Source organism: Sander lucioperca, chromosome 20 (genome assembly GCF_008315115.2).
Source record: "Sander lucioperca isolate FBNREF2018 chromosome 20, SLUC_FBN_1.2, whole genome shotgun sequence".
In the NCBI taxonomy this organism is placed as follows: Eukaryota; Metazoa; Chordata; class Actinopteri; order Perciformes; family Percidae; genus Sander; species Sander lucioperca.
Genome location: NC_050192.1, coordinates 17,311,584 through 17,377,678, shown reverse-complemented (window position 1 = coordinate 17,377,678; position 66,095 = coordinate 17,311,584). Strand labels below are relative to the sequence as shown.

Here is a 66,095-nt window from a genome sequence, read left to right as displayed (position 1 = left end):
GCAGATGTATACAGCAGACAGGTCTCTGCTTCCATACGTCTTTGGATGTATTTCAAATGGACGCAACTGTACCTGACAAGGTGCATCGAAGAGAAAAATCTTCACCCAAATGAATTCTGTATGCTTTTCTCATTTACATTCACTGAGCTCCATCACCTCCCCCTCTGGCTGTGCTGAAGGAGCTGCTGCTGATGGGCAGGGAATGAGTCATTATGAGGAATAGAGAAAAGTTTCATCTCCATGTGTCAGAAAAAATCCCTGTGAGTGGGAAAGAAACTTTTTGGGCGTTCACACATGGCACACAGGGAAGTTGTCTTATTGTTGCAGAAGGGCCTGTCTTACCTCCCTCGCTGCCTCGAGTTGTAGTACTCAAGACCGCTCTCAAGACCACTTTTCAATTGCTCGGTCTGGTCTCGGAATTGACCGCATATTTTCTCAGTCTTGTCGCTGTCTCAGAAAAAGAGGACTCTGGTTTTTATTTCCAGACCAGTCAAGACCATAAGTGCCTTTTGATTCTTTTATCAGGGCATTTCTCATGATACGCTTACTGCAATAAACGAGATGAATGAAGAAGAATCTTAATTTCTTTTCTTTGAGTGTACTGTTTATGGGAATGTGGATGTTTTAGATAAATTTGAGGAGTGCTTATGGTTAACATTTTTCACATTTGATCATGGCATGCAGTATGGATCTTGCACTGGTCTGGCCTCGGTCTTGACTCGGTCTCAACCCCTCAAAGTCTTGGTCTTGCCTCGGTCTGGATACACTCTGGTCTTGGTGATGACTCGGTCTCGATACACTCTGGTCTTGGTGATGACTCGGTCTCGATACACTCTGGTCTTGGTGATGACTCGGTCTCGATACACTCTGGTCTTGGTGATGACTTGGTCTCAGGTTTAGGCTCGGTAAGCTTGCATCAGACTGCAAGACTGCAACACTGGCTGCTGCCTTCATAGTTACACTTTGACATTTTGTCTTTAGGACTGGAAAAGTATTAGGAAGAATGTTGGGGCATGGAAGGTAGAAATTGAATTTCCCAGGGTTAATTCATTCTGCAGTATGAAGCTTAACATCAAATAGTAATAAGCTCAGAGACATACTGAGGCAGCCCTGCTGGACTGTGTTCTCTACTCTGCTCCTTGAGATGATGTCATCTTGGAATTGGTATAGCACTATTATTTTCTTTAAACTGTACCATTATGCAGTTTTAATGATTTACAGGTCAAAATACAGCAAGAGGTTTAGAAGATTGGAATTTGCCTTAATGGACAGTTTTAGAAGTCCAGTTTGCATATACTCTGTTGTTTCAGCTGCATTTTGATAACTATAAATCAGCATGTAGTTTAGAGCTGCTTTACATTGAAATAAATTAGGGCTGTCAGCATTAGCGCGTTAATCGCGATGTGATTAAGGGCCGAGCATAACGCGTTCATTTTTTTTAATTGCATTAATCGCATGCCGCCATTTATTCATATATTTTACACTTCACTCGGCTTTGCGTCGTGCCTAACAGGCTACTATTTTGACCCTTTGTCACACCTTTACTTGTCATCAAGCTGCCATACTTCCTCCTAACACATCCTACTGCTGCAGGCTACAGGCATGATGGAGAAAGACAGCAGCAACACAATTCTGAATGGCGCTTTTTATTTTCCAAACCTCCCAGACGGCTCAGTAGACAAGTTGAAAGCCACATGCACGTTGTGTAAAGCCAAATTAAAATATCACCGAAGCAGGTCAAGCTTGAGCTACCACCTACGAGCTAAGAATAGTAGTACAAAACAATTACTATAGCTCTTGCGAAATGGGTGTCAACTAACTGCAGACCTGTCAGCATCGTAGAGGACTCGGGTCTTAAAGACGTACTACGGTTGGCGTGTTCTGACCTGTCTCATTGCCGTTCAGGGACCGTAGTTTCAAGCACACACAGCCTGTACGATACAGAGAAACCAGCCGAACTGGAACTGCTGCAAAGTGCAAACACTGTCTCATTAACCGGTGATCACTGGATGTCATTGAGTAATCTAAATGATTTAGGAGTTACTAAATACTATATTGACTCTAGATTCAAATGTGTGACTAGATTCACACATTTTTCTTTTGTTTACAGCAAATAAATAATAAACAAATACAAATCGTAAAGTCAAGTTCATAAAGTAACTTTCTTTGCATTCATTTGATTCCCAATCAAGATACACTGGTAAGAAATTGCTTTCCATTGTTAATATGTACTTCTTAACAAAATAACAGAATTTTAATCATGTGATACAACATGCGATTAATTGCGATTAACTATAGAAATTCAGCAATTAATCGCGATTAAGAAAAAAATTATCGTTTGACAGCCCTAAAATAAATATTATTTAAATGCTGTTGAAAGAATGGTTTCATGCAATTTAGCCGTGTAAAAAGTACCAAATTTAGTCTCCTTTTAAACCAATTGTATTAGAGAAGAGTCCCGCACACTGACCATTACGCAAGCAATAATTTATTTAGAAAATTACAATGTTTCGGTCTCAGACCTTCATCAGCTAAATTCACCTCAACCATAGCCTTAAATAGTTTGGTTGACTAAACAGGACCAATCAGGTCCGGCTCTTGAATGACGTCATTCATTCACAAAGTGGCACTCCCATCACGGACCGTGAACAGGAAAAGGCAAAAAAAATGCCACTCAGTACATTTAAAAACACTGAATAATCAAACCAATTTTGTTATAGACTCATGATCAATGCATTGTCATTAGCCCAATATTTTTCTAATCTTAATCAGAGAGGACACAGTCCATTCAAAAGTGGATCATTACATTGGTTAAATTACATTATAACAATCCATATGCACTTGTACAATACAATATAAATGTACTAATAAGGAAAAAAGGAAAAAATACCAACAATAATGAAAAAACACCAAATTAGCATAACATGATATTGAGATTAAATTCATCATGAAGGCCTTTTGGCGATAGGGTCTGCAAAGTAAATATCCAATATGCCTCGCGTTTTTTTAGTAGCAAGTCGTGGCTGCCCCCCCTTTTTGGAAGACTGACTTGTTCAATGCCACAAAAGCGCAATGAGAGAAAGTGTACCGCGACCGGGTAATCTTGGTCGTTTCTGCGAATAGAGCTCTTATGCGTTGTTTTAACTGCCTTATGGTCTTACCTACATACACCAGACCACATGGATACGTTAAAATGTACACTACATGAGTGGAGGCACAAGTGATGACACTCTTAATTGGAAAAATCTTGTTATTGTGGGGATGGCGAAAGTTCTGTGTCTTATAGGTGTTGTTGCACTGGGCACATCCTCCACAGCAGTAGTTGCCAGGAGGTAATGGGCTTAATTATCTTTGTGAAGCTCTCCTTGCCTTATATCTCGCAAAGTCAGCGTGAACTAGAAGATCTCTGAGATTCTTCTCACGTTTGTATACTAAGAGTGACAAGTCATTCAAAACGTGAAAGTTCAGGATCTGATTTTAGAATGTGCCAATATTTTTTAAAAACTGGACTTATGGTATGTGAGAGAGGAGAGTAAGTAGTGATACAAGTCACAGAAAACTGTTTTCCTTTTTTATTGCTTTTCTTTAGCAAGTCTGACCGAGGTTTATTCAGGGCTGTTTTGTAAGATTTGTCAACCCATTCTATTGGATAACCTCGCTGTACAAATCTGTCTTTCATGTCCTTTGCTTTTTCCATATAATCCTCAGTGGTCTCACATATTCTTCTACTACTACTCGCCAGAAGAAGAGTGTTTTTATCAGTCTCTTTTCGATATAATGTGGTAGACAATGAACCATTCTTTTTAAAAACCCACATGTCCAGAAAATGGACCTGGGTCTACTGTGAACTTCAAATTATCATCAAAACTGTTCAGCAGGACAATAAATTCAAATAGTATCGATAGTGCCTTGATATAGACAAAATACGTCATCAATGTATCTGTATCATTTCCAAATTCTGGACAAATGTGTTTTTTTCGACATTCATGACAAAGTTTCTTTCGAAGTAACCCACAAACATATTTGCATAATTAGGAGCACAAATAGACCCCATGCTTGTACCAGACTGCTCTAGATAAAAGTCCCCATTGAACATAAAATTGTTTTTCTTCATCACAAAAGCAGTTAGGTCGATTAAAAACTCATTAGGTGGAATAGCAGTGTTATCCCGGTCTTTTAAGTAAAAGTCCAGGCTTCCAGGCCACAATCGTGCGGTATGTTTGTGTAAAGGCTAGCAATATCTAGTGTGACTACAATGACTTCATTAGGTAAATCAGTTACACTCGAGATTTTATTAATGAAGTCCGTAGTGTCTTTTATGTAAGCCGGAAGTGTGTACACATAGGGCTTAATATAACATTCAACAAACTCAGACAGAGGAGCCAATAGGGAATCAATCTGGGCCACTATTGGACGACCTGGGGGATCAGTCAAAGATTTATGCACTTTTGGAAGTGTATAAAAAACAGGGCGTATTGGGTGCTGGCAATAAAGGAATTCAAACTGAGCTTTTGATATCCAATTATTTTCTCTGGCTTTTTCCAGGTAATTCCACGCTTCCTTTTGATAAGTATTAGTCAGATCCGATTTTAGTCGCTTATAAAATTTCTTATTGGAAAGCTGTGTAAGAATTTCTGCCTCATATTTCGCTGTATCCTGAACACAAATACCCCCGCCCTTATCAGCTGGCTTGATTACCACTTCTTTATCGTTGATAAGTCCCATTAATGCTCTCTTTTCATTAACTGTTATGTTATTTTTAAAATGAAAAGGCTGTTCAATCTTATTAAAAATGTCTTGTCCGACAAGCTTACAAAACGTGTTAATCGAGGCATTCATCGTGTTAGGACAAAACATACTTCTACGTTTAAAAGAAGTAGTGGTGGCGGGTGTACTGGCAGTGTCCACATTTTTAGAAAATAAATGTCTGAGTTTGATTTGCCTGAAACATTTAAATAAATCCAAATCCAAAAGCATTAATGCCACTAGTAGGCACAAAAGACAGTCCTTTGGCCAAAAGGGCCGTTTGGTCATCGGTCAGCTCTTTAGAAGAAATGTTTATTACCGTCTCTTTTGTGATGTGTCCAGTGTTGGTCTGATTTCTGCCTTTTCCTGTTTACGGTCCGTGATGGGAGTGCCACTTTGTGAATGAATTACGTCATTCAAGAGCCGGACCTGATTGGTCCTGTTTAGTCAACCAAACTATTTAAGGCTATGGTTGAGGTGAATGTGTGAATTTGCCTGATGAAGGTCTGAGACAGAAACGTTGTAATTTTCTAAATAAATTATTGCTTGCGTAATGGTCAGTGTGCGGGACTCTTCTCTAAGCTTTTGATCTGCTACTTTTGATCATATCCTACGCACCTGCCCGACAAAAGAGGTTTGCAAAAAAGCTTTCTTATGTTAAACCAATTGTATTGAAATACTGTGTATCCTTGAGGTGCAACACACATGTCGAGCCATTGACCAATGTTTTCAAGTATTTCAAGTCCAGCTTTGTTTACATCAATTTTTTTTGTGTTTCCTTACTTGTTAAAGATATATTTTGCAGATTTCAAGCCATCTCTCAATCCAGCTCTGTGTCATGGCACTACATGTGTTTAGATGAACTGTGTTAACTTTCATGGAGCGAGTGCACAGAGCTCGGAGCAGCCATGGTCTGCTGAAATCCACCGGGTGGAACAAAACACATCACGGACGGCTGCTCTGAGCACTGGCTCCACAGAGGGAAGTCACACAGTTCATCTAAACACAGTGCCCACACAAAGATGATACAGAGCTGGATTAAAATTGGACCCCTTCTGACCCCTATATTGGGAGCCACTGCAGTAAGTAATCGACAGCAACTCTTAATACATGGATTTCTTGCCAACGTCATCACTGCTTGCGCACGCAACCGGGGAGCAGAAAGAAGACGTGTTTCGTGTAGCTAGTAGTAGTAGCAGCATAGCGTAAGTCAAAATGCCAAGGACTTGTTGCGTGGTAAATTGTACAAACAGAGCCAGTGATGGGTGCCTGATGTTTAACATACCTAGGGGGGAAGCATGGTTTTGGCAAAAACCGGCGGAGGTTATGGCTTCAAGCCATAAGAAGGGCAGATTGGGGTAATATGCAAGAGGCTCCCATTGTATCAATCAGAAAAGTTGCAGCTTGTTCAGTTGTTCAACTAAGTGATATCTACCTGTCAGGGCTGTAGTACTCGAGTCCGGACCGTAGATAGTAGGGATGAGCGAGTACAGCATTATCTGTATCTGTATCTGTTAACCATATGAATTATCTGTATCTGTACTCGGACTGGGCGGGGCCTAACCCGGAAGTGGATGGGATTTAACCCAGAAGTGGGTCGGGTTGTCTTGAAATGGGCGGGGCTTTAACCGGTATGTTAGTTTAAGCATGCAATTGATATGGGTTGATCAGAAATTGTTATATTTATTATTATTATTTATTATTATATATTTATTTTATACCACTACTTCTACTCCTACTCACTACTCCTTTATTTTTTTTATGAAATACAGCAAGAAAGTGTCAGACACTTTGCGTGAAGTAAAAAAAACTGGTTAGAGCCAGCTGACGGTTTAAAAAAGAAAAAAAATCTCCGACAGGCAGAGACGTTGCATTCTACCAAGCACCACGTCTGAACAAACCCCACGTTTACCAGAACTCTACTGGTTAATAAGTAAGTACTACAAACCGAAGTAAAAAACAAACCTGAAGCTGAAGAAACCCTAAACGTTAACGGAAAAGACCGGCGAACCTGAGTGACTGAGGGAGAGACAGAGAGAGAGAGAGCTGTTCTGTGTGTGAGTGAGCAGAGCGGGACACAGCAACACAATAAATCTGTATGTGTGTAGGGGAGGGGCGCTGTGACGACTAGCCTATCACAGAACGCAGACACAGTCAGCTACCCAATGAGGATTTTTATTCAATCCGAGTACAGATATTGACTCATATTACTCGTATAATACTCGTACTCGGCAAAAGTGCTTTATCCGTACCGGGTACTCGTTTCAGCCGAGTATCCGGCTCAACTCTAGTAGATAGTTAAAGGTCCGTACTCGAGATAAGTTTAGACGGCTAGTTAAAGCTACACCGATGTTTTGCTAACGTTAGCGCAACAGTGTTAGCCTAGCCTGCTAGCTAGGTAAATATTACGACTGCCTTCGTAGTTTCTTATATCTGCGTCCACGTTGTCAACATAAGACCTGTGGCGTTAGTGCTCCTTTTGTACCATAATTTTATTGAATAAAATATTAAGCTTCGCTCCTACGACATGGGTGGGTTTTTATTACGTTACACACAAAGCTAACTGGCTATAGTTAGCCTATATGCTAGCGGACATTAGCTAACGTTGCCGAGGCAGCGGCAGTAGAGTTTCGGCGAGCTAACCACGACAGTGTTGTGGCCCTCTCGCCCACAATCAACCTCTGCTGCTAAAAACAGTCAACCTGCAATGATGTTTTGAAATGGAGACACACATATCGTACCTTTTCCCGGAAATCCTGGCCATTATTTTAACGCATAAACAAACCATAGGGGTACACTCAGGGGTAACCCTGCTGCTAACATTGGCTATTACATTAGCCTAAAATGATAATTATAGCCATACATATATATCACAGTAACACTGCAAAATTAAAGACAGACAAACAGATCCAACTAAAATCACGTTTTATTGAGTCAGCAGTTAGCTATATACAAACAATAAGGAAAGCTTAAGGTTGTTGCAGTAGTGGACCAGCTCACCAATCTGGCTTTCTGCCCCTGGTATGTGCACGCACCCTGTAATGTTTGAAAACAAGAAACCCGTCTATACGAGACACTAGACCTCTCCTTTATATATCTGGACAGTTTTGTAAGCAACTAACTACGAAAAACACACCAACTACCCAAAAAGTTGCTCCTAAACTGCCACTTATGTTTTGCTTTTTGCCATATTTCCCCATTCGTGTTCACTCAGAGCTCAGAATATAAATCATTACTCTGGCAATCCTTCTCATCCATTTTATCCACAATAGAGCAAAGAACGCTTGCCATTTCTGATTTTCATATATATATATATATATATATATATATATAGTAAACAACACAGGCTCAGGCTGGTCGAACCTCAGTCAGCACCGTTATTTCAATTAAGGGAAAGATAAACACAAACATTTTGAGGCTCTGAGCTGCAGATTTCTTCTCATATCAAACTCTTGAGGCAATAAAAAAAAAGTATGTAAAAACCAACATGGAGCGAAAAACCATTCCACAAACCCGTCCCGTTTCTCACCACTGGTGCGAAACAATTAACTCTGCAACTTACCCTTTAACTATAATTACCAAAGCTACAAAACATCGAGGTAAAAATGATTGTGGTAAAACCCGCCATGCTGTTGTGCTGTTAATTTAGAACTTCAAATAAAAACCAATAATCTGCTGAGCCTTCTGGGCCTTGTTCCATTATGAAAGAGCGGTCATGCTTCCTTCCTGCATTACCCTTCAAACTTTAATCCACAACTATTTCATTACAGCTATTTCCAGGCATTTTAATAACCGTAAACCAAGACAGCGACATTGGCAACCTGGCTGGCTTTGTCCCCAAAGCCCTTCAGCTGAACGGTGATGACTCAAAATGTGTGCGTGGGAGTGTTTGTTTGTGTGTGTGGTTGTTGTGAGTTTGCAGTTTTGTCTGTATTTACGAGACATGGGTCTTTTTTTATTTCCTTGTATGTGTATTCAAGTCATGGTGTGTGTGTGTGTGTGTGTGTGGGGGTGTGTGTGTGTCATCATCATCAGCATCATCATCATCATCATCTCCGTCCACACGAACCACATCATAGCACTAACTAAACTACACACTTTGCCAAGTGAATTGAGGGGTTTCTACCTCCTTCCCCGGACCAAGTTTACAAGTGTAATATCTGTGGGGATGAAGAAGGGCTTGTACTTGTTCTCTCACGGCAGTTCGTGAAATGGTCACGTTATTTACGTGATTTGTGTTCACAGGGACGTTTTTCTCGTTTTTTTCGTGGTGGCCAGCACGAAAATGTAAAGTAATGTATTTCAATGGGAAGCATATTTCATGATCACAGCACGGAAATGGTAGGGAGTAGTATGAAAAGCCGTAAAATCCGCGTAGGGAGGCTGGTCGGGGTGGTGGCTGGGTCAAACAACACAGGACTTTCACCCGGGAGACCGCGTGTGACGTTTTGTTTCCCCATTGTCTTCCTAATCACAACCGTCCCGTTATTGTCACGCGTCTCCTGGCGTGTGAGGCGTCCTTTCCCCGTTGTCTTCCTAATCACAACCGTCCCGTTATTGTCGCGCGTCCCCAGCGGCTGTCTCCCGGCGTGTGAGGCATCCTATCCCCGTAGTCTTCCTAATCACAACCGTCCCGTTATTGTCGCGCGTCCCCAGCGGCCGCCTCCCGGCGTGTGAGGCGTCCTTTCCCCGTTGTGTTTTTCCGAAACCCAACCTCTGAATAGATGGTTCCCATTTCGTGCTGGCCACCACGAAAAAAACGAGGTAAACATGTCGTTGCACACGTATCAATAAATTAAAAAATAACGTGACAATTACACAAACTGCCGTGAGACCGTGTTGCAATGACAGGGAATCTGAACTTGGAGCTGAAAAGGCAAAATCTGAAATTCCGAGTAAAGGGGGTGATCGCTGTCGGACAGAATGGCTTCAGCCTTCCTCCCTACTCGTCTGTTGAACGACTCAGTTAGCGTACTCTGCTGTACCCCTTGCTTGCTGCTCACTTTCACTAGCCTGGATAGTGCGTTTTGGGCCTTGATGCTGAGGTTCCCGTACCAACAGATTAAAGAAAAGGTTCAAACTGACTCGATATAACATCTGTAAAATAGGATCATGAGGGTCTTAACATGGAACTGAGATAACTTCCGGAGGCAGAACAAACGTTGCTGGCCCTTTTTACATAACATCTCAGTGTTACAATTAAAATTCAGCTTGTCATCAATAATAATCCCCAGGTACTTGTAGCTATGTACAAAGTCTACTACCACCTGTGTTTGCAACCCCTGCTGTTTTCTTCTGTTAGGATGACATGGTTTTAACTGTCAAGCAAGTAATAGTTTTATATGTTTTGCCATTTTTTGGAGGAGATAGGACTCAAAATGATCAGTTTGTTTGATGATATTTAAAATATCATTGTGCTCGCTCTCTCTCTCTCTCTCTCTCTCTCTCTCTCTCAGTCCGACAGGTTGCATTCTCAGCCGGTTTGCTGGTTGGAGGCGACTCAAATATTGGACCCTTACCCTCGGACACTACACTGATCTACAAACACGTCCCCACCAACATCGGAAATGCCTACAACCCAAACACAGGTAGCTCTGATATTCTAACAATACATTTTAGAGATACACTGATAACAACATTTTGGCTGATTACCAATATTTAGCAATATCGATATTATTACTTTATAAAACAAGTTTCTATGATAATTATATTCTGTATGTACTTAAACTTATGTAAACACTGTGAATTTTGTAAAAGTAATGTCTTTTTTTTATGCAAAACCTTTGGAAAAGCCCATAAATCATAGATTATTATTCTAAGTGTCTGACAACATTATGGAAAGGATCCCTACAGAGACAGACCTTTTTGTTAAAGAGTAAGATCCTTTTAGTTTAACATGAAACAGACCCGAAATCACCATCACCAAACTTCACCAGACTCCATGTAAATAATCAGTACTTTTAACCTCTCCACCACAATAAGGTGACGGTTCTCATCATAAAACACACTTCATTCAAAGTGGACGGAAACTAAATAAAACTATCAAAAGCCGTCTTGGTTCGTCTTTCCACTGTTTCCAACAATCACCACTCTGGTTTGGTTGAAATAAACCCTTAATTCACCCATTTACATGTGGAAACATGCTGGCTCTATACACGCTAAAAGTAGTGATTATTTACATGGAGTCTGGTGGAGTTTGGTGATGGTGATTTCACAAAAAAAACAGAACTTTTAGTTGATAGTTTGATGATGTATTGTGCATCCCTAATACATTTCACTGATATGTTGCTGTTCGAAACAGTTTCTTAAATTTCATTTCATTTGTAAAATGACAAAAATTAACATCCGACAGGTGTGTTCACTGCCCCGGTGAGAGGAGCGTACCACTTTCAGTGGTGGGTCGGTGCACGTGGCGGCAACAGCCACGCTTCAGGGGCTTGGTTGGTCAAGAACTCAGAGAATGTTTTCATGGCATGGGAGCAACAGAATCAACATTTTGGGTGTGCTTCTAATGGTGTCACGCTGTTGCTGGAGGTGGGAGACGTCGTGTTTGTGCGTCTGGTGGCTAACACTTTGGTGTATGACAACGCACACCACCACAACACCTTCAGTGGGCATCTGCTGTTCCCCATGTAAAATAGAAACAGGAGCTCTGTGATGCAGGATTTTGTTGTCTTAAAAAAGTCTTCATAGCAATTCATAGATTTGATCTGATTTGATCTGCATCCAAATAATAAGTAATAATTGTAGAGAGGAATCTTTTTTTCCTTCAAATATGAAGTGGTTAATGTTTCTGATTCTCTCTTTTTTCTGTCATTTTAATCAAATAAACATATATCATTGCAATTACGTCTGTGAGCATTTCTTTAATATTTCTTTTTTTTTAACTTATTCAAAGCAGATAATCAAATGTAACATCATAGAACTATAAAGAAACAGAATGTTAAGCTGTTGTAACATTTAAACTCTGTACGATGTCGACGTGAGATTCTCTGGACATTGTACGGTTCAGTCTCACTTTCTAATATGTAGCACACAACAGGAGACTGAAGTAATTGTGTATCACTCAGGAATAGGGATGTTTGTTTCTGTGTTAAGTTCATGAAATGAATACAATATCTAAATGCATTTGAATATAAAAAATAGAGATGCTGGTTAAAATAAACTTTGATATTTTGTTGTTTTCATTAATTTAGTAAGCCAAGCTATACTTGGCTAACTGAATTATAAGGGTTGCAGTATTCTACTGGTGTGTGTGTGTGTGTGTGTCTCTGTGTGTGTGTGTGTGTGTGTGTGTGTGTGTGTATGTGTGTGTGTGTGTGCGCGCTGGTCAATCAGGGAAGCTGGATCATTCTCCGCATGTTAATTCTGCTTTTCCCTGAGAAGTCATTACAGAGACCATCGCTCCAGCAATTAGCCACCAGTGTGTAATGTAATTTAAACGGCAGGGTGTGTGTGTGTGTGTGTGTGTGTGTGTGTGTGTGTGTGATTGAGTTGAGTCTCAGAATCCTGACCCTGAGTGTTTCATTAGTGTTTAATTTATTTTGCAAAGGAGACTGAGGTAAGTGTGTGTGTGTGTGTGTGTGTGTGTGTGTGTGTGTGTGTGTTCGTGTGTGTGCCCCTCTGCTTTTGAGAAGTTTATTGCATGTCGTTGTTGTGTACCGATAGCACTTGAATTTTCTGCATGCTTGAGTGTATTGGTTCACCTGTGTGTGTGTGTGTGTGTGTGTGTGTGTGTGTGTGTGTGTGTTGTACAGGTCAGCGGTGTTTCAAATTCAGCAGCAGATTCCATCTTTTGATTAGAGGGGAAATTACAACGAGACCCTGAATATTAATAACGCTTTGTACTCCACTTGGTAACAGCCTGGACTATTTATAGATCTGTGTGTGTGTGTGTGTGTGTGTGTGTGTGTGTGTGTGTGTGTGTGTGTGGACTAGAGCTGTTGGAACAATTTCCGAAAGTCGAATATAATTGGAATAGTAAAAAAATCAATACTATCGAATGCTGAAATTACTTTTCGAATGCGATTTTTTTTTTTTTTATAAATAGGTTGGCTAACATTAGCTAATCTCCCTCTTCTCATGTCACATCTGATTAGCAATAATTTACGGGAGTGAGAAACACAAGGCATTGTGAGCTAACGTTACGTACCGAATAACGTTAGTACAAGGGGGGAGTGACAGGCTGCGGCTGGAAATCGGAAGAAGGATGGGAAATAGTTTTAGCATGACTTTAAAATCGACATCCACCGAGCCAAAAGGCTTATGTTATCAATGGTTAACTCGTTCTGGTTTCCTAACTGTGTCGCGAGTTATAGGAGCTTAGCTGGGAGCTTTATGGAGACAGCTAAAGTTAACGCTAGCTGCCCTACAGCTGTCAGAGTTAGATTCAACTTCATATATTACCTTCTAACAGCTGTCTTCTCAGTAACGTGACAATCTGCAATAAACAGGTTGCTTTTAAATCACTAAAATAGTAGTGACAGCGCCGTTTGGCTTAGTTTTCAATGCCGTTAGCATCGTGCTAACACTATTGTTACTTAGTTTATGACAAATCGTTTTGGCTGTGCTTTCTAACATGATGTCATTGTGCTAACTTGTTAGATAATGATTCATTACAGAGTTCTCTGTTAATTTGTGGTTGTCACTGTGTGTGTGGTGGAAAATAATGTAAACAGAGTGCGGCGTGCCAGAAATGCAATGCGCCATGACGTAGGTCCCCTTCAAGGCCAGGCTGATGTTGGAAGTCCCTCTAGTGGACAGAATGTGTAACAACAACCACATACTTATAGTGGCATTGAAAATGTATAAGCCTGAGTAGTGTAGTACATATTTTTAACATATGAGCATTAAACATTAGAAAATTATTAAAATATAAAAAAATAACAAATGGAATTCAAATGGTATTATAGAGGAAGACTGACAGCTCTAGTGTGGACACACTTTATCCTACTATTAGTTCAAATCAAAAAAACAAATTAGTTTATCCTGTAGGCTCTAGCACACCAACAGTAAAGAGCATCGGACAGAAAAGACTTAAAAGTTTAATTTCAGAAATAAAAAAATATAGCTGAGGGAAACATTTCTCAGATTAGAGACAAATGATGCTTGCCATCGGCAAAGGGAAAATATTGTGGTTTGGGTTAAAATAGGCCTTAGCATGTTTGTTACATAACTTAAGTTACATATATAAGTTGGTCAAGTCAACGTTAACTTTTGGTTTCAAATCAGTGACAAACAGCACTCTCCTGGGTGAAAGTTCTGTGTTTGTTTGACTCATATGTCTACTCCTGACCTCTTCCCTTTGTGGACTTCGCTGCTCTTTATACTGCATAGCCTGACTTCCTCATTAGAGACAGCCCTGTCCGTGCAAAAATGACAAGCGGCCGTATGTGACGAGTTGGGAGGGAGAACGGTTTGCGTCGCCATGAGAGGATCTGTGGATGAGTAATGTTGGTCAGTAGGTTGGTCAGTCCAGAGTAAAACAACTTGACAAATTGTCAGCATGTTTGCATGATAATGTTAGCAGTAAGATCACATCACCATCGTGCCTAAATATAGGTTAGAGGTTGAGGGATTACAGCATCACCACTGGCGCTGTAGATCCTTAATCATTGTATGAATGAGTTTCTTTCCATCACTGGGAGAAATAAGGCTCTTTTGAAGTGTCCTTACATAAGACCTTCATATGAGTTTGTGCTGTGGAAGCTGATAGTTTACTAGGGATCGTGTGTTCTTCAGAATGATTAGGGATGCAAATTCCGACTTTTTTCTTATACGATCTGATACTTACAGTGATAAAAAAGGCAGTACTATGTACACAGCTGAGTTGGCAGTGAATGAATGAATGTAACTGATGACAAAAACAATGGCATTCCTAGTTACATTGATAATATAGACTGGTCTGTATAGGAGGCACCGGGTATAGCAGTAGCTTTTTCTTTAGTGAAGGGTTATGAAGAGCAGCAAAAAAGAAGAGGAAGGATTAGGAGAGAACATTGGAAGATGAAGTTGGGAAAATGTCTCATCAGTTTACAATACTGCATGAATAGACATGAGAGGTTATGGGAAAACAAAGGAAAAAGCTGATAATATAAGAAGATAAATGAAAGAGGAAAGGAGACAGGTTGAAGAGGAGTGACATATATGAGGAAAAGGTATGAAGGAAGGGAGGAAAGAGCTGCTCCTGAATGATGCTTTAATGAGGCGATGGTGACATGTTCAGCATCCTGATAGCTACTCTTTTTTTCTACCATAATATTCTGGTACCACACACACACACACACACACACACACACACACAGACAGACACTTTCTTATAGTACGGTTTGACAGTTCATTAAATCTCCATGTTAATACCGAGCGCCTGGGCAGGCTAAGGTTAATGAGGCCATTTAGGCTGCAATAAAGGTTTGACTACAGGCTGATAGATGCCGTAAACCAAGATATTTGGTCTGCTTTCACACTATACAGCACTAATGTCTGACACTGTGCTGTACAGCACACACCTCAACACAATGAGTGGATTTGAGTGTGTCAAGGAGGGAAACAAATGATCCTCATTAAAGCAACATTTGAGTCTGGATTAGAGCAGGACTATTAATACTTCAAGCAGCTAGTTGAAACGTTTAGCTGACTCAGGGAGTGAAGAGAGAGGGAGGGCCTGTATAGTGCCAAAATTAATGTCACAGTTTGGATTTAACATTTGTTTGTGTGAAGCTATATGTGCAGTGTCACTCATCCCAGTGTGCATAGATTTTCTCTATCTTATTATAGATTAAAAATTAAGAAGCTCTAACCTTTAATCATCTAATTTCATGTTACTTTACCTTCCATCTTTATCTCTGGGTGTATTCCAAACACTCAGAAGTCACACTGTCAAACAGAAAAGGTACTTGGGCAAATACAAATTCATGCTTTATCAGACATTTTCAAACAGCGTTTTTTGGTTACACAAAAGACAACATTTGAAGGACGCGAACAGAAGCTTTGGTATTCAAAAGTTGTTGCAACTGTTCACCACCACAAGTTCCATTTACGAAACACTGCTTAACACTTATCACCTGTGCATAGTTAAGATGTTGTCTTATCTTCAGCTGAAAGGTATTTTTTTTTCTTCCTTTTACAGTATATACGTGTTTTTTTTAACTTACTCTGCTGCATCTTGTTGCGTCTAGGGACGCAGGCTTGGACCCAAAAGTGCAGAGACGAGGAGGCAGTGGAAGGTTTAGAGGATGTATTAAATAAACGGCTTTCAACAAAGGGAGTCCTGAGGCAGGCAGGCAGGCAAAAAGGAGTAGAGGCAGGCAGGGCAAAAGGAGTTCCAAAAACACTGAGAAAACTGAAGACTAGGAAATCGAAAAACACAAGGAACGGCGCGGAAGTAGGGGGTGACAAACGCAATGATCGGTCAACAGACAACGAAAGCACAGCAACTAAATGCGCGAGGTAATGAGGGTAGTAACGAGGGACAGATGACATGAGGGCTGATGAACAGGTGAGACACATCAGGGCAGGGCAGACGATCACAAAGGCGGGAAAACACAAGGCAGGAATCAAAACAAGACATGACACAGGAGAAACAGACACTACAAAGTAAAACAGGAAACTGAAGCATGAAAACACACACAAGGATGGAACTAGGAAAAAAGAAAAAACAGAGAACAAACATGGGTTAAACATAACCATGAACAGATAACAGGGAAACAGTAACACAGGGAATGAATTGACAAAATAAAACAGGAAACATCACTACAACAAAAAGCCGCAACCACGACACATCTTCAACATGGTGTATGAAATACTGCTGAATGCGGCCAGACTGTCAAGGCTTCAGGTCAAGGTAGGACTGTACCATTTTGGGAGGGGCTGCTCATTAACTCCCATAATGTAGACATGGACAATCCAACATCCTTTCCTTGTTACTCATCACCTGTATAACAGACATTAAACACTGTAATATGATTATTATTTTTAGAAGTAAAGTAAAGTGACATTTTGGACACCTATATATCATCGTATTGCATCCTCACTCACAGGATCTTACACTACTGTAAATTGATTATGATAATCAAAATGCAACACGTTGAGTTGCAGGACCATAATCAGATAGTAGTGTACATGTACACCACTTGTTTTTTGTTCCATTGTATGAATTTTTGAAGGCACAATATAAAGCAAGAATTTTACAAGCATATTTCAGACACAAGGCAGTAAATATAGTGCACTTTATGGGAGATAATTTCAGACCTACCCTTGGTATAGATTTTTATTGTTATGTATGGTGATATCATTTAACTGTCAGCATAGGGCCAAAATGGTTCAGGGCCAATGGTCTAATCCAACCCGTTCTCATTCCCAACTTGTCACATACGTCACACAAAAACTACACAAAACTAAAGAAAAACTCTGCAAATGCTCATATGAGTACTATGTGCAGTGTCTTTTTTTATCTTTTTATTTTATTTTTTTGTTTTTATCTTGTTTTTATTATTTATTTACTGCTGCTGCACTGATTGCCACCAAAGACATTTCGTTGTGTTCATACAATGACAATAAAGTATCGTGAATCTTGAATCGTGAATACTGACGCTTGGTCAGTGGCTCTCAGCGCCACATAGCGACGCAAAAATCACCCTTGAGTGACTGTTGCCCCGTTTACACGAAGGGAAGACGCAGATATTTTCCTGCGGTTTGGCCTCTCATTTACCCGAAAACCCAGTTTTTATCACAGAAAACGATTATTTCTAAAAACTCCGGCCAAAGTGGAGATTTTGGAAAACTTCGTTTGCACGTTTGCATGTAAACTGAGACAAACGGAGGTTTAGGCAGCCAAGAGAGAGAAAGAGGAAGTGAGTCGTTGCTGTTGTTGCTATTTTCGGAATTGTGATTGGCTAACGTGGGCTTGAGCTTCTAGTTACACTGCCACCTACAGGTGTGGCGTGCTCTTGACGGCATTGACGGCATATATACATGGGTACATGTAAACAAACACTTTTCTGAAAATGTAGACGTTCTAAATGTCCGTTTATGAAAATAGTCGGCCATGTGTAAACGTAGTCCACATGGAACGCACCGGGCAGAGCAGCAGCTTTGACCGCGGCGCTGTAAAATGCTGTAGTATTAAGAGAGACAACGGTAGCGAGTAGTATGAAAGACCGGAACTCCGCGTAAGGAGGTTGGTTTGGGTGGTGGATGGGTCAAACAACATTTTCACCCAGGGGACCGGGGGTTTTGTGTCCTGTTCTTGTCCTGCGTGTCACAGAAACCTACATTTTGTTACCCCACCCACGATCTTTCCCTAACTCTAAGTGGTTTAACCCTGCACGTAGAAAACAACACCAAGGTGTCCCGACCCAGAGCGTTAAAAAGTGAGGCTTAGGGGATTTAAGTGTCTATTCAGCCAGAGAAACCAAAAGGATCTTCGTCGATGTGCAGGGTTTTTAACTTAAGACATCTTTTTACTTGCAATTGAACAAATCATGCTTTCTGGGGCGTTATATACAATATACACTATGTGTTATGTAGCAGTGGCGCCGGCAGGATTCTATTTCATAGTACTCACAAAACCCGCCTGCCCGCTGAAGTTTTACTGTGCTAGAAATCAGCTGTTCTTATAATATTTAATGTCTCTGAGAGTGTGCTCCTAGCATACTTTTATCATATCATAAAGACCAGATCATGAAAATATTTTACTGAAGCATTTTGTAAGCGAGAGAGAGAGAGAGAGAGAGAGAGAGAGAGAGAGAGATGGTTTCCGCTCAGAGCAGACAGCTGTCAGCGAGCCTGTACGGAGATATGAATAACCTGATTTCTCTTTGTGCCATGTAAACATCATATCCCCAATCTGATCAAAAACGGGATAAGCCTCATAACCGCTACATTCATGTCCAATGTTAACACACACATGATTCAAACAACATGCTATAGCTCCGTCCGTGGGTTCAGCGATACTCAGCGTCCATAGCAACCAGTTTATCTGCGGATCAAGTCATAACAATGAACATTCTGATTGATAGTGAATGGGTTGTTGGTGAAATAATGTACAATTAATGAGAAAAGTATTGCTGTAAACAGAGCAGAGAGCAGTACCGAGCTGCTGTCGGCTGCTGCTCCTGTGCGCATTTACGCATTGTTGTCATTTGATTACGATCCTGCGCTGGTAGCAGACTTTGTCACCGGCATATGAAAGAAACGTGTCATCACCTTTGGGCCCAAACTAAATCAACAATAATGTGTTGTTTATATGTCTATAAAAAGCATGGGGGTTGATGGTAAAGTAAACCGGTGATGTGCACCATTCATCGGAAAAGCCTGCTGTTTGGAGACAGTGTTTGGAGGAGGCTGACAGCATGCATTATTCAACATTTAGGTGCCACCTCAGGGTCTACCCTGGGAATACAGCGCTGTCAATCACTCCGCTTGCATGCAGGTAGGGAAAGAGCTTAGTCATGCATGAGGGCACAACAACCAATACAAAACGCACATATTCATAAAATACTGTACATATAGGTACACACATGTAAAACAAACCGAAACACAAGTTATGTGATTATCTTTCTCCATGACACAATCACATGAACTGCACAACGCATAAATTATCAACGTTTTTTCAGGGCATAACCGGATTAGCAACTCAGAAAACAAGAAACAAGATGCAGTTAAACTATGACAATTTGTGAGAGTCTGTGTGTCTGTTTCTGTGTGTGCGTGTGTTTGTGTGTGTGTGTGAGAGGCTGTGAGAGAGAGAGAGAGAGAGAGAGAGAGAGAGAGATTGAAGAGAGACACATTGAGGCAGTTTTACACCAGAGAGTAATGCTTAAATTCTAGCCGGTGGCGATTAAAAGCTCTGATATTTTTAGAGGGCATTCAAATAGTTTTTTTACTGAGAAAAGAACAGAAAAAGTTTAATACAACTTTCACAGTAAGAATTATAAAGCTGGTTTGTAATTTAATTTGACCTTGTTATCAGAAGCCAACGACTTGTTACTAAGCTCACATAAAAATCTAATGAATTCGAATTACAGTCATTTAGCCAAATTAAGCTCAGTGTGCCCAGAAATATTAGCTGCTGTTCTCCTCCTCATATTACAGCAAGAATAGTATATAATATACAATTACAGCATCACCGTGTCAAAGGAAAGCTTATTATTCTGGTGTGTTAATAAGGAATGCACCAATGGCAGCTGAACATCGGAATCGGCCGGTGTTCGCCCCATTTACTGTCATCGGCCTATCGGCAAATAAGGTGACATGCGCCGATGGCAGTAGCCAATGTTTAAGTATTTTGCACTGCCTTAATGTTGTGTTAATTGGTTTGACTCATACAACAGTAGCCTACCCAGCGTTACAAAAAAGGAATGTTCCTGTGACCTTTCAAGTGTACAACGATTACCTGTAAACTAATAAAAAACAGAGAGATGACCTGGAGGCCAAGAGAGCACAGACCGACAGAACGACTCAGCCCATGTTAACCACAGCCTTCGAGAAGGTGAAATCCCTGCGGATAGCTTACCGGCTGGTAGCATGCAGCTAAAGACACAGGGTAACGTAAGCTTACCGGTAGCCTGCAGCTTAGTAAATTGACGTTTGGCATTTGAAACTCTGGTGGATTTCTGAGGACTATGGTTAACTGCTCCTCAGATCTCTGCAGGGTAAATCCAGACAGCTAGCTAGACTATCTGTCCAATCTGATTTTTCTGTTGCACGACAACAACAACTTTTGAACGTACACACGTCCCACCAAAACAAGTTCCTTTCCGAGGCTATTTTGCAGCGGCACCGCACCCTTCCTTGGTGCTTAACACCGCCCAAGGACACAAAACCTGCTCCCCCACTTGAAAGCCCTGTGTTTTATGGATTAAATTGAACTTTGCCCACTACATACATTGACTGCCCGACATTCGGCGTTCAATAGCATTCCACCATAAACAAGAAACAGACATGGTGCCAACTGTGCTATACAGGAAAACTAAGAAGTTAGTTTTGGATATAGAATTCTTTAATGCGACCCTACTTGCTCGTAGAGGTTACCAGGTCTGAAAAGTTGTGGTTATTAGGTTTTTAGAGGACCACATTCAACTTCATTTCAATTTAAATACTATACACGTACAAGCACTTGTACGTCTCTTTATTAATAAAAAGTCTATTTAAGCATTTGAATACTTAATGGACATTAAGTGAATAAACCTTTTAACAAATGTTCACTATTTATTATACAATAATTATGTCTTTTTTCCACCTCTTTTCTATATTTTGTTTCCGTCCATGCCCCGAGGCTTGTCTCTGTATTTTTAACCTGAGCTAACCTAACAAGCAAAAAGCCTGATGAATCATTTTGTGTGTGTGTGTGTGTGTGTGTGTGTGTGTGTGTGTGTGTGTGACTGTGTGTGGGCAGAATCACAGGCATTTGTCTCAGTGAATTGATGCAGAGAAATAGAGGATACTTGACTGAATCAAAGTCCTTCACAGCTAGAAGCAGGAGGGTTTCCACCATGACTAACTGGCACTCATCTGGTGTGGAAAAACACTTTATGTAAGCAAAAATGTTTTTTTTATTTCTTAAAATAATTTAATGCAGACTGCAGACTTCAGTGTTCAGCCCGTTTTCATTCCCTTATGCCTCAAAATACCGACGCTTTGTCACGGCCCTCTGTATTTTTACACCACACAGGCACCCTTGAGTGTCTATATAACATTTTTCCGGATACCCCCCGTTGAAAATGTTATTGAAGCACCTGTGCGCTGGTGACAGTGATGGGAAAGTTGCCAGATGTGCATTTGCCAAAACCAACCACTAAGTTGCGTCCTTCAAATGTTGTCTTTTGTATAACCAAAAAACGCTGTTTGAAAATGTCTGATAAAGCATGAATTTGTATTTGCCCAAGTACCTTTTTTGAGCGAGGCATCTTCCTTGCGTCATTCTAATACGCCAAGCTCCAATTAGCTGCAACTATTTACAGCCCCCTGAGGTTAAAAAGCATGAAACGCTCGTTACACTTACGGTTAGCAGCGGTTGTAGTGGTGTACTTTCCGTATTGGCCAAAAAGTGCAGCAATGATCCCATTCCACACTGGAAACCAACTTGGATTAGACATGTAGAGGGGAGGAAGGGACCTGAATTTTATAAGTACACATAGTAGTTTTTAAAAGACAAATAACACTGGTTTCTACTCAGGGTGTACTCACACTTGAAACTTAAATCGTGCCCTGGCTAAAGCACAGTTCAGTTGGACTCGGGCATGGTTCGCATCAGTGTGATCGCTAAACGTGCCTGTGTCTGGTTCTTACTTAACAGACGAACGGGAATTGTAGTCGTGAGTCCCGCAATGTAATGATGTAACCGTGCTTGGCCCTGAATGTTTTATTTGCAGTGTGAGTGCAGGCCATCTGGGTGGGGTGGTGAGAGGGGACAATCGTGCTCGGGCAACTGGGCCAAGTGTGAGTATGCCCTTAGTGTCCCTAAATTTTACCATTTTTAGGCCAAGAGAAAAAAACAAAAGTGCCAGACGCAGCTTAGCGCCAGACGGAGCAACGGTACCGCTGCAAAATAGCCTCGGGAAGGAACTTGTTTTGGTGGAACGTTTAGGTTCAAAAGTTGTTTTAGTCGTGCAACAGAAAACTCAGATTGGACAGATAGTCTAGCTAGCTGTCTGGATTTACCCTGCAGAGATCTGAGGAGCAGTTAACCATAGTCCTCATAAATCCACCGGAGTTTAGAATTACAACACAAAGAAAGCCGAAGGTAACGGACATCCGAAACGAGGGACATCTGGCAAAATTTTCAACGTCAATATAGATCATATCAGTGCAGTAACGTGGGAAGACGTGAGGTTTGAAGGAGCTTGTGTGCCTCAGTGTCACCTCAAATGACCCTAAACCTGCCACGTTTGTTTTCATTGATGGCGTCTCCTGCCAGCTTTTTATTGTCCATGCAAAAATAGGATCCTATTACAATGCAGATGACAAGAATGCATAAGTGACCAGGCATAAATGCAGAGCACATAATCAGATTTCTCAGTATTCTCATAGGGTATCTGCACACAGGCCACATTTTGATAAGAGGTATAAATGCAGCCTTTCTCCACTCTCTCTTATCTCCACCGCTGAAGCCTTTCCTCCTCTTCCTGTCCTTTAGATCCGATCGATCACCCTGCAGACCCTCCATTAAAGAACACTCAGCCTTGAGGCGTAAATTGCAGAGGACTTGTTTTATTTCCTGTCCGCTCCTGTCTCTCCCTCTCCTCCATCCCCACTGGAGACGTACACACATTTAAATAATTCAATCCTCTTTTTCTCCATTTGGTTGTTTATGACAGACATACAGTCAGTGACAGGGAGAAAGCATAATTTATGTTTTAGCGATTGCAATGTAGAATTGGCCAAACACGTCATTTCCAGCAAGTGCTAACGTTGGGTCATCTCCATCTGTAAAGAGTATGAAATTATTTGTGACATTTTGTGGAGCGACGATTACTGCAAAAAGCTTCCACATTGTGTGAGCAATGACTCATGATGGATCCGTAAAAGAGGAGTCTGTAAATGCGTTAGTTTGTTAACTTTGGACATAAATTACATCCTGTGCTTTGCTGTTAATTGTTTGTTTTTTCAGTGTGGAACAAAACTTTTAAAGACTTTTATTTTGTCCTCGCAATCCTGTCACAGGACATGTTGGTCAAGTTCTCCCATAATGCTGTCCGTTTGGCGTATTGGGATTAAAAGGCGATCAATACATGCTGCAGCTGATCTAATCCTTTGATCGGAGGTTTTAGATCCACTGGATGCCCAAAGGACCGATAATCACTCAATAAAAAAAAATCCTTGGGGTCTTGGAGGAATCAATCTTGATGGCTAACCTCAGCCGATTGGAAGACTCTTCTGTCAGTCATGTTACCCTGAACGCATCTCAGGTCAATATTTCAACCCATAATGCCACGACAGTCAGCAGTACCTGTAGGTTTTATAGAGAAAGAAATTTAACTGCTCGATTAAAGAATACGACCAGTCAATATCTAAAGGGTTAAGAATCCGCTTGATGTTGTCAGATCTTTGAAATTAGAAGCCCTTTTTTTTGACATTTTCCAAGATGCACTGTCGAAATATTGGTATACTGACAAGAAACACTTTTACACTTCTTGCACTACACATGAGAGACAGATAAAGAATGTTTGGATGTGCAAAAAAATAAATAAAACCTAAGGCAGTATTCAGAATATACTAGCATTAAATATCGGCAGAAATAGTCAAACTTTGGACACTATATGAAAAAAATGAATTACAAAATGTATCATGTATCATGTACATGTAACATCTAAGAACAAGCTCGATTCCATCAAAAATTCAAAGTGCATCCCGCTCAAGCAAACAACTAAATGTGTGTTGAGAGCAACACAAGTGCAGAGAAGTTGATTTTCTTTTTCATTCCTAAGGAAAATAGCTGTTAGTAAGTGGCTGTCCAGGTGTAATCTGAAAAGGTAGGCTTTCTGCAGTTGTGGAAGATGGGCAGTCACATGGCAGTTTATTCTACCACTGTGAAGCCACAGCAGAGACAAGTCTTGACTGAGATGAGCAACCACATGGTGTGGCCAATCATCCAGCGGCAGAAGGGGTTGACCATGGCTTGGAGGTGTAGTCGCGCTTTGCCAGACCTTCCTCCACAGCGCTGCAGAGGAGGGTCTGACTAGTCCACATAGCATTCCGGGATGGTAGAAAAACGTGCTCTGATTCATTAGCATTTCTTTAAACCAATCACAATCGTCTTGGGCGGCGCTAAACGCCGAGCGGAGCCACAGTGCCGCTGCAAAATAGCCTCGGGAAGGAACTTGTTTTGGTGGAACGTGTGCACGTTCAAAGGTTGTTTTAGTCGTGCAACAGAAAACTCAGATTGGATAGATAGTCTAGCTAGCTGTCTGGATTTACCCTGCAGAGATCTGAGGAGCAGTTAACTATAGTCCTCATGAATCCACCCGAGTTTAGAATGCCAACACAAAGAAAGAGGAAAGGTGACGGACACTTTTGGCCGAAAAGAGTGACATCTGGCGGAATTTTTCTGTGGCACTGGAGCAATCCTGGAAGTGGAAAGTCACGGATATAGACTACTTCGAGGTAGACAGGAGCAGTTCCCTTCACTGTGCAGTGCGATATTTCAAGTGTGTGAGTGATGCTTCTTTAGTAAAGAGTAAAAGATCTGAAAATGGCATTAACAGTATGCAAAATTACGAATTGTGACGGGTGCAAGTAATTAAGTTCTCACACTTTAAAAAGGCAAAAGTACAGTTCTTCGTCTGTGAAATGGCTGGGTTACATTCCTGAACAAAAGCCTTGGAGTATTCCTTTTTCCCTGTGTCATGCCTGAACAGGGGAGTGTGCCAGGTGAAGAAACGAGGCAGTATGTGGTACAACAGAAGCATTTCTTAGCTCTTCTTTCACGAAAGCTCTTGATCCTCTTTTCAGCGGTGGGCTGGGGAGCTTTAGACGCTTGCTCTATTTTAGCGACAACAGACAAAGTGTTGGAAGTGCAGCCAAACATCCCCCAGCTGTCACTTCACTTCGCAGACGATGGCCTTGTTTTCTGTTCCCGCGTGGCTCGCAGAAATATGACACATGCTCTCCCCTATCCTTTCTTGTTCTTTCTTCCCTCCTCCTGCTCCTCTCCTCCTCCTCTCCTGTCCGCTCCTTCACCCTTTAATGTCGACTCCACCCATCTTAGCTTTTTATCCTCTCCTTACTTGTTGTCTCAATGTCTTTTCTTTAAATATGAGAGGCCCAAACGAAGTGTTTTGTCTCTTTGATTTTATACTTTTTTTTTTTTTATTCTTTTACTTTTGCCTCCATAAAATCTCATGTTATTCCATTTTGAATCAGTAGGTGGCAGTAACGTGTCTCTGGGAAGCCAAGCTGCGCATATTGCTGATCATAAATCCCTTTAATCATCACTCTGCACTGTCTCACTACTCCTTTAAACACTATTACAGTTTTTTTGGGACACAAAAGCAACGTCAAAACCTGTAAATGCATTCATTTATTCACTCAACCTTTATTTATACTCGAGAGATCATTGAGGGGCGACATTCCTTTACAATGTCATAGTTAGTATGGTAGTTTTCCAATAATATACCAGTGAGTATCACGTCTCTCTTGGAGAGAAGACCACCCAACACTTTCATATAAAATACAATGATATGTACCATAGACATGACCGGTTATGAATTTCAAGGCGGAGTGATAGACTGAGAGGATGCATGTCTATACAAATCACATCACCATAGTCCAAGACCGACATGAAAATTGCCTCAACTACCCTTTTCCTACAAAACATGGGAAATATGCTTTTGTTTCTGTAGAAATAGCCAACTTTTTGCCTGAGTCGGCACACAAGATTATCAATGTGACATTTGAAGGAGAGTTTTAACAGTTAATAATTCATGTTTCCTTAAGGATAAAGATGTTCTCATGGGGTCAAGAACTAACAGAGCGATGCCTGCTGCCCCGTGTGTTCGAAAATGGAGAATCAGAAACACAATAATCCGCATTTATATATCTTTTTGTTATTAAGAATGAATCTGTCACTTAAAGGGGGCACAGAGAATTCTAACCAACTCTGCAGCTCTACGGAGATTTTTAGCCTCTTTTAGATCATAGTTTTTGTTTTACTGAACATTTACTCAGCTCATCACTAACCTAATGTTTTAGCAGCAGCAGCAGGCAGCTGTTTTCATCAAACTAATTCCGAGCTGGTGAACACAGTGGAGCATTTAGCAGCTGAAGAGACAGATCATTTTTTGAGGATTTGGTGGAGAACAAGTAGAGGATGGATACGGTACCCGATGGGCCGGGTTCAGACAGATATTTAGAAATTATGTTCGGGTTCGGGTGGGGCTCGGTCACATCAGCGTGATAAGGCATTGAACATTTTAAATTTAAAACAGCTTATTATGTAGTTGCGCGCCTGTGTTAACGTGCGCTTGTTGCCCCGTGTGCACTCATCTTTTGACATTTCTGAATGCCTTCCTACAGTTGCTTGATAAAAGCGGGCTTTCCACACAAACAAACGTACATGTGTCAATAGTATGAGAAAAAAATAAGATTTTAACTGCACTCTAAGAAATAAATCCGTAAAATAACTATAACTAAATACTGGCAGCTCATTACCCGGACATTGTACCGTAATTAAAAAACGGAATTTTTCAGTTAAATAACCGTGTCAATGGTAAAAAAACGGAGCATTTTCTGTTATTTAATGTGTACCTACAGTAAAAAAAAAACCGGAGCATTTTCTGTTATTTAATGTGTACCTACAGTAAAAAAAAAAAAAAACATTCTCTGTGAATCTTACATAAATCCGTAAAATAACAGCAAATGTACTGGCAGCTCATTACCGGCACTTTGTCCTGTAATTAAAAAAATTGTGATTTTCTAATTTAAGGTTTAAATAAGGAAGACCATTTTTATTACTTACAGCAATACAAATTTAAGTTTTCTGTTAATTAATGGTGTACGTATAGTGGTAATACATTTCTGTAAAACATTTTAAACAAATCTGTGATGAAAAAAAGATTTTTATTAACTCATCTTTTAAAATTCCTTAAAAATACAAAGGACAAAAACATTACCCAAAGGGAAACCATATTAAGTTTAACAAACATTAACACAATTTGTCACATTACAAGCTATATCATTATCGCGATATTCAACAACGTTATCGCACATTTTCCTCATATTGTGCAGCCTTATCGGAGATCCACTAAATTTCCCTGGGACCCACACAAATGACCTGTGGCTCTTGGGGACAAAAAAAACCCTATCAACATCACTATCAGAACATGTGTGCATATAGTAAATATGCTTGTGAGCTTTGGTTATCTTGATGTATTGGACAGAGGCTTAGCATGTGTAACAATAACAATCTAAGCCACTAACACCCAGTTTTTATCCAACAAAAGCAGTAGTTGTATTGGAATTTAAATCATCCATAAATACTGTATGCCTGTGTAAGCACACATCTGAAGAGTTGGAGTGAAGTTTACAATTTTAAGAAAAATACAGTCCTCCCACTAAAGGTCAACCAGCATCCAACTGGCCGATCGATAACATGAACAAGGTGTATGCTGATGAACACAGTGTGTGTACTTCTGTTGTACATTGACTCAATGCAGAATGCAGAGTAATAAAACGGCCACTGAAACCTCGGTCAGGCTGTAACATAAAACATTTCTCACAAAAAAGGCTATACATTGAGAGTAGGTCAATTTGGAATTAAAAACATGTAGCTGTTTACATTTTAAGTACATCTCAGGCAGAGTATGAAAATACTTTCTACAATATAACACAAGTATAGTTAAATAGACCAGAATGAAATTGAATATGCATTTCATTTCACCTACTAAAACCATGTGACATGTCTTTCTCTAGTTTTAGTTTCTCCAGTGCAAATAAATCCATGTCAGTAGAGGACAACAGAGAGCAAAAGTGTGTGTATTCAGAGTACGTACACAGGTGTAGATGCACAGTAACTGATTTTTGCACCTTTCTGAGGATCTCTCTGAAAACTTGAAAGAAGCATGTAAATAGCCTCTAAAGGCCATTACAGTGAAAATAAAGTGAGGCCGGCTTAAATGTCCTCACTTTGCGAAATGGTCCTCATTTAAAAAAAGTTAATACCCCATGGTTGTCCTCCATAAAGATAGCTGTACGCAGACACATCCTTCTCCTTTCTCTCCATTTGAGATGCTTCTTCTGCTGTAAAACAAAAACAGAATTACTTATTACCAATTTAATAGCAATATACAGTAATAGTAATAATAAAATTAACACTACACTTTTAACTGTTTATTTATTGTTTGTCAGAAATGAAATAAGTTAGAAAGAGTTTCTTTCTAATACAAAAACGTAAAATAGTTAAAGTTGCAAGCAGCGTTGAACGGGCCCTCGCTCCTTGCAGCATATCAGGGGTACTGGTGGGATGCCTGGGCGATTTACTTCAAATGTGCACACAGTCTCAGCAGAGCACGGGGAACAGCTGTGCGGAGTTTCCTCTGATTCAGAATAACTGTTAGATACGCAACACTTCCTGTTTTGATTGGCACATACAGGAAGTCGGTCCTCTATAACTTGCACATATTTTTAACTATCAAAATTCTTTTAATAAGTTTTTGTCATGAGGGTCCACCAAGTTTACACGCAAATTTTGGTGCAGATGGGACTGACGCTCTAGGAGGAGTTACATACATAGGGATTTTGCTAATTAATAAAAAATAAAAAAAATTAAAACAGCGTTTAAGTTTATTTTACTAGCTTGCAGTTTGCACTAGGGGTGGAACGGTATATGTATTCGTATTGAACCGAAACGGTACGGTACGGGCGTCACGATTCGGTGCATGAATTTACACGGAGAATACACGGTATAAATAAGACTCCAATGCAAATTAATTAATGTAATGCTAAATTACTGTTAGATAGGTGGATTCTTTAGCGACACCTAATCTGTAGCTCCGCCTTAGCTCTGAAGCTCTGATTGGCGCCTATGTAGCCGAGCTCCGCCTATAAATGCAGTCAGAGATAGCAGCTCTAAGGACGAGTATGGCGAGTGGTGGCGACCCACAAGAGTTAGAGGACCCGCCGGCCTCTTTAAGATCGCAAGTTTGGGATAACTTTGGTTTCCCAGTCAGTTCCAGTAGTACAGGCGAGAGAGTGGTGGATAAGACTGCTGCTGTAGATTAGTGTTATGTTTCCAGCGTCGCGGTTCCAAACCGTAACGTTAGTTGGGACAGACACCTTGTTTCTTTAGGCTAACTATATTAGCTTTAGCCAGGCAGCGAGCAGCTTTCTGCGGTGAAAAAGGGCCGGGAGACGTTGTGTTAACGTTGCATTAATCAGGTAATTTAGTTCGTCTTTGCAGAAAACAGAGATGTTGTATTTTCATGTTTCATGTTTTATTACTCCATTGTACCGAACCGTGACTTCTATGTACTGTTACACCCCTAGTTTGCACAATAAAATAGTTTAGATTCTGGAACAGTTTCACGCATTCTCCTTCATATAACATTATTGTATAATGTTATGGAGCCAAGCAAACCCTTTAGTAATCAAAGCTTTTAGTAAACATGACGACATTGGAATGTTTTTGAATAAGCCATTATAAACCTGTATAAAAGGCCAGGCAAAAGAAAGAAAATAACATGATACCGCCAGAATCTTAAAAAAAAAAAAAAAAAACGTGACACAAATTTTTGGTCATACGTACTGCCCAGCACTAATTAACACCGGTGTGAGTAACAAAGGTGTGTGTAATTACCTTTAAATCTTCCACGGATTCTTGAAGTCATTAAGGTCAGACAGGAATCGAAGCAGTTTTGGGGGAATGTTGTACTGTTTCCCCCCCTTTTCTGCTTTCGTGCCCCGTTCTGGGTTTATCCCTAGCAGGCACCTGTGGCAAACAAACATGTCACTTGACATTGCAAAATAAATACTATAAAACTGACAAAAAATATGGCCAAAACTTACCTCTGGATGAACTCCAGAGTCAGGGCTGCTCCCTTTGGATACTTTATATTCAGCACATAATATAGGCTGAACATATAGCTCACAGCAACTAGTGGACAGCCGATGATGTCAACTGTGACTTCATCCACTGACATCTTGTATCTTCCTTCATCTGCAAAACATAAATAATGACATGCATCTTTCAATTAATTAAACAAATACACAACACCTCCCAATATTTTTATATATATATATTTATATCCTTACCCATAACTATGATACACGGGGTGCATGGCAGCTCTGCTAAGGCATCCTGTGAGAGAGGTGAAGACAGAATAGGCAGAGGGGAAGATGTGATATGCCAAGCTGCATAGACATATTTGTTGGGCTAAATCACAATTTACTAAATTAGTGAATTGATGTTTTGCTGTGGAACTTACTTCTTCATTTATTAAAAGCACCTTTTGCTCCTCTGCGAGGTACTTCACTAGACCCTGGAGGAGTTTCAATGGCTCTCTAGTTACTCCTGTGATTCCCTTGCTACCAAGAAACTCCGTAATGATCTTGCCCTTCTCCTGAATTTGGTCCAGCAATTTGGTTTGGACAGGAAATCCTATTAGTTTCTCTGTGTGGTCGAGCAGATGGGTGGTGTCGAAGAGGTAAGGCCATTCTTCCATGACTTTGATTATATTTTCCTCACTATTCAGAGTGATGCGCTGGGCATAGTATGTTTCAGACATCAGTCTTTTAATGTCACTCTGAGGGAGAAGGTTTTCTTTAAAAGGCATCTTGTAGCATTTTCTTTTTATCCTCATGGCTGTTAAAGTCATTCAGTGACTCGGGTTGCCACTGAGTACAACCATAACGGTCAGAAGATCTGCATTTTTTCTTTGGCCTCCCTTCATGGGATATGCTAAAAGCATACTGTCTTCTGACATTCTCAACCCTGTTCTCCATTTGCATTACAAGGGATGCAAAACCTTGACCCACAACATTAATGCCACATTTGTACAAGAAGGAATCAGGGTATCTCTCAACCAGCTGCTGTGCAATCTGCTTCAACTTGCTTCTGCCTGGTCTGGTGTCAGTAGCCATCATGTCTTCCATGATGATCCGGATCATGTGCCTTCTATCTTTTGGTGGTGGTCTCTTCTTCTCCTTCAGTGCATTCATCAACGTAACTGGGAACTTCTGCCAAGGGATTTGAAACTTCTGTGGAGGCGTCGCACTTGGCGTCCCCACCAGATGCTCATTTAGCACCACAGTTGGCGTCCCCACCAGATGCTCGCTTGGCGCACCGGACACAACCATGGTGCTCTGAGATGCTAGGGAGGAACAATCAATTAAAAAATGGGAATTTCAAAAAGGAGAACGACTGTGTGACACAGAGACACTGAGAAAGAGCTGAATGCACTGTCATGCCAAGAAGGTTGATTTAAGTGTGTGTGTGTGTGTGTGTGTGTGTGTGTTTAAATGAATAATCAAGCCCATTACCTACCTGAGGAGAATGCATTTATCAGCCGCCTGGACTGTATCAATGACAAAATCCCATCCAAGTCAGCTGCTGTTAAAAACGTGCAGTCTTCCAGATTTGTAACTCCAATATCCGTCAACTTTGTGACAAGAGTTTCTATTTGCTCCTCTTCCAGTGAAGGCAGTGTGCTTCTGATCTTCTCCCTTACAGGCTCCATGGTGGACTGTGTTTAAGAGCAACCAGCAGTCTGCCACCTCTACGGTGGTGTCTAAGTGGGATGTAATCAAGAAGCCCATCAAGTCTTTGGCAAATAAAAGTACCACCTTCACTCTCTACTTCAAAAACACCAAGATCTGGATCAAGACTTGCTCTTTTCTGTCGGAGCAAAAGAAGCACAGTCGTTTGTTGTTTCACTACAATGCGTGCAATCAGCCCGAGAGTTAACTCTCCACCCTCGCAGCTCAAAATAACAAGCATGTCATTTGCATAGCATGTGCCTCGTACAGTAATTTTGTCTGTCACTACCGCATTTGATGGTGAGACATCAAACACTTTAAACACGTCCTTAACTTGACTATCATACAACTCTGGGTAAAACCTTGTACAGTCAGACATGATCAACTCCGGAGAGAACAGATTGCCCCTGCTTTGGTAGGCCTGCAGCAACTGATGCCTCTCTGAAAGGGATTTTGTGATGTTTCTGCAGTTCTTACTTGCCCGAATACACCTCTTGAAATAGCTGTGCTTGCTCTCAAATCGCATAGTCCATATACGAATTAAGGGTCCAAACTGTAATGTGAGATCTGAATAATGTAAAAGGTAATGATGTTTAGGTCTAAGCTTTTTAAGTGGGAAGAGGAGATGCCTCGTTTCTATTTACTCCTCAATGAGGACCTTCATGTAGGCAGCCTGTGATTCTGACAGTGCAGGAGCACACACAAGCTCAACCACCTGCCTAAGTAGCAGTACAAGTTGCCAAACTTCATCCTTAGGGTCTCTGACCTTGTCATGTAACAGTACTGGCAAGAACCGAAGAAGCCACCAGTTTTGGGCAGCATGTCCCCCAAGTTTGGTCCCATTGGTAGGTAAAACATTAGCCTTATTCCGACTCTCACCTCTAAAAGTCACAATTCTGCGGTTAAGTACATCATAACTGAACCACTTCCTTGATTTTACTAGGAACTGCAGGTACATCGCCAAATCATAGTCAACTATGCCCTCAAATAAATCATGGGCAAGGCAGGGTGGGAGTCCTGGTGCACAAACATGGAAATGTGCGAGTTTGTTCAAAACACTGTTTGACTTGATGACTTTGTGCATTAGGATTTCTGGGTTATTTTCCAACTCCAGCAATGATTCACTGTAACTAGCTGGTGTTCTCTCGGTGGCTGTAGAAAGAGGATTTCTTTGAAAATCCTCTTTTTTAACATGACAGTACCTGCAAAAATATTCTGCACAGCTGAAATTTTCAGTAAATCCCCCCAAGATAGTGAGACCCAAGATTGTCTCCAATGACACAGGCAATACTACCTCTGAAGGTTTTCCCTTCAACACAAATGCCTGTTGACTCCAGGTCACACAAGTCTGATAACAAAACATCAAAAACTCTCTCAGGTCCAAACAACTTACAGTCCTTCTCCAAACAAAGTAGTACAAGCTGTATTGAGTCAACGGTGGATCGGTGGTGTGCATAGACATTACCTAAAGTGTAGTACACAGCAAGAACTTTGTGTTTTAGCCTGGCGGACCCCAGAGGGTTTGCGACTTCAAAAGCATCTTGAAACAACATGATCTGAAGAGCATGCGGATCAGAGGCAAACAGTTCATTAGATTTAGAGACCGAACCATCTCCAATGTCACATAGCATGCTCTCGTCAGCATGAGTAGGATTTAGAATTTGATGCTGTACACTTCCATTTCTCAAGATAGCTTTTAAGCTTTCTAAAATGGGAACATAGTGAAAATGTCTTGTCTTGCCTTTGTCATCATGGCCTAAAGTTATTTGTACTGGTTCTACCAAGTTGAATTCTCTCCTGTAAATCTGAAGTCTTTTGTGGTGTGTGGTTAAGGTGCCACTACTTGCACGTAGAGTGCGCTGCATAGGGCTTTGTTCATATGCACATTTCCCTAGATTTTGTAAAGCCTCATCTTGCACACCATATTCTTGGAGACCTCTTGAAAACAAATCCATAGTAAACTCATGCTGCATATCCTGTAGTAATCTCATTTCACTTGCAATCTCCGAGACTGTAGATGCAGGGACCAGATACTTTGCTTGTAAGCCAAGAAAAAAAAAAGAGCCATGTTTTCAGTGAATTTATCCTGGGCTGACCCTGGGTCAGACTCGCCATCTTGCTGCACTGTTTGTACTTCACTATCAATGTCTGACCCATTATCCGAACCAGCAGGTGCATACTCTGTTGTTTCCCTGATATAACTTTGATCAATATGTGTAACATCACACTGCTTGTGACATCTTGATAAATGAGATGTAAAAGAGGATATGACTTTAAAAGTCTTTGCACATCCACTATAAGGACACGTCACTTCAAGACCCTCTTGCAAATGACACTTAAGGTGAACTATAAGACATTTTATGCTTCCACATTCTTTGCCACAAAACTCCCAAGAACACTTCAACTGCACAGAAACGTTACGATTAAAAGACAGCTTCCTCCCCTCATGGTGAAATCTGGACAAGTGCACATTAAAAGAATTGTAAGAGGAAAAGCTTCTTCCGCAGTCTGGAAACCCACAGGGAAAAATGGCCCTATTAATGTTTCTATGGGTTCTACAATGTTTTACATAGTCAGAAACTGAGGCATTTCTAAACTCGCAGATACCACAATTAAATATCATAGTGAGAGCAAGCAAAAAAAATTGCATGATGCGGTGTAAAGGCTAGCAAGACTGCATGGCTTCTAGAATGTCATCGGTGGCATCCAAAAGTTGTTTGCACTAGTAGTTAATTGCAAACTCCAAAAAAACAAAAGCATGGTATTCCATAAAAGTACCAGTAGTAAGGAGATGTAAAGGCTAGCAAGACTGCGTGGCTTTCTTTGGTGTCTTCTGAGACGTCCAACTGTTGTTTGCACTGTTAGAAATCTGAAAACAAGTACAACAGTCATTTTAGTTCCAAGTACAGTCATTGTATTCAAATTGTTCTAATGTCTACTATATATACTGTCTCTTTTTTAAAAGTTAAGTCAAAAAGCCACATAAACCTAACAACTAAGCGCTGTGGATATGAAGGTAATTGTTGCAAAATGCGAAATGTTAGCTGTCATTGTAGTTATGTAAACATCAATCTACACTATATTAGTGACACCCCATTCAGAAAATGGTGTAAATATTTTCTGAGTAAAAATTTCAGTAAGAGCAAATTTCTACAAGCTCCCATTTTATCAGCTCAAATGTGTAAGCATGTTGAATACAAGTGAAAGTGTTTCAATGTTTTTATACAAGTTCGCAAGTGTACAAGCTCTCCCATTTTGCAGCATATTTTCCTTCATATGTGGACAACAGACTTTATGAGTTAAAGGCGATTATTACACACACAAATATTTTACTGAGTTGTGCCTGCCTGCCAAGAAAAGTAACGTGACGAGTAATGATTTCTGGGGCAAAGGACATAGACAGCTATGGCTAGCTAACGTTAGCTTCTGTAACGTCACACAAACTAGCCTAAAAAACTCACTCCAGAAGAACTAGCCAACACCAATGTTAAAATATGCATGTAAGCCTGTTCAGTCAACAAAATATCTCCAAAAATATTCTTTTTTTTACTTACTCTCAAAACGTTACTAACTAACTTACTCACTCTGTCGACTTCACGCGCTATCAAAACATTAGCACTGCCGAACACCGTTATAACGGAAGAGCCTTCAAAATAAAAGCACGAGACTTGGTCAATGAATTGCACCAGCTAACTTACGTTGAGTCTCAGCTTTTATTTCAAAGGCTACAATGCTAAACCGGAAATGGGGTACTGACAAGTGAATTTGCTTGATAATATAAATATTCTCTCTGTATAGGTGCCATATATTTGTTCGGATTTCAGTCGAAAAAAATTAAACATGTTATAATACTATCAATGACAGGATCGGGGCTCGGGAGACAAGAGATTCACTTTAGAATAAGTTCCCTATTATATGATAAATGTGTAATGTGTCATGTAACGTTAACAGCCTCGCCTCCTCATATCGTTAACTTAACTGCCAAACAGAGACAAGCCAGACCCCATGGAACTGGCAACAGCGTTAACGAAATGAACGTTGGATTAGCTAGCTAGACAATTCAGTATGAACCACTAATGTCGCGCTGCAATATATTAACGTTAACGTTAGCTAGTTAACGTTAGCCTGTCTGACCACAACCAAACGAAACGTAAACTCACAATACCAACAAAATGAACCTTATCATATTCTTCTAAATGTCCATGAAATAATTACCTTTTACACAAAGCGGAGCTGGAGGAGATTAACGTTAAACTTTTACTTGTTCACACAGTGGTTGACAGACACACACAGTGGAGCGGGGGAGGGTCAAAGCGAGGGAAACGTTAATGTTTCATGTGCCGCGAAAGTCCCGCTCGGATTAAAAATACGGACAATGTACTGTAAATAATTTATAGATAAGGACCCACACATAATGTTGAAGCGGGGCATAATGGGTTCTTATTTGACCTAACGTTACACATACCTCATACAAAGCTGCTCAGTTGGTAAAAAAATCCGTTTTTTAATCTCCAAATCCCAAAGTGCTGATTAATAGCACACAGTAATGCCGTTGTGAACACCAGCTCAACGTCAATATTAGCTAACGTTATTAGCATTAACCATCGGAAATTAACAATTGAATGCTACCAAAACAGACAATATAACATTTCAAAACTAATACTGCTAAACTATACTGCTACAGTCACTTCATTAATATTTTCCATAAAACTACTTACCGCAATGCAGGTCAACTTCGTGCCGTTCTGCTTTGTACATGAATGGAATATGGCCGCCAGAAACTAATTTGACAGAGATGAAGTTCCCATAATGCAATTCGAAGTGTAAATTAACAGAAATACATCTGTGAATCACGTACTAAGGACAATTTATGTTAAAATATACAGTCATACAACTGTTAATATACAGATATTTCTTAGAGTGTGTGTCCGGCTTGGACATAAATAGCTTAATTCCTGTCGGACGCGGGCTGGGCTCGGACAGAAAAATGCGGCCGATCCGCACTCTTAACCGGAGCTCAAAGGGGAGTAGGGCCTAAATATTAGACTTCTGTTCACCAGGTGGACACAAACACGACTCCAATGGGATGATCATGTTGCTCCTCACTGCTGGATGTAATTATTGGCAAATGGTAGAACTTTAAACACTGTAACATGGGTTACGATTGAGAGGGTTCTGTTTTGGCTCTCTAGTGGCAAGAAAAAACAGGTTTAAACTTTAATTTTGCTTGTTTGCCTGTTTGCATTTCATAATGAGTTTCGGGTATTTTGAATGTGCTGGAAAGTACATCTGAAACTACATATGATATCATGTCTGATATAACTCAAATTGGTGTCAGCTCTAGTATCCAGAAATCTTAAAGTGCCCATATTATGAAAAAAAATCACTTTTTCTGGGATTTGGGGTGTTCTTTTGTGTCTCTGGTGCTTCCACACACATACAAACTTTGAAAAAAATCCATCCATGGTGTTTAGAGTGAGATACGGTTTCTGAATGTGTCCTGCCTTCAGTCTCTGGGTGAGCTGTTCAAAATTGGCACGGCTTGTGACGTCACAAGCCGAAACGAGCAGGCTAACCGCAACCATTAACTCATAGCGTTAGCGTTATGCTAACGCTAATGCTAATGCTAGCATGCTACCTCTTTCTCAATAGCAAAGCACTGCTACAACACACACAAGTTCACCATAATCTACAAAAGAACTATTTACATGTGCGCCCTCATTTAGAAGTCTCCCAGCTAATCCTGCCTTGTAACTGACCGAAGTTGTAGAAACAGCCTTTCTTTTACTGTCTATGGAGCTAGCTAGCTGACATGATCTACATCTGAGCTACTGCACATGTGCAAGTACAATCAAAGATAGTACAGAAGAAGAAGAAGAAGAAAAGAGGTCTCACTCTGTAGCTAAAACAGAGACCAGCTGAAAAGAGGATCTGCAGCAGTGAGAGAGATCACTGCAGTACAACAAAAATATGGTCTTTTTTTGAAAATTAAACCATGTAAACCTATTCTGGTACAACCTTAAAATACAATTATGAACCTGAAAATGAGCATAATATGGCTGCTTTAAGTGCTGATAGAAGGTCTCTACCAAAGAGTTTAGTCACTAGATTTGTATGCGGGTAGATCTGTAATGGAAGCTGCAATAAATCAATCTTTTACACGTCAAGGAGTTGAAAAGACTACAGTAAAAGCACAGTTGAGAGAACTGGTGAAATGATTTATGTATGAATACAGCTGCAGCTAGCTAACTAGACGTCTCGTCGCAAATTGTTGGTCTGAACTGGGCTTAAAATAACAGTCTGTTGTGTGTGACACTGCAGGTTAAATGCAAACAGCAGCATCGACAAAGGACAACTGTCTACAGTGATGTCCTGCTGCTATATGTGAATTTTGTGTAAATGTTAGCTTCGGCTATCGGTCTGATAATGATTTAGCCTCTGGGGGAAATATTTAAGGGGTTCTGGTGTAGCCAGCAGATCTCGCAGGCAAGACTTCCTCTTCTGTGCGCCGGTTATTGTTACAGTCTGATTAGCAACGTGCGACCTGACAATGAAGTTGGAGTTGAGAGACGACATCTTTATAAACAGATATCTGCATATGAATGCAAAAGCTAAATTGTCATCATACGATAGCTGATGGGTCATAAGACTGCATTTCAGCCAATACGTTCCATGTTTTTTTTTCACCACACAGACTGTTTACCTGCGTGCAACCAAACCATGATCAAATGCAATTGGTCAATACTACTTGGACTATGAACCGGAAACCAGAAGGTTTCATTTTGATACCAAAATCTTGTGTTATGTCTCGTTAAGTATGTTAAGTTAAGTCACTCATGTCTAGTCTTGTTGTGCACTTCCTGTTTTATTTTGTATTCACCTTTCCCTCTTGTTTCAGACCCTGACTTCCTCCCTTTGTGTGAATTTCCCGCCATTGTGATTGTCTACTCTGCCCCTGATTGGTTTCACCTGTTTCCTCCTACCTCATGTATAAATATTCATTGTGACTATTGTTTGATCCTCCAAGCGAGCGCTTTTCTTTGTTTGAACTTTTGTCAAGTAAATACTTCTGTTAACACTTATACTGTTTTTCGAGTCGTGCATTTAAGTCCACCAGTGTCGTGTCTAAGGTCGTTACATCTTGTCCCATTGTCCACACATTTCACACATTGACCTTTAAGATTAGTGTACATTTGTGTGCAATATGTATTTGATGTTTCTGTTTACAAAAGTACAAAGCAACCTGTCTTCTGAGAGATTGAAACATTGAAAACACTTTTGTCTGGGGAAGTAAATTGACAACTAACATGGAGCCAAGGTGACGATCGTAACCCTAACCCTAACCCCTAACCCTAAACTTAACTTGTCGTTTTGGTGCATAAACTTAACCATAATGTCCGCCAAAACAACCAGCAGCTCATGGTGTCCTGTACCTGGCTCAAAGTCACCTTATATCAGGTAAACTCAACTAGCAACTGGCGCTGATTTGGCGACATCTCACTGAGCTCTTTAGCCGGTGTCACGTGACCAGTCAGCGGTTGCCTATTTTCGTAGATATCAGATGTATCGTGTGCATAAATATTCATACGATATGGTACTAGCCCATTCATGAAAATGCGTTGCCATGTAAGCATACAGCTTTAGCTAGTTGCCAGTACAACATAACCTGTCTTCTGAGAGACTGAAACATTGAAAACATTTAGTAGTTTGGGGAAGTACATGACCAATTAAAATGGGGCAAGGTGACACTGAGCAGGGCCCTCCAACCACATGGAGGTAACTTCAATGGGGCAGTTTAGGATGTAGTTTTAACTGGCGTCAAGCAGCTCAGATAATTCACTGACTCTGTAGCATCTGCTGACTAAAGCTGAGCCGAGGCCAAAGGTGTTCAGACTCGCCAGAATCCAGGATTTATCAGCAGGTGTTGAAATTCGAGGCAGAAACTTTGTGCTGAAAAGCTTTTATTGCCAAAGCTTTAAGCTACTGCTGTCACAGGTACACACACCACAGATGGCGATAAGCTGCGTGATCACCGGATCCTTCTTTGAAGCACTGACTTCTTGTTCATGTTTTTCTTTAAAGCAAAGGGTGTGCACGTACACATTCCAGCAGTGTGGAGAGCAGAAGAGGCTTTGAGCAGCAAATGCCACACATATTCTACCTTTTATTTTGAAGAATATTTGACTGAAATATATTCATTGCATCCCACATAATTGCACAACCTTTTATGATCAAGAGAGGCTGTTTGGGCAACATGTTAATTTAATTTTCATTTTACACAGATACCTTGTAAACATTGTGAGGCCACAGCTTTCGCCATCTTCGGTGGAGACTGTCCTCCCCCGAAAAATGCTCCCATAGATCTTTTGTTCAAGCAGCAATCACGACTCATCTTTACGTTCATGGTGGCGCCATTCTCTATTGGCGGTAGTAATTATGACGGGAAGAAAGCTGAAAGTAAGGTGACGAAGTATAAGAGAGTATAAAGACAGCGTAAGTTACTCATAAGGAGACTGGGGTTTGTGTCCCGTTTGAAACCAAAAGTGGCTTTATTACCACAAATAATCACGAAGATTAAGTTCCACAAATAGAGGTAAAAAAACAGATAGAAACATGGACTTTTAGATAAATCATTACATCTTAATGACTCTCGAATCTTGAATTCTGTTTCCCCTGAAAGTTTAAATTGGTAATCTTTCTGCCAGAAAGAATCGTGCATCACTTTCTGAGATTTTTTTTTCATGCATGGAGCTCAGTAAAGTCGAGTGGGGTGATGATGGGGTCGTATGATAACATTTTAAATGTAATGACACATTTCATTTAATTCCGTTTTCATCTATTAGTATTCATGTGCTTTACAAATGTGTGATGTCTGTTCACTCTTTTGAGAGTTTTGAAGTCGCTCCTAGGGCGACAATGTGGATTTCAGCTTTTCTTCACAGCAGGGAGTCCTAATCCTTTTTAGTCTGGGAGACATGAACACAATGCTGTTATTTTCTTTTCTTTCAGTGACTTGCAGACAGTGGCACATTGAGGGACAGCTAACATCCAGATAAGATAGGAACAAATCTGCTCTGTTTTGTGCAACTGCTGTACAACACAATATTTATTTAAAGATCTGTGAAAGAGAGAGGCAGTGAAGCTGTGACAAAAAGAACAGCAAGTCCTAAAGGACAAAACCCATCATTCCCACATGACTCTTGCACATATGTCTCTTATGAGTGTGTTCTGATCTGCTATGGGGTTAGGGTTTAGCTAGTCTTGCGTTGCCAGACCTTCCTCCACAGCGCTGCGGAGGCTAGTCCACACAGCATTCTGGAATGGGAGAAAACGTGCTCTGCTTTATTGACATTTCTTTAAAGTGCTCATATAATGCAATTTTTTTAGGTTCATAATTATATTTAGAGGTTATATCAGAATAGGTTTACATGGTTTAATTTTCAAAAAACACCATATTTTTGTTGTACTGCACATTGCTGCAGCTCCTCTTTTCACCCTGTGTGTTGAGCTCTCTGTTTTAGCTACAGAGTGAGACCTCTCACTTCTGTTCAATCTTTGTTGGGAGTCGCACATGCTCAGTACCTAGGTAAGGACTACTAGCTAGTCAGAAGCAGAGTATGAGGGTGTGCCCTGACAGTAGCTAGGTAAGGACTCCTAGCCAGTCAGAAGCAGAATATGAGGGCTTGCCACGCTAGCAGCTAGGCGAGCATTATAACGTGTGTTCCAAAGTGACCACGTTTGTCTCTGAAGTAAAGGCTGGACTACAACAGAGCTGTTTGGAGCAGTTTGTGAACAGTGTTTTCTGTTGGAGATGCTAAGACCCTTTGGGGTGGACTTTGGGCTTTTTCACTTTGTAATAACGTGCACAAAAAAGATATATGACACAATAAAGGAAAGGGAAAAAGCCAAAAAGCATAATATGTTCACTTTAAACCAATCACAATTGTCTTGGACGGAGCCACGGTGCCGCTGCAAAATAGCTTCGAGGAGGAACTTGTTTTGGTGGAATGTGTACGTTCAAAAATTGTTTTAGTCGTGCAACAGAAAACTCAGATTGGACAGATAGTCTAGCTAGCTGTCTGGATTTACCCTGCAGAGATCTGAGGAGCAGTTAACCATAGTCCTCAGAAATCCACCAGAGGTTAGAATGTAAACACAAAGAAAGCGGAAGGTAACGGACATCCAGCCGAAAAGAGTGACATCCGTCGGAATTTCTGGCGGCACAATCCCTGAACAATCCCGGAAGTGGAACATCAAGGATATAGACTACAGGTAACACAATGCAATTATCCCAGAGGATAGCGCTGAAAATGTTGATCATTTTATCAAATATGTTTGTAGAAAACAAGACAATCGGCAGTTTTCAGCAGATCATTCTGAATTTTTGGCAGGAAGTATGCAGATATATGATGAAGAGTTGCACACCTCCAACTCCTCAACTCTACTGTGTCCCGCCATTGTGTGGAAAACTACTTGTGCGGTGTGCAGCGTGAAATCAGAGAGAGATTGCAATTATTATTAATCCAATAACTGGTAGATGGGGAGAGTGGGTGGTATGTCATTCATTGTGTCGATTTGAAAGTCCCCAGATTTGATCTCTGTCTATTTGAACGTTTCTAACACAGCTTTAAGTGACTGCTAAGATTAAGATGATATTCCCAGAGGATCCATTTTTTTTTAAATCTTCAAGCATGAATGTCTGGCACAGTTTTTGTCAGGCAGAGACACGACAGGGAAGAAGTCAGAAGTCAGAGGGGAGAGTGATGACGTAGAACAAATGCTATCAGGCAGACTAAAACCTGCACCGTCACGAGTACAAGAAACATGGGACAGATTCTGCCTGATGGTTTCTTCTTAATAATTTGAAAGACTTGAACACGGGTTTTCCCTGTCACTTACAACTGCAGGGGTTGCTATCATTATTAGCGGAGAACAAGCTGTTTTCACTTTTCTATTTAAGTGTATCTGTCACATTCTTCCACAGCTCACATTCCAGCTGGGAGGAGGCCTCGGGGAAGATCCAGGACTAGGTGGAGGGATTATATCTCCAACCTGGCCTGGAAACGCCTCGGGATCCCCCAGTCGGAGCTGGTTAATGTGGCTCGGGAAAGGGAAGTTTGGGGTCCCCTGCTGGAGCTGCTACCCCCGCGCCCCGTTACCGGATAAGCGGAAGAAGATGAAGAAGATGTCACATTCTTGCTTTATTAGAGTGCATGAAATGTAGAGTTAAAAAAACATGGCAGGGGCGCCCGGATAGCTTAGTTGGTAGAGTGGGCGCCCATATATAGAGGTTTCCTCCTCGACGCAGCGGGCCCGGGTTCGACTCTGACCTGTGGCCCTTTGCTGAATGTCATTCCCCCTCTCTCTTTCCCCTTTCATTTATTCAGCTGTCCTGTCAATAAAAGCCTAAAAATGCCAAAAATAATCTTTAAAAATCTTTTTTTTTTTAAATAAAAAAAAAAAAAAAAAAAAAAAAAAAAGGCAGAAATACACTATAAAATATCTTTGGGGGTTTTGGTTCCAAAAAAGTGTTAAAGTGTTTAAGTTGTATTCAAATTCAATTTTATTTATAGTGTAAAATCATAACAGAAGTTATTTCAGTCCACTTTTCATAAAGAGTGGGATTTCGACCACACTCTATAGTTTACAGAGACCCAACATTCCCCTTAAACAACCAACCAATTCTCACTTCCAACTCAAATACGGACGCTTGGTCAGTGGCTCTCAGGGTCAGATACCGATGCAATACTCGGGGTCAGCCCTACGTTCCCACTAAAGTTTAGATTCTCGGCCCAAGCCCGAGTCCGACCCGAGCCCGACACGACGGCTCGGGCCGTTATTTTCCGCCACTATCCTCGGTCCGGGCCGAGCCCGGGCCGGACCCTTGATCAAGCATTTTTTTTTTTTTTATCCATTACCTTCCATCCATCCATCTTCGTCCGCTTATCCGGTAACGGGTCGCGGGGGTAGCAGCTCCAGCAGGGGACCCCAAACTTCCCTTTCCCGAGCCACATTAACCAGCTCCGACTGGGGGATCCCGAGGCGTTCCCAGGCCAGGTTGGAGATATAATCCCTCCACCTAGTCCTGGGTCTTCCCCGAGGCCTCCTCCCAGCTGGACGTGCCTGGAACACCTCCCTAGGGAGGCGCCCAGGGGGCATCCTTACCAGATGCCCGAACCACCTCAACTGGCTCCTTTCGACGCGAAGGAGCAGCGGCTCTACTCCGAGCTCCTCACGGATGACTGAGCTTCTCACCCTATCTCTAAGGGAGACGCCAGCCACACTCCTGACCAACCACCACCCCAACCAATATTTCATGTTGGTTGGGGTGGTGGATGGGTCAAACAAAACAGAACTTTCACCCAGGAGACCGGGGTCCATGTCCCGTTCTTGTCCTGCGTGTCACTGAAACGTACGTTTTTGTAACCCCAACCACGGTGTTATCCTAAAACTGTCCCGTTGTGCTGCATGTCAATTAAAAGTACGTCATGAGCCAGAGTGTCAAAAAGTGACGCCAAAGGGCTAGATACTAAAGAAGACTTTTTTTGTTGTTGTCAAAAACAATAATTAGGGCTGTATGCCTATGAGAGTTTATGTCAAAAATGTCTGGAGAAACCAAATCACTGAGTGGAGTTTTGATGAGAGAAAATTGTGCCATTCAATCATAAGTTAAAACTATTTTGGGGACTAGTACTGAAATATATCCCTTTTTTAAAACAAGAACTCCAATTCTCACCTGAACACGGTGAGGACATTTATTATTATTTTTTTTAATTATTTTTTGGGCATTTTCGGCCTTTATTTTGATAGGACAGCTGAAGACATGAAAGGGGAGTGAGAGGGGGGAATGACATGCAGCGAAGGGCCGCAGGTCAGAGTCAAACCCGGGCCCGCTGCGTTGAGAACTAAACCTGTATATATGGGCTCCCGCTCTACCAACTGTGCTATCCGGGCGCCCTAGTGAGGACATATTTGACCGTCAAATTGTAAACTTATACAAAAAGTTGAAAGGAGGAGATATATAAAGAGTGTTATCAAGGAAACTCAAAACTATACAGGGCACATGCACTCAGTCTGTCTAACGTACAACCAGCAAGCTAAAGTATCCACACCTTGAGGGAGTTTTAACTTTAAAAACATAATCACAGAACTGCCTGCTTTGATTCTGTTCAAGCAGAACTGCCAGAAAGAATTGTCTTTATTTAAGGCTCCAGTGCAGAAACGATTGCAGAGAGGAGCGGTGACGTGAATGTGAGATGACAGGAACTGTTATGAGGCAGATTCTGGATGCCAAGTCAGGACGAGTTTGTGATTTGAAGACTTGAGGACACGTAAACTCCTACAAGTTGTTAAACTTCTTGATTTTAGAACATTTACAACTAATTGTTCTTCTTTCAGGGACCAGCTACAGATGATATCGACACACGAACATAACTTATATGTATTAAAAAAGGACAACCAATTTTTTTCCTCTCATGCGACCCTTGGAAAAAAATTATTTTATGCTGAAAATACAGACGTCAACTCAAACTCCTTAATATTTGTGTTGTTTTAGGGTTAAATTTGACCCGTTTTCACAATTTATATTTTAGAAATATGGGTTTCTTTTTAACTACCCAATTTTAATTACCCAAAAATAACATGTATGATTCCATACAACACGCTTCACAAGTACAACAAATGATTGGATCTCTACTTTCATTGAATTTGGGGAGTTTTATTGAATTTTTTTTGCATTTGAAAAAAAAAAATTGAAATGTTTCAAAATAGTATCCCAACTGAACGTTGACATATACCTATATTTATCCTACCTTTAATATTAGTCAAAATAATTAATAATTTCTTCTTTTCTAACTCAAGAATAAGGTATAATTTCCTATAAATGAGGTTTATTGACCATGTGTAAAAATGCTGTTAATAAGTTGGTGTTAGTGGTGTTTATACTTTGTAGTGAAAAGAAGCGCTTAAAGCAACACTATGTAACTTTTCCCGCTTCGGTCCCCCTACAGGTTGGAAGCGGAATTGTCCATTACATTACATTGTCCAGTTCATTTGAACTACAGATCCACTACCCGATCTGGCAAACTTGCATAATGTAATGTAATGGACAATTCCGCTTACAACCTGTAGGGGGACCGAAGCGGGAAAAGTTACGTAGTGTTGCTTTAATGTGAAAAAAGCGCTAAAAACGTCAGAAAGTGTTGATTTTCACCCGTTTTGACCCGGGAGGACAAGTGCATGGTCGAATGGAGGACAACACAAGGGTTAAGTTGTTAAACTTCTTGATTTCAGAACCTTTAAAACTCTTATTTTTCCTCTTTCAGGGACCAGCTGGTTTTTAAATCAGAAATATGGGTTTCTTTCATCCACATTTCCCAGAAATAACATGGATGGTTTTATACAACGCTAAAATAAAAATTGATGATCCCTACTCTACTTTGATGGTCTAACATCTGTGATAGCCTAATCCATAAACAGATGTTCCTCTGATATTTACTATTCAAGTCACAATTGTTCACAATTTCTGCTTATTTTACTCAGAAATTTTCACAAATGGGGTTATGATACCTTGCGTAAGCATGGATGCCTGGCCAATAAATGCTATTGAAGGGCGGGTCTTGGCGCGGTCATAGTGGGATTTGTAATATCGCTGGTGGACGTCGGACTAGTGGGCTGTAGGACCAAAGGGAATTTTTCGGGTTATTCAGAGGTCGGAACAATGGAGCGTCGGAGAAATGACATGGCACCGTAACAGAATTGGTTTATACTTTATACTTTATAGAATAACTTTATACTTCATGCTTTATAAACAGGCAAACTAACAAGTTCATGGTCGACAGGAAGACAATACGAGGGTTAACTTAAACAAATCATGCCATTATGCTGAAATTAAAGGAAGTCAACCACGTCAAAAGTAGCGAAGGGACCAAAGCGGTAAATATGCGTTGAGTCGGACAGATTCCGGGCTGTGTGTGTGTGTGTGGTGTGTACATGTCAGACATGAGAAAAAAAAAGCATTGAGACAGACAGCAACTAGGACAGGAAGGAAGCAGAGTGAGACTAAAGGAAGTTATGGGTGAAGGAGAAGAAGAAATAAAATGTGACTCGTCTTTGCTCGCCGTACATCAGCACGTCTGGAATTTTTCTTCCTTTAGCTTGGGAAGCGCTCACTACTCGACCCGTTTCATCTTTTGGTATTTATAAAGAGCAATTTAACATTCACTGAAGAAGCCGTGTCTGAGGGAGAAAAAAAAAAACTTACACAGGAGCTATCTAAGAAGAAGATCAGCTGTCAGATAGATGAGCAAAAAGACCTTTCTGGCACCCAAAGTGGTTGTGAACTTTGCAGGGGCGGATCTACCAGGGTGGCATAGGGTGGCAAGTTGCTGCCACCCCAGTTGGCAGCAACGAATTAAAAGTTATGGCTGATTTGACAATTTATGAGCGTGAATCTCCAATGTCCGACTGCAGTGAATGCAGCACGAGATGACGCCAGAGCGGCAAGAGCCTGATATGTTTGGAAAACTGAGCGGCGCAAAGCGAGGGAGCCAGGAGTCGTGAGGAAAGGAGACACAGGAGGAAAGAGGTCAAAACGGATTAACTATCTATCAAGAAATGAAATTATAACAAAAGCACAGTGCTAGCATAGTTGTGATGCTGATTTTGAGATGATAAAATCAGGTTGAAGAACACTATTTTGCTAACTATACATATAATGTTAGTTAGGTCTGACGTTTGTTCTGTGTAAAGTCGGCTACAAAATGTATATATGAGTAATATGAGGTGGAAGGAGAGAGAAAAGAGGTGGAAGGAGAGAGAGAAGACGAAGACAAGGTGGAGACAAAAGGGCAACAGAAAGGTGACAGAGATAGAATACAAGGCCAAGGCGACCGGGGACAGGAGGAGGTGGGAGAACACCACAGCGGTGAAGATATGGAGGGAGAGCATCACCAAGATGAGGAGGGAGAAAGCGAGAGACAAGATAACATGCAGGGCTCAGACAGTGAAAGGGAAAGGAGAGTGCCTGGGGCATCACCAACGATCTCCAGTCGAGCTGGTCCACATGGTATGGAAACTGTTGCTGCATATATACTAAGTTACATATGAATAAGAACAACAAATGACAAAGACGGACATTTTTATAAAATTTAAGAGACATTGCTTAGACATTAAATAAATATAAAAATTCATGTTTGCTTAAATATGAATAATTAGGGAAAGTTGTCAGTGTGAAAGTGTGATGAGATGGGGAGATGAGTTTTTATATTTTGTGTAGAATGTATTTTAGATCTATTGCTCAGATTAAATTAAACAAATTAAACAAATAAACCTAAAAATACTCTCCCAGGCTAAAATGTTAGTGTGTGTTAACACAGTCTGATGGTTAGAACTAATCAATGACAGTTCCTAATCTTACAAAATACAAATGCTACCTGCAACGCTGCCTCTTGTATAGCGCCTTTCATACACAGAGTGCAGCTCAAAGCGCTATGTTGCCACCCCTCAAAAATTCCTGCCCCCCTCTCGCCACCCCATAAATATTTTTCTAGATCCGCCCCTGGAACTTTGAGAACGTTTTCTGCCTCAGCTGAAGGGAAAAAAATGTCTCCTTCTCCAGTGTGACGGCACGTTGTCATCCTCGTGGTGTCTTTGAGGCAAGATTGACGGCGTCAAGTTTGTCAGCCAAAATGTAGGTTAGTTCAGAAAAACGTGGGCCAGTGCAGAAAGGATTAAAAGCTCGAGTCAGAACTGCAGTCCATAGGTGAACCGCAGACTCCACGTTGAATGGTTTTATATGTAGCCCTAATGCAACCGCCGAACCTGTCGATATATTGTTAAGATTTTTAATTATTATGAATTATTTAAATCAAGTAAAGCTTTAGTGCGTAACTTTTTGATATTAATGAACGTGGCCGCTGAAATCAACTCAAACTAAAAGTTACATATAGCCACTTTAAGCTAATTTAAATAGATCACGTTGCTGTATTGTGTGAACAGTTAACCTGACCGATTATTTTCCTGACAAGGAGTGCTCCTGTTGCCAGACTTTCCTCCACAGCGCTGTGGAGATAGGTCTGGTAGTGCGAGACTAGGCCAGGTTTTAAAATACCCTGCAATAACAGTCTGCTTCTTAAGCCCATGCAGTTCAGACCAAAGATTCATGACGAGACGAGTTGAAACGGTCTGCAACCTGCCAGTTCACACCAATGAGACGAGACGGTGTATCATCTCCATAACAACGCCTCTCTGTACTTCCGTTCTAACTTCCGACATTTAGGCTTTGTTGTAGCTGGAAATATTTGTTTTGTCCAAATATGAATGTGGGTAACGTTAGTGATATTGAGATGCTTGCTACAGTTACATTTCTAGTGATGAATCGGCGAAAACACATTTTATTTCTCTGATTCATGGCTTTGTTCTAATGCCGCTGGGTGCAGTCACTCTTTAGGTCGCTCCACCGTATAACGTTACCGTCCTTTCGGGTGGTCGTTGAGACTCCGTCTATAAAACTGCCATTTCGTCCTATTGGCTGTTGAAACAGGTGACGCCCTATACGTTCTAAAATCAGCCTCTGGAGACTCGACCAGCTGAGTCGCAGCGAAACCATGGGCTTTACCTATAGCGCGTTCCATTTAGTCCCTCCAGGATTTCGTGGCCTTTTTTTGAGATTGTTGCGGCCCAAAATGTCTGATTTCGCGAGAGCTTTTGTAAAAAATTGCAATAAAAGTTGCGATGTCTTATGTATGTTTGTTGCAAAAAAGTTTTTTTTTTTTGTATAGTTCTTTAAAAATAAAAAGGAAACTTGTTTTTGGGAGAATAAAACTACTCTAGGCTTAGATTTCCTAGTAACCTTACTAAAAAGGCTCAGGATGCTGCAAATGTTGGTATAATATGAAAATGGCTGGTGGATGATTTAAGACCAGAAAAATAATAATTTATTGAATTAATCAAATTTGAACGTATGTGTCAGTGGCTTGTTGATCTTTACATTGTTACTTAATTTCCTATCCTGGGACACACATTCATACGGTTTGATAAAGTACTGACTTTAACTTATCATTGCACTTACAATAACGAGCGCAGCTGTCCTTGATTTAGGTCATCGTGTCGTCTCATCTCCTTTTTTTCCTGCATCCACCATGTGTTGTTTGTGTGTGTGTCTGTGTGTGTCTGTGTGTGTGTGTGTGTGTGTGTGTGCGTGCAAGCGTCAGTCGCGTGGGGAACAGAGCAGCAGCCCCGCCGTTGTTGGTAAATGTGAGATGTTTGAGTCACACACGTCTCGTCTTCATATCACAAACAAGGAAATGATCAACCCGTTCTCACTCCCGCTTGGTCATTGGCTCTCAGAGTGCACGTGGGACAGCTGTGATTGGTTGAAGTCTTTGGGAAACGTCAGGTTATTAGTCAAATTTGCGGAATAGTTGCGGTGATTGGTCAAAATTGCGAGTCGCGCCAAATTCACGGTGATTGGTTGAATTCGCGTGAATTGGCGCGATCGCGACATCGCGAAATCCTGGAGGGACTAATTTACCTCGGAACTCGGAAGCCAAAGCTAGAAATGACGTCACACGTCGGATTTTCATTAGCTCTAGGTTAGCCGTTGTTAGCAATGCCAGGTTATTTTGCATACTAACAGCGTAACAACATGTCCACAGATAGAAGTTGGACAGCACTGTGTGTACGACTGATTTAGTGAGACACAAATAACAATGAAGTGCTTATAACTGTATGTCACTGCAGATTTCACAACTGTTGATGCACGGAGCTGCCATGTTGGATTTTTAGCTCAGGGTGCTCAGTGGTTGCCCAAGTTCCGAGGTCAGGGGGCATGTTTCCGACTTTGACTTCGGAAAGTTCCGAGTACAAATGGATTGCACTATGACTGCCCCTTGAAATCTAATTGTGTTTTTCGCAATTCTTTTAATGTTTTGCAATGTGATTTATATATAATGATTTCACTTAAAATAAACATTTTGTTTATATTTACGCATGAACATGTTTTATAGGTTTTTATTAGTACCCATCTGCAAATGTTTGGGTTAGGGCTGCTGTTAATATTTACACTTCCAGGTTTTAAAATCAACTGCTGTGGGCACCTGGTAGAGCGTGCGCCCATATACAGAGGCTCAGTCCTCGACGCAGCGGCTGCAGGTTCGACTACGCCCTGCGGCCCTTTGCTGCATGTTATTCCCTTCTCTCTCCCCTTTAATGTCTAAGCTGTCCTGTCATAATAAAGGCTTAAAAAACCAAAAAAAACATGCATGTGGCTCATCCTTCCTTCTTTACTGTCTTTCTTTCTTGAGTGAGCAACAAAGAGGTCAAATAAAAACCATACGTAGAAATTGTGATAATGAAGAAGACAAAAAATATCAAAACAGTTTTATTTTAAATCAACAGGAGAGAAGGGCCGAGTGCCAGCGTTAAGTCAGAGCGGGTTTGTTTTTGTCTCTGGGGAAACCGAGGATGGAGAGACGAACAGTTGACCTCTTTACTTTAAAGGTCCCGAGTGACTGTAAATGTCAGTGGTTTCTAGGACGGACAGAGCGACGAATGAACAATGTAAAGATCAATTTGGTTTTACGCAAGTAGGACAGCTAGACTATCGCAAGAAAAAAAGAATAGAAAACATTGTGTACAACTCATTTTTCATTTGCTTTAGAATTTACAATTTTTTTTTACATTGGCAAAGCTCATTGTTTGTCTCTACACAGCTGATGGAAAAATATGTAATTCTAAAATGAATAGAATGGAATTAAGTGGGCACCCGGATAGCACAGTTGGTAGAGCGGTCGCCCATATATAGAGGTTTACTCCTCAATGCAGTCCTTTGCTGCATGTCATTCCCCCCTCTCTCTACCTTTCATGTCTTCAGCTGTCTTATCAAAATAAAAGCTGAAAATGCCCCAAAAAATAATCTTTAAAAAAACGAAAAGAAAAAAAGAATGGAATCAAGTAAGAGAGAGAGACAAAGGGAAGGACATGTGATTGTTTTCCAGCTCTGTTCTGTCACCCATCTCTTTCTATTTATAGGTTGACATTTTACCATCTACAAACCCAGAAAACAAAGATGGATTGTTTGTGTGTGTGTGTATGTGTGTGTGTGTGTGTGTGTGTGTGGGAGGGGGGGGGGGGGCAGTGCGCGATCATGGAAGGCTTGTATCATGTGCCAACAGTTTTGTTATTTCTTAGAATTCCTCATGGGGGCGACAGAAACTACACACTATAGCTTTACTGCCCTTCAAGAAAAGATAATCAAAAAAATCTTAAACAACTTCTGTTGATGGAGTACAGCACTATGTAAATGTAAGTTATGATATAGCGTAAAGGCTAAACACAGTGTAAATATTTTACTTTAATATTTCTTTGTTTTTTATTTTCTGTAGTACCCCTTGTCTGGAATTTTTATTATTTTCTTTCCTTTAATATATATATATATATATATTAAAGGAAAGAAAATAATAAAAATGTGTGTGGCAGCATGTACCGCTGCCTTTGATTTCAACGTTAGGTGGGTTAACCTTTTCAAGCCCTAAGGTTTGTTTTTATCCCACCTGTACATTTTATTATGTTATTGTATATTTCTTCTTTTTATTTTGTTTTATATGCACAAATAAAAAAAAAAAGAAATAAAAAAGATGATTTTGTTTCCCATAAAGTCAGGTCCCAAAAAAATATGGAAAAAAAAATGACGTGAAATGTCTAAGAACTAGTTTGGAAACCAGCTGCTTTCCACATTAGACACAGTTTCTAAAAACGGCCATACACACTTACATAACCCTCCATTTCATCTAATGCTGGTCTAATTTTTATTCTAATGCTAATTGCTATGCTAATTTTATGATATCAACCATTTTTGTCAGAGTGGCACTTCTTCCCAGTGTCGAGTCAGTCACAACATACATTCAGGCTGCAGAGTGCCATACAGCAGCGCTGCAGCTGCGGCTCATTTGGCACGCGCGTCAGGCGAGTTAAACACTCATCTGATATCAAACTGAATATTTAATCAACCCGTCTCCTCGCTGAAGCGATGAAGAGCAGATCCCCATTCTTTCCTTGCTCTCAGATCAACTCCTGTTCCCCTTTCATCATCCTCTGCTTGGATTTGGAAGCGTTTTTTAAACTGTTGTTCCCTCTCCTCACTCAAAGTACCTGAACCGATGTGAAAAGATGAGCCTCTCCTGTCGACGAACTTAATATTTCCTGCTGCATTTTAATTCCTCTTGAAATATAATATTCTGTATGTGCAGCTGAAAAACCTGACATGACAAGATGCTGACAAGTGAGAAGCGAGAAGTAGAGAAGATTTGACTTTTTGTTCGTGAGATGACTGTAATCATTTGTCCAAATTGTTGGTGATTATTCTTTCGAATGACTAATTGATTAATTCAGAAATTTTCAGCTAGGCGGTACGTGGAGATAGGGACCCTACGCCGTCGCAGCGACAACTGTGATTGGTCTGCCCGGCCGGGGCTTGGTAGCTTTATATTTCCTCTGACTCATTTCCTGGTTCTCCTTCTCAGTAAACAACATGAAATCAAGGAGAGGGTTAACTTTTCCTGCTACAGATTTCCCACCATGGTAAGAAAGCACAGGGGAAACACTTTGTTTCTGCCACTAATGCCTCCAGAGTCGGTCCTCACTCTGAAGATAATCACCGCCACTCTCTAACTGGCTCTATAATACACTACCCACACATGACAGCCCTGCTATTCTCTTAAAGGACACACGCAAAATGAACCTAGGTGTTAATAACATATGTGTACCAAGGCGACCGTTCTCTGGGATATGTTTTCATGCTAATCGAAACAAGCTAGCATTGAAGTGTAGTGCTATTTTGAACCTTGTTAGTGGCATAGACATAGCGATTTCTTTTTACTTTACCCTCTGCCCCGAAGACTAGCGTTATAAGCTAATCAGCGGTTTGCGCTAGCTTGTTTCAAGCTAGAGACACATTTGATTAGCATGAAAACATATCCCAGAGAACGGTCGCATCGGTACACATATGTTATTAACCTCTAGGTTGATTTTGTGCCGGAATTGTCCTTTAAGAGAAACACTAGAACGACACAGACACCAGCGCACAAGTATAAACTTCAGGCCCCTTATGTAGGCTACGGCGTAAACTCTGCGTAGAGCCCCTGCAGAAGCATAAATCCTCATTAACACGTTGAATACTGATGTTGGTCAGGACCCATTGGCGTCCCTTTTATCGCTCCGGGTTCCCCTTTGGCATCTTATTTTGAGGCGCTTGGTCAGTTCCCCTTGGCGTCTTTTTTCAACATGCAGTGAAACCACTTAGAGTTACGAAAAGATCATGGGTGGGGTTAAAGGATGTACGTTTTAAATGGCACGCCAGACACAAACCCCCGTCTCCTTAGGCAGAGTTTCGCTCTTTATTACTTCTCCCTACCATTGCCGTTCTTCATACTACGTCATCTTATACTACGTCATCTTACAGCGACGAACCAAGTTGCTCTGCCCGGTGCGTCCCAAACAGACGCTAAAGGGTGAATTGTGTGTCGGTATCTGACGCTGAGAGCCACTGACCAAGCGCCATGTACCTGACGAGTTTGAAGTGAGAACGGCTTGGCTTGTCAGAGCATTGAAATATTGATTTCCTATGAAAACACAACTTGTTATGCACAGCGTCTTACAGATGGAGGGATGGGTGTCCTCCATTAAGTCTTCCAGGAGACTGACACGTTGAAATGAGAGTGAACCCAAACCCTCGTCTCACTGACACACAGACGGACAGCTGGAAATGAACTGTCATCTTTTAATTTGCTTTGGCTCTGCACCTGCCTGCCCGTCTCTCTGTCTGTTTCTGTCTCTATCACTCGCTCTCCTCTTATCTGCCATTCCGATATACAGATAGTTGTCCTATCTCTGCCCATCTCTCACATTTGGTCTGTTAATTACCTGTTTGTGTCTCACTTCCCTGTTACAAGCTCATTATCGCTTTCTCTACTTGCCTTCACTTGCTGCTGTCTGTTTATTTGGTGTAGTTCTTTCTCTAGTTGTCATCTTTATATCAGTCTGTCTTTCCATTCTTTCTTGCATTCAATCTTTTCCTCTATCACACAGGTGAGAAACACTTTTGTTGTGAATCTGTTACATTACATTCTGTAAAAAAACTCTCAACAAAGCCTCTCTCATCTGTTTTAATTTGTATTCCTTCCTGAAACATGTATCGGTGTGAACCTAACTTGAACCTGTCCTCATTTCCTCTGGAACCTCTTTCTTATATCTATCTGCTCTCGTCAGCGAAGTGAATAGAACGATTGTTAGAAAATGTACAGCATATATCATTGTGTGTCTCAATAAACCTTTGGAACATTGGGAACTGAACCCTGCTTCGTGGGTTCATGCATTTACTAGCTAAACAAATCTTCTTAGCTTCTGTTAATCCATATTTAGCAAAAGGATAATACAAATTAGATCTTATTTTCACAGTTTCCAGCTCGTCATCACAAAACAGTGAAATGATTATGCAAACTGTCCATTGCAAACATTCAAAATACAAATTGAAGCAGAGCAGGAAAAAGATAACATTGAATTAAACGTTGCGTTCTTTGTGTCGTGATTCTGCTGATTAGAAGGTAAATTGATTCATTTATTTTATTTATTTATTTGACAGGGACAATATACAGCTCATTAGCAGTACCAGAATTAGCTATGAGCTAATTTTCATCTGTAATCCCTGGGCAGGAAACGGAGAACAACATAAATGTCATTTTCTTTCAATATTGCTGAAACGTTCTTTCAGTCTTAAGGGCGGTCCACACCAAGAACGATAACTACAAATATATATAGTTTTTAAAATCGTTCTAACTCAAGTGGATAGCAGAGTACACACCACAAAAATAACGACGACAGTGAGCGAGTTGATGAACAAAATATTGACAGCCAATCAAAATCCATTTGTATTTACAACATGACACGGCGGAGAGAGACATTGCGGAGACTGAGAGATTTGTTGCTTTGCGTGACTTCCGATCCTTTAGGTACCTCAGCGTTACTTTGAAAGTATTTTTCATGTCACAGAAACCAATGAGAGTGGATCTTGTGTTTTGGATGTTATTATCATACTGTCGGTGTTTTTGTGCCGGTGCTCTGCACAGATCTGGGGGCGGCTGTGGCTCAGGTGGTAGAGTGGTAGCCTACCAATCGGAAGGTTGGCAGTTCGATCCTTGTAGTCCCATGTCGAATTGTCCTTGGGCAACAAAACACTGAACCCTGAATTTCTCCCGATGCTGTGCCATCAGAGTGTAAATGTGTGTGAATGTTTATCTGATGAGCAGGTGGCACCTTGTATGGCAGCCTCGGCCACAGTATGTGAATGTGTGTAAATGGTGAATGGTTCCTTACTCTAAAAAGTAATACCTTTGTTTTACTTCAAGGCTTTTTTAAGTAGCATGAACACTGTAACAATACTTAACGTGAACCCAGAAAAATCAAGTTTAGTTAATTAATATTACTGATATTATTTAGTTAGTTTTCTTAGTAAACGTAACTGACTTGTACATGATATTAAACACAATTAAAATGAGTATGGATTACTTGTAGCAACCTATAATTTAAGTTGCATTAAGTCAATTTTATAAGTAAAATTAACCTAATCACACGTGTGAATGAACTCCACTACATTGAGTCCAGGCTACATCCTCCGGTAAATCAATGATGCTGCATTGACAGCTATAAAAATGCATATCTATATCCCAAAAACTATGTTTTGATTGTTAGATCCTCTCTCATCAATAAGAATTTCATATTAAGAAGAACAATATGGAAAGACATTTTTAAGATTATAAAATGTATTTATCTCTAAAAAAACATTGTTTCAAAGGTTTTAATTCTAACAGTACTATTTACTACTAGTACTATTACAAAACAGGCCAAACAGTATACACTACCGGTCAAAAGTTTGGGGTCACTTTTTCCAAATTTCCATTCCACTCCATTTCAGACAGAATACCAGCTGAGATCAGTTGCATTGTTTTTTTAACCAGGGCAGCAGTTTTCAGATTACATTATGTGCTTACATAATTGTAAAAGGGTTCTTGACTGTTCTTTAATGCAATATCTACATTGCCCATTATCAGCAACCATTCATCCAATGTTCCAAAGGCCCATTCTGTTTACTAATCTGATATCATTTTAAAAGGCCAACTGAGAAAACATTGGAGAACCCTTTTGCAATTATGTAAGCACATCATGTAATCTGAAAACTGCTGCCCTGGTTAAAAAAACAATGCAATTTTTGCAATTTTTTGCACCATTTTTTTTTTTTTAAATGTAAATAGTATAAACTAAATAGTATGAAATAGAACAAGTTGAACTAAGCATGATTATGTTAAATTCAGACAATATATCACCCTGAACATTTCACATTATGCTATAATGTGTGCTGCAGTTCTGGTGGATATTTCATATCTAGGAAATAATTAAGTCCAAACAGTAGGCAGCATGCTTCTGACAAGTTGTAAAGACCTCTGACCACTGGATGTCCTTCGATGACAATGCCAATGGCATTGGGCTGATGGCACATGTCAACTTTCACTGTGCAACCGCTGGGTGTACACCTCGGTCTTATCACAACTCTATAGGTGGAGACAAAACAATTAGGAGTTTGGTTAGAGAAACAGGTAATGAGATAATAACAGGCTCGCTCTACATTATTCCGCTTATTCCACAGCTTATAATAGGGCTACTCATAAAGGTTACTTGGTCGGGATGGTTAACCTTACCACTGATGAGCACGACTCTCTGGAGGAAACCAGGTCACACTGATGAGCTAACAATGGAGCTAACTAATGCTCTGTTAGCTCTTTCCCTTTGAGCACAAATATTGATTTAAAAAAATGATTGTATTTGTTTAAAAAAACAGTCAGCCCTTCAATAATCAGAACTCCATGGCAACGATCTGTTATACATGGTAATGGTCTGTTATATAGAAATACCAGATCACAGAATGAAGTGATTGACCAATCAAAATCAAGTATTCAACCAAGCCTTGTTGCAGTAATGTTAGTGGTAAATGTAATGACTTCACTTTAATAGTTTTCTAGCAAGTCTCCAAAAAGACACTGCATCGTAGACCTCAATAAGATAAGGAAATGAGGGCCTATTGGAGTGTTTAAGGCAATCTATGAATTTCACAAGGATTGGGACACTATATCAAATCACCCTTCCTTATAACTACCACTGAGTTCCTCAATTAGCCGATGTATATTATTGACATTCCCATATTTTTTTTTTTTATAATTTAGTTGTACTGGATAATTTCTACTTAGTTTAATTATTAACATGTGTTACATTGCTCATAATGATAGCTACCAAAAACTCCCCACTGTGAGAAAATCGTTTTTTATTCTGCTTTGTTCAACTGCATAGCCTAATATAACAGGCATTGACATTATCATGGTATTTATAATTCATTTGTACAACATTATTTATGTATATTTACTCAGTGTGACTTCCAAAATACCTTACATTGCGAGATTTTATCACAGTATGTACTGATTTGTTTGTTTGTAATGTAGCTTACTTTTCTCTCTTTTTTTCACTCTTATTTTTTCCTTTGTGTGTGATGTCCGTTTTTATGCTGCACTTTGTGCATTTTGTTATTAATGTTAGCGGCTTCGTTTCCGTGTGGAACTGGTAAACAAAGCTTGAACTTCAACAATCACATCTCTGTGTTTAACCTTAGTTGTAATTACCTCGCGTTAGCGTCTTTTGTCTGGGGGGTTTTATCAAACCATTTATGCTTCTAATGTCGTGTAACGTTAGCGTTACTGCAACACACCACGTTACTGCTAAATAAATGAAGCGAGGTGGCGGATACAATGTAGCTAGACCACGAGTCGATAAAATTCACGGCTGAAACGTCGTAACGTTAGCAAAGGCCTACATTAGCTAGCTTGTCTGTAGCCTAGTCTTAATTGAATATCAGTTAAATATAGGGTGACCAGACGTCCACAGCTGTCCCCGGAAATGTCCCTGGTTTTCACTGTGACTGATAGACCCGAAATTGGAATGAAAGAAAGAAAACATTGACCAAACGTAGTCGTGCGCCCTACACACGCAGGCTCAAGACAGCCAGAGCAAGCGCTGCTCAGAGCTCAGAGATGTAGAATGCCCATATTTTACGATGCTAAAATTGCTGTTTATTTACATGGAGTCTGGTGGGTGTAGTGAACGCAATTTCGCGGACATTTTATGTTTAAAAAAAGGATCTTACTCTTTAACAGAAAGGCCGACCTCCTTAGAAATCCTTTCCATAATGTTGTCAGACACTTAGAATATTAATTTGAGCCTCTCAGTGGCAAAACGAGCACTTTTATGAACGTAAAAACAAGCTGGACAATTGACGTCCTATTAACTTACTTTGTAGCTTGTTTCACCTTTGCCGACTGCAGCGATCTCGTTTAATACTGGACCAATGTCAAAGGAAAATATTTTTTCAATAGTTTTAATTGTATCCGATACTCAATGAGCTGTTGCAGAAACAAGCCCAGGTGTGAAGCAATAAAGCAGATGCTGTCAGATAAATGTAGTGCAGTAAACATGACAACATTTCCCTCTGAGGTGTAGTGGAGCACAAGTATGAAGTAGCAGCAGGGGTGATTCTAGGATCAGACCTTTAGGGGGGGCTCAGCCCCTAATGAGAATGTGACGCGGATATAACGCATGCAAAAGTGTTAACCCCCTTGCTGTGACAAATGGTTTGCAAGAAAATTAACATTGAACTTACATAAAATGTTATCATATTTGCATTCTGCACAAATATCTGCACACCCATTACTCTCTGTGAAATATCTCACAAACTCTTCACTCAACACATGCATCAGTACAACAAGCGGTTCCTGAGTAATCCGGTTTTGAAATTGCAACAAAATTTCTACATGGTCTCCAACTTTATAATTTAATCTCATGTAAACTATTTATGTCAGCACAGATATTTTTTGTAAATTGCTTAGCCAGTGTATCCCACCATAATGGTTATTATATTGCCAGATTCCAGACAATCCCACTTACTTATATATATATATATCCCACTTACAAATATGAATATATATTTCTACTGGTATGCTTCCTAGTGACATTAATGCAAAAATATGAAGAAAAAACTATTCCAGCTGTGTGTGCATGGTTATAATTCTGAAGTGCAAAATAGTTCAGGCTACAGCACAAATATTTCCATCCATAGATAAGAATAATCAAGTCTAACCTCTGAATTTCTTTTCAAAGTGCACCAGATTGATGCATTGAAACGTTAAAATAGACAAAATTTTCTTACAGGGGAGCATGCCCATGGACCCCCCTAGGGGGGCTTGTTGGGGCACTATTTGCAGAACGTTATCTTTCAATAGTGTGGATGCTCACATCTTCATAGTTATAGCATGGTTATCGTTCTTGGTGTAGGCAGTTTTCATTGTCATAGAACTATTCTATATTACTAGATTGTTGATGAGATGGGCCATACTCATCTAATCTTTCTCTTTGATTCTTTCGCATGTCAAAACAATTAGATAAATGACTTTCAGCAACCATGTGTTTTCATGTCAGTAAACAGACAATTGCTTGTTTGACTTGTATGTGTCTTGTGAATCTCTTGTGTGGGAGCGGTGGACCGGCTGGTGTGGAATGTCCTGAATGCTGGTATTAAAAATAGAATCAAAAATGGAGTTTGATGTAAGGAAAACCTTTACTTTAGATAAACCCTTTCACACAAAATCAAACAGGCAGGCACACACACACACACACACACACACACAGGGTCGGACAACTGAAGCCCTCTGCCTCTCTGTACTATACAGTGTCTCGCTCACATTATTAGAGCTGTGATTGGCTTAAATGACCAATTTTCAGGGTTGCCAGGGTTAACTGGACTCACAGAAAAACTGTGGAGAGAGAGAGAGAAAGCAAGAGAGAGAGAGAGAGAGAGAGAGAGAGAGAGAGAGCGATAGAGAGAGACCGTGACTTCACACTGACTGACTGACGGAGAGGAGAGCTCAATCAAGAAAATGGAACTTTAGCCGCATGAATTGCCATCAATTTATCACAGTGTTTGTAGAGGGAGAGAGGAGAGGATGGAAAGAAGTCGATAGAAAGATAATGGTCTTTGACTACAGCACCTTTTTAAATAAACAATTACACAGTGATATACATTCAATGAAAATACATCAATAGCAATATAAGAAGAATCAGTAGCAATATAAATGCTCAATGCTAAATCTAATTGCCATCTAATTTCCTCAGGCAAGTCATGCACAGTTTAGCTGACAAAGGGGTTGGATCATGTTGGTTTATTGGCATTTCATTAAACCAATCGCAATCGTCAATGGCGGCGCTAAGAGCCAGACACAGCAATGGTGCCGCTGCAAAACAGCCTTGAGAAGGAACTTGTTTTGGTGGAACGTGCTCGTTCAAATTAGTTTTAGTCGTGCAACAGAAAACTCAGATTGGACAGGTACGTTCAGCATCAATTTAATTTATGCAACACTTTACACACACTTACTACACACAACGATCCATTGTGCTTAACAGAACATGCACAGGAAAACAAAAACTAAAAGAAGGAACCAAAGACAATAGAAGAGAAAAACGGTGATGATAAATAGTAAGGTAATAATAATAGTAATGTCAATAAAAATAACTTCAGTTTTATTCTCATTGAGCTGGAGAAAATTTGTAGCTATCCAGGATTTGATGTCTTGAAGACAATTGTTATGTTCCTATCGTATCCAGGGGCGGAACAAATAAATAAACCCAGGGGAAAACCAAGGGAAAGGCGGAAACGGTTCAAGGACAAATCAAATAATGTATTGTTAAACTAACAAACAACTTAAAGCGATCTCCTCAAATGGAGACAATGCACAAAAAGTTAAAACAAGAGCTAAGTTAACTTCGACACAGCCGTTTGGACACACTGGTTTTATTGAGGTCAGTCAGATTGTTGTACTTATTAGGCTCTAGGGGGACGTAGATATGTGTATCATCTGCATAACAGTGAAAAGAAATGTGCTTTTGAATAATGTGGCCTATTGGAAGCAAATAGATGGAGAAGAGGTTCGGGCCAAGTATGGAACCTTGTGGGATACCACAGGACATGGGAGTAGAGGAAGAAGATAAGTTGCTAACACTGAATGATCTGTTGGACAAATATGAAGACAAGCATTTTAAAGCAGAACCAGAGACCCTTTAACATCCTGTTTCCTCATTATGTAAACCCAAAGACAGAGGAAGGTGACATACATCCGGCGAAAGGGAGTAATCCCCTAAATGAATCGTTGTCGATATTAGACTAAGACGACTTAAAACATTTAAACTTATGGAAAAATGCATGATATGAAATATTATTATCTTGACTATCAATAAAAAACGTGGTGACAAAGCTTGCATGTTCTTCAGTGATTCACTTCTGGAATTAAACAATGATCTAGTTTTTGTTATTTTACAAAGAAGATGACTTTGGTGGTGACCGAAAGAATAAGATTGGATAAATGAATCTGAAGTGAGTTTCCTTCGCAGGGTTGCTGGGCTTTAGGACAGGGTGAGGAGCTCCGACATTTACAAGGTGATTCTGGCATTGGCTGTTTGTTGGGGTGCTTCCTTTCTGGAGATTTTCTGGGCACATGAAACTGGGAGGAGACCCTTGGGCCAGCCCTCAACATGCTGGAGGAATATTTCATCTGGCCTTTAAAATCCCCTAGGATCCCCAATTTAGGGAGAATTGAGGTGGACATTGCTGGAGCAAAGATTGTCTGGGCTACCTCGCTTTGCCTGCTGCCACCACGACCCAGACTTGTATAAGCTACAAAAATGGATGGAAGAAAGATTGTATAACCTCAGTGACATACAGTACTCCGTTTGATTCAATTATCAGACAATGTCAACAGTCAACTTCATCGCAGAGAGAAAGAAAGTCCTTGGAAATGATTGAAAGTTAGCTGGAGAGAAAACAGATCCATCTAAATACAGAAAGCTAGAAACGTAGAGATACTCTCAGTACAGTTCACACACACACACACACACACACACACACACACACACAAACAATAATAGTATATAAGTTATAGGGACAAACAATAAGTATGTATGAGCTACTGTAAAGAGTAGATATTGCAAAACAAACAAGCCTGACAGACAATAACAAAAAAAAAAGTGTTCATTCACAAATATAAATTCAGAGATTGAACCCAAACATACCAGGCATCCCTTGCCAGGAATCAACAGATAACAATACTGAAATACAGACAGATGTAACTTATATTTATCTCCTGACTAAAAGTTTCGATAACAAACAGAAATAAGACTTGCAGGGATAGCAACACAGAGAGAGACACCACTGTGAGTGAACAGCAGAGCACCAACTTTTAACGCCGTAAGAAACCTCGGAGTCCTTCTCAACTCAAAAGTCTGTTTTGATTTTGATTTCAAACCTATTTCTGGGTGTCGGTAGAAAACTGGGCCCCATTTCAGAAAGCAGGTTTAGTGAAAACTCTGAGTTTGTTAACCCTGAGATGAGGGAAACTCTGGGTTTTCTGTTTCAGAAAGAGAGGCAGACTATAAAATGTTTTTTTTTTCTCAAAACTCATGGCATTTCCTTGCGCTGATGATCCCGTTGATGAAGAAGCTGCTTTACTTCGCATGGTGTTGTCGGGAGATGATATTGAAGCCCCGACATTTTAATTTTCAGATAACTTCTTATTTGAGCGGTATTGTTTTTCTTCCCAGTCTGTTATGCAGCCTATAGGCTACATAACCTTATCTGTCCTCATATCACTAACGTTACCCATCTTGGGCATGCTCTACATCCCAGCAGATGATTTGTGTCACATTCATTTTTTTTGAAAACGGCGGTTTTCTTTTCAACACTGGTGATGCAAAGCATATTAGTAAAGCCACTGTAGCGCCGTCAGAAGAGTGTGACTCGCTCTGAAACGTGTTGTAAATGTTTTGTATCCCTGGACACAAACCAGTAAGAGACATTAAAAAGGAGTTCCACAGGATTGCAGGTGAATGATGTAAACCCTTTGAAATAAAAGATTATGAATTATAATTCTGTTAATGATGGTGCTGCAGCCTCAGTGGGATTAGTAGACGAAGTACTTTTTTGCGCGCAGTATTGCACCTAAATGAAATAGATTATAGGTTCAATACCATTTCACCAGTAATATTAGGCTATACTTATGATAAAATATGATAGGCTACACCATAATGGAATATTTACTCTAGCAGCAATTTTCTCCCACGTAAAGTCTCTCTCTTTTGCAGCAGCCGCTGTGTTGTTTTTTTAACTTGCTCTATGTGCGCATGAGTATTTCCGCCGACCCGTTTGTTTGTGGTTGTTACCATGGTGAATCGTAGTAGCATAGCTCCATTCATACTGCCTTTTTATTGTGGTGGTGCACGCGAATGAACCTACTCTGAGTTGATTAAACCAACTCATATCAGCTGTTCTGAAACCGAAAACTCAGAGTTTCACATCTCAGTGTAAATCAACTCAGAGATCAGGGTTAAACTCAGAGTTTGTTAAACCTCCTTCCTGAAATGGGGCCCTGGACATATCAGTGTTGCCAGTGTATATATTATGTAGTCCTCCTGAGAAAATAGCCATGCAGAGATGGAGATTAGCAAACAGAATGTCTGACAGGGCAATATATCTCTCTAAATAAATAAATTACGACTCACCTGGTGCACTCATTGAATTTGAATGTTTTCAATGTCATTTTTTATCAGGAATGAGGCTTTAGAAAGAGATAAAGGGCACAAAATAAAACATACATACGCACTGTAAGCTGACTGCTTCTCCCTTTGCGCCGCAGTGACACTTTTTCCAAACTAATGCTATCAGGTGTTTGCACCCTTGCAGTCCTAGTGGTAAATGAGCTATAAACTATAAACAAATGGTGATGTTTAGTCCACAGAGCGGACAGGGAAGAACGTCCAAACTTTCTGCAAAGTTCAGTTTGAAGTTGGAGGAGGTGAGTCAATGAAGCAGGAGGCCGTGGCAGTCAGAGCCACCGCCACCGCAGCCACCGCTGCAAAGGTCTGTCGATACTAAATGACATTAACTGTGAACGGCAGCGATTCGTCCCATTGGATGTCAGCCCAAATGAGAAAAGTGTGTGTGTCTTAGTGTTTGTGCTTGTATATGTGAGTAAGTGAGAAAGCTATATTTAACCAACTAGTACAGTCTGAATGGCCCTCTAACAATTGGATTTCCCAGAATTACGGAGCCTTCACTGGGAAGGATTGACCTCCTTGTTAGGAATGGTGTGTATCTGCTCGTTATGTTCTGTGAACTCTGTGTGTGTGTGTGTGTGTGTGTGTGTTAGAAAGGAACTTGTTTTGGTGGAATATGTGTACAGTGGTGTGCATAAGTTTGCACACCCATGCTAAAGTTGACTAAAAAGAGGAATAAAAAAAAATCATCTTTTGGAAATTGATCTTAATGCCTTAATTAAAAAAATGAGGAAAAATCCAACCTTTAAGGACACCAATTTTCTTTGTGAATGAATAATATATCGTAAATAAATGAATGTTCTTCCTTAAACTACAGGGGGCATAAGTCAGTACACCCCTATGTTAAATTCCCATAGATGCAGGCAGATTTTTATTTTTAAAGGCCAGTTATTTCATGGATCCAGGATACTATGCGTCCTGATAAAGTTCCCTTGGCCTTTGGAATTAAAATAGTCCCACATCATCACATACCCTTCACCATACCTAGAGATTGGCATGGTTTTATTTCAGTTATCCTAATAGCTGGTTTGATTTGCATTGAGAGATGATTTTATGGAAAGTACCCCATTGTGATTGGTTTAAAGACAACCCCTGACTGTTTTTTCTCCTATGCAGTGACTGGTCAAACACAAGCCTCCAGTGATGCCCAAAAGAAAGGGAAGCTCAATTTTCCAAAAGATTTGCCTAGGGGGGATAGAGTCAGAGCGATGCAGACGTTTAGCAAGGATGCAGTTAAAAAAATGGATCCTTTAACATTGGCTCCATCTGAAACTGTTCACAACGAAGTGTTGGAGAAAACAAACAAATAATAAAGCTCAGTCTGCTTCTTCTGGGTCAAAAAGTAGCACCTTCCTCCTCCTCACTTAATGTTTCATGCATGTGGTGTTTTCTGTGTGTAAATACAAGGC

General features: G+C 40.5%; 3 protein-coding genes and 2 long non-coding RNA genes across 7 annotated transcripts in view; 1 reads left to right on the top strand and 4 right to left on the bottom strand.

Moving 5' to 3' along the window:
* Positions 1-10,180: 10,180 nt before the first annotated feature.
* LOC116053444 (complement C1q-like protein 4) lies at positions 10,181-11,412 on the top strand (the record flags this gene model as incomplete). The annotated part of the gene is made up of 2 exons (XM_031304563.2): positions 10,181-10,334; positions 11,099-11,412. Coding segments are annotated over 2 exons (438 nt in total), but the record flags the coding sequence as incomplete, so codon positions are not given.
* A 15,984-nt stretch (positions 11,413-27,396) lies between these two features.
* On the bottom strand, positions 27,397-31,001 carry LOC116053445. 2 transcript variants are annotated; one of them, XM_035996305.1, is made up of 5 exons: positions 30,666-31,001; positions 30,493-30,538; positions 30,247-30,397; positions 30,038-30,169; positions 27,397-28,479 (listed from the first exon to the last, which is right to left on the bottom strand). In XM_035996305.1, the coding sequence occupies exons 1-4, from the start codon at positions 30,963-30,965 to the stop codon at positions 30,040-30,042; spliced, it is 627 nt and encodes a 208-aa protein (XP_035852198.1). In that variant the 5' UTR covers positions 30,966-31,001; the 3' UTR covers positions 27,397-28,479; positions 30,038-30,039. The 2 variants fall into 2 exon arrangements, with proteins under 2 accessions (XP_035852198.1, XP_031160424.2); XM_031304564.2 differs by having other exon boundaries at positions 27,398-28,482.
* Position 31,002: 1 nt separating this feature from the next.
* On the bottom strand, positions 31,003-32,110 carry LOC118494031. The gene is made up of 2 exons (XM_035996382.1): positions 31,724-32,110; positions 31,003-31,550 (listed from the first exon to the last, which is right to left on the bottom strand). The coding sequence occupies exons 1-2, from the start codon at positions 31,914-31,916 to the stop codon at positions 31,003-31,005; spliced, it is 741 nt and encodes a 246-aa protein (XP_035852275.1). The 5' UTR covers positions 31,917-32,110.
* Positions 32,111-33,184: 1,074 nt separating this feature from the next.
* Positions 33,185-36,384, bottom strand: LOC116053403. 2 transcript variants are annotated; one of them, XR_004105822.2, is made up of 3 exons: positions 36,151-36,384; positions 34,714-34,804; positions 33,185-33,973 (listed from the first exon to the last, which is right to left on the bottom strand). It is a non-coding gene; the product is annotated as an uncharacterized LOC116053403 (long non-coding RNA). The 2 variants fall into 2 exon arrangements; XR_004105821.2 differs by lacking the exon at positions 36,151-36,384 and adding an exon at positions 35,490-35,510.
* A 21,752-nt stretch (positions 36,385-58,136) lies between these two features.
* The window catches only part of LOC116053350, a 14,565-nt gene continuing 6,606 nt past the window's right edge, over positions 58,137-66,095 (bottom strand). Inside the window, exon 3 of the long non-coding RNA XR_004105806.1 lies at positions 58,137-58,148. This is a non-coding gene — a long non-coding RNA (uncharacterized LOC116053350). The remainder of the gene's footprint in view (positions 58,149-66,095) is intronic.

Coding starts and splice junctions, on each gene's coding strand:
- LOC118494031 (XM_035996382.1), bottom strand. CDS start 31,916: ATGGAGCCTGTAAGGGAGAAGATCAGAAGCACACTGCCTTCACTGGAA. Junction 31,551..31,723: donor GATAAATGCATTCTCCTCAG/GTAGGTAATGGG, acceptor GTTCCTCCCTAG/CATCTCAGAGCACCATGGTT.
- LOC116053445 (XM_035996305.1), bottom strand. CDS start 30,965: ATGTCTGAAACATACTATGCCCAGCGCATCACTCTGAATAGTGAGGAA. Junction 30,398..30,492: donor CCCGTGTATCATAGTTATGG/GTAAGGATATAA, acceptor TATGTTTTGCAG/ATGAAGGAAGATACAAGATG. Junction 30,170..30,246: donor ACTCTGGAGTTCATCCAGAG/GTAAGTTTTGGC, acceptor TGTTTGCCACAG/GTGCCTGCTAGGGATAAACC.